Source organism: Hibiscus syriacus, unplaced genomic scaffold, assembly GCF_006381635.1.
Source record: "Hibiscus syriacus cultivar Baekdansim isolate YM2019G1 unplaced genomic scaffold, ASM638163v2 tig00110890_pilon, whole genome shotgun sequence".
NCBI classification, from domain to species: Eukaryota; Viridiplantae; Streptophyta; class Magnoliopsida; order Malvales; family Malvaceae; genus Hibiscus; species Hibiscus syriacus.
The window spans coordinates 1,268,012-1,340,100 of record NW_024062900.1 but is presented as its reverse complement, the minus strand read 5'-3'; the positions used below and the strand labels follow the sequence as shown (position 1 = coordinate 1,340,100).

General features: G+C 35.5%; 2 protein-coding genes across 2 annotated transcripts; one reads left to right on the top strand and one right to left on the bottom strand.

Moving 5' to 3' along the window:
• The first annotated feature begins 26,139 nt into the window (after positions 1–26,139).
• Positions 26,140–48,646, top strand: LOC120144929 (ATP-dependent helicase NAM7-like). The gene is given in 6 exon segments (XM_039158878.1): positions 26,140–26,241; positions 44,792–45,058; positions 45,416–46,015; positions 46,086–46,410; positions 47,763–48,024; positions 48,091–48,646. Coding segments are annotated over 6 exon segments (2,112 nt in total).
• Positions 48,647–49,551: 905 nt separating this feature from the next.
• Positions 49,552–67,206, bottom strand: LOC120144602 (protein PHOTOPERIOD-INDEPENDENT EARLY FLOWERING 1-like). Its single transcript, XM_039158631.1, has 21 exons — positions 67,105–67,206; positions 64,257–64,359; positions 62,889–62,969; positions 62,598–62,705; positions 62,341–62,421; positions 62,164–62,252; positions 61,961–62,094; positions 61,809–61,849; positions 61,067–61,202; positions 60,683–60,751; positions 60,527–60,591; positions 60,312–60,443; positions 60,166–60,213; positions 56,924–56,992; positions 56,726–56,788; positions 53,561–56,639; positions 53,163–53,224; positions 52,992–53,059; positions 51,607–52,381; positions 50,577–51,103; positions 49,552–50,261 (listed from the first exon to the last, which is right to left on the bottom strand). Exons 2-21 carry the CDS (start codon positions 64,314–64,316, stop codon positions 49,817–49,819), a joined length of 6,132 nt encoding a protein of 2,043 aa, XP_039014562.1. The 5' UTR covers positions 64,317–64,359; positions 67,105–67,206; the 3' UTR covers positions 49,552–49,816.
• Between the last annotated feature and the right edge of the window lie 4,883 nt (positions 67,207–72,089).

The window sequence follows — 72,089 nt, the reverse complement described above, 5'->3', positions numbered from 1 at the left end:
CAAATTAAAATGCAAACAAGAAATTAAAAAAAAACAAGGGATCAAAAACCAAATTAGAATGAACTTATAACTTTCGTTTGCAAAGACAATTAATTAATCGACTATCGGCCTAACTCTCTAAAAAAAGTCCCCAGTGGAGTCGCCAAGCTGTCGAAACTATTTTTAATGTGGTAAGACGAGACTTTGAAAACCGTGTCATTTTTAATTTCCTCTTAATTGATTGATTTTTAATTAAGAACAATGTGATTTTAGAAAATATCTCGTTTCGAAAATTTGGAAATTCCTTTACAGTAAAAAAATAATACGGTTCGAGGAGTCGCCACCAATCTTTGATCAGGGTGTGATTGGGCACCCAAAAAACGTTGTCATTTTAAATAAAAATTAATTTTAATTAAAACGACAAATTTACGGTCTAAGTTACCAAAATCTGGGTTCGGGAGTCGGTTATGCGTGGGGAATGATTGGCACCCCCACAACGCCCTAAATCGGTACCTAGTCGATTAATTAATGTCTTTGCAACAAAATTTACAAATTCGAATTTACCTTGGTTTACGATCCCTTAAAACAACAAAATGTGATATTTATGATATTCTAAAGCAACAAAATAAATTAAATTAGGATTACCAAGCCATTAGAAAGATAAAGAATATTCGATTATTTAAAAATATCGAGACCATATCTTTAGTTCAGTTCTAACGACCTTTTCTCGAAAAATTTAAATAGTTGAATATTTCATTTTCTTTCGTTCCCAAATTTTACAGTGATAGATCCAAATTTAATTAGGCGTTACTGATGGGATACAAATTTAATTTAAAATCGCCAAAACAACCCTCTAGTAAGTTAGGAGAAGCCATTCCGACAGTTTTAAATTAAAAGAGTATTACCCTTAGTTCGATTTTGTGATTATGTTAAGTCATGCAAACGAGGCTAACATGCTTTAAACGTTACACCTAAATATGTACATACTAACAACATGCTCAAAATGCTATGTACATGCATACATTTAAAATAAATCTAAATTAGCCCTACAAACATGCATGAAAAATTAAACAAGTGGCTAAAGTATAAAGAAAATAAATAGTGAGCTCTTTTCATAAAATGTCATTTCCAAGTACTGCAAACATAATATAACCAAAGTGCTACATAAGACTAAAATAATAATTTCTGAAACTACACATATAATGTAAAAACAACTCTAAAATTGCCATGATATGATACTGGATCAAAAGGAAACAAGCTAAAAATTATGAGGCGAAATTAACATTACAATAAAGCTCGATTTAGGGACCAAAATATAACATGTTGAACCTACTGGACCTCACACGTGATTACCCTAACCATCTCAAAACGCGGATTCCCCTTAGCTATTAAGACGCTGCCATTTTGGTGGCTATCTAAACGACGCCATTTTGGCGTTTTAATATATGGTATCCTAGGGTAAGTTTGGAACCCTAACTTCACTCTCTCTTTAGCCCTAAACAGATGAACCCCTCGCCCCCAGCCGTTTTCCATTTTCTCTCAAATCAAACCCCCTTTACAACCCTAAAAACCCAAGACCTCCGTGGCCTCCGCCGTTCAACGACTCCGATGAAGAGCCACACAAGCCCCGATGATAACTCTAAGCATACATCTACCTAAAACCAAGCCTGAACCCGAGACTTAACCCCCAAAACTCCTCGAAACCCATTCAGTTTCATCACCTGCGCACCCCCAAAACCCACAACGCCACCGTCACCACAGACTCCGAAGAGGAATGAAACCTATACCCAACCCTATCGCATGAAGCTACAGTAACTCAAAGCGTTTAAATCTTACCCTCGATGACTCAACAGGGTTAGGATTTCAAGTGACGGTGGTGGTTCTTCTCTTCGACTAAGGAAGGTGAGGGGTTTTTTTTGTTGCTTCGTTATTTCTTCTCTGATTTGCTAATGAGTTTTTAGACTCTGGTGTGTTGGGTTCGTGGTTTTCTTGATGGTTGGTTTTCTGCTTGGTGATAACTGGTTCTCTCGATGATGTTTGATTGTCATTTTTAGTTCTGTTTTCTCTCCTCCTCCTTTCGTTCATCACTGTTGGATTATATATATCTCGCTTCTATTTTTTGTCCTGGCTTCCATTCTGTCTCCTTGTTTTGTGTGTCTGTAGGGCACGGGTGCGAGCAAAAAGAAGCATGGGCGACGGTAGTGGTGGTCTCAGTCTCGGTGGATGGCCGACAGGCGTGGTTCTCCCTCGATAAGTTCGCGCACTGTCTCGGGTTCTCTGTGCGTGCTGGCTTGAGGCTCAAGGAGGACTGGGAGCCGTTGGATCTCTTCAAATCCAATGGTGGTAGCTTGGCGGCACTGGAATTTGGACCAAAAACCCTAGTGGTCCTTTGATCTGGACCGTTGGATGAGAAGCAGATCCAACGGTTCAGGGCGAGCGGCGGCTGGGCACTGGTGACAGGAAACCCTAACGGGTTTAGGGCTTCTTCAGTTGGGCTGAAAAATTGGACTACTGGGTACCAGGCTAGGGCTGCTATTTCATTCAGGCCTGCTTGTTGGTTTTTTTTTTGTGTTTGGGCGGAATCTGACAGCGATTTGTAATTGGGGTTGTAACAAAAATAAATAAAACATTAGTTGTTAGTTATTTATTTATACATATATATATAAGTACTAATATTTATATATACTCATATATAGAATATGCAAGTCCCATGAAAATCAAGTTAATTATAACTCCAACTAATACCAACCGATAAACTTAATAAAAATCGAAAAAGAAGATAATTAAAGAGATAAGCATATCAATTCAAAAGACACCCTGGACAAAATGTGCATCTACAGAATGAATTACCTGGAATGCAACATGAGATTGATTAAACGCCCCTTTTCCATCACAATCTCAAACCACCAAAAAGCTAAGGAAACCATTGTCGTCAATGCCTTTGTTACTGCTCCACTTGTCAAGCCCTTCCATTGCAACTTCCAGGAACCACTGATTTTCACCTGAAGGGGACCCTTACCCTGCCAACTTCAAACTTTTACTTCGTCAGAAATCATTGCAAGTTCCACCACCATACTATGCACCGTAATATTATCAGGCGGTGCCGTTATGGCTATGGTCAAACTATAGAGCAGCAGGGAGAATGTAGTAGCTATTCTAGAATACATGATGTGTCAACTACTAAATGACGTCAGTCCTATTATTGTGCAAAGGAATATTGTTAGTTTGTTACAGGCAATTCTAGAATCGCGTACTCTTATAAAAGACTATACTATGTACCTTTCAAAGCATGAGAATGAAAATATCTTTTAGCTATTTCTTCTTCTTATTAATATGGTATCAGTTGCTAGTGCTCGAGGATCTGTGAAAGTCTAGTCCTCGTCCTTTCTGCTCCTTGTCATGGCTAGTGGAGGAGCTACTTCCGGTAATTCTAGTACCAGTGGCTCGTTGGATTACCTTAGTGGTAAGGTCTTCACGAACAAGAAAATCAATGTTTTCCTTGATGAGCACAACTTTCGATTTTGGAAGCAACAAATATAGTTGTTTGTGAGAAGTTATCGCTTAGAAAAGCTTCTGATTGGTGCTCTTCAGCCTCTGGTTGCTACTGTTCTCGGCGCTGATAGGGAGGAAGTCGAAAATAAAGAATATGAAGTGTACATGGCTCATGACAGTGCTTTGGCGTCATGGCTTCTATCCATAATCATCCCCTCCTTACTCCCTTAACTCTTCAGAGTTGAAACTACTGCGGAAGTCCAGTAGACGGTGAATCGTTTCTTTGCCAGCAAGTCCACAACTACACTAGTGAATCTCCATTATAAACTCAAAATAGTCACAAAAGGAGAGGTTGAGATGCGAGTTTATATTTCTCAGGTGAAAGAAATCTGTAATGCTTTGGCTACATGTGGAAGCCCTATATGTTAGTTTGAATGGATCGCTGCCATCCTTAACGACCTGCCACCTGAATATCGGCCTTCCATTGCCATTATTGCAGCTAGTCGTGAGCCATTTACCTTAGAAGGTATTATTTCTATCCTTGTAAGAGGAAATAGTCAGGTTGAGAGAGGTTCTTCCTGATCCAAGATTCCAGTAGTAATTCAAAAAACTCCACGCAAAGGTTCGGTTTGATTAACCCTTGCTAGGCAAATCGGGCAACCACACAGTCCCGAACAATATGGATATTTGATTCAACCGTTGCACCACAAATACTACAATGCATATCTATTGTCATGTTCCTCTTGAAACGTTCCTCGTTCGATAATAACTTCCCTCTAGCTAGGAGCCAAAGTAACATCTTCACGCGCGGGAGGCCGCGATATTTCATAATATGGTTCCACTGGTTCGAATTAACACTCTCCAATGATAATCCTGATCTCCGCTTGTAGGCACTTTTAACTGTGGATCGCCTATGTTTGTCCCATCTCCATGTTAGAATATTAGAAACGTTGTTGCCATCAGGGGGCTTGACCGCGAAAATAAAGGGAGTAAATCCTGAGGGAGAACATTGTTCAAATACCTCCAGTCCCATTTTCCATTACTATCAACCATGTCTCAGACCTACGCGTTGCTATTAAATTTCGATACCGACCGCAAATAAAAATTCTTTTAAAGGTCCAATTTCAGCAATCCAAGTATCCCTTAAAAAATCAACTAGTGCTCCATTCTGATTGCTCCAGGTGAGACCCGATTTAACCTCCTTCCAAACTAAAGTCGTCCCCGCCCAAAGCCGCAAATAGCCAGCCCAGTTGATAATCACTGGAGCAACCTCGACCATCTTGTATTTATAACGCAAAACACGCACCCACAACTGATTTATGTCAGATATGAGACGGAAAGCAATTTTTATGATGAACGCCTCATTCTGATGCTGCAAATGTTTGATTCCCATCCCTATCTGAATAGACGGTTAACAAACCTCTTCTCATCGCACAAGGTGTGTAGTCCAATTCTCATTCGAACTACCCCAAATGAAATGACGAATGAGCTTTTTGATCTCAGAAAAAAATTTCTTTTGGTAAGTAGCGCGTTTGCATAGCATACGTCGGCAGGGCTGATAAAATAGACTTGGCTAAAATAGATAAGGTGCCTTCCATCCTGCTAATCTATCATGGACTCGTTGAACAAAGTATTGGCAGGTCCCTTTAGTAACACGATTGTGTAAGATATGAACCTCAAGATATTTTCCTACTTCCTCCACACGAGTAAACTGAAAACCGCTACTAATATCCACCTTAGTGTGCTCAGAACATTCTTAGAGAAACAAATGTTGGTTTTTGCTAAACTGATCTAGTGACATGAGCTCTCACAGAAATCTTAAAGCACCAGTTGAATAACATCAGGATGTTCTAGTGATGCTTCAACAAATAAAATTAATTCATATGCGAAGAAGAGATGTGAGAGGCGAGGACCACCTCTCCCCAGCTGAATTGGCTTCCAATCACCTTCGTTTATACTACAAGAAATAGCTTGAGATAAACGTTCCATGCAAAGAACAAACAGATATGGCAAAAGCGGATCACCCTGTCGAATCCCATTAGTAGGCCGAAAAGTATCAGTCTTCTTGCCATTCCAAAGAATTTGAGTCATCGCTTCCGTGACGCATTTCATAATTAAACTACGTAGCCCAAGAGGAATACCCGCGTCCAAAAGGGTATCATCTATAAAAACCCATTCCATCCTATCATAAGCCTTCTCGAGGTCAATTTTAATGGCCATTCAACCCTTCCTTCCCTGTTTACGTCTCATTGAATGTAACACTTCTTGGGCAATAATGATGTTATTTGAAATACTACGCCTAGGGACGAAGCTCGTTTGACTCTATGAATTCCACTCAAATAAAAAAGGTTATAACCGATGAACCACACCTTCATAATAATCTTGAGAAGAACTGTACAGGCTAATTGGGCGAAACTGATTAAAATTTTAAAGCAAAGGGAATTTCGGAATGAGGACCAGCAAGGTACGATTACTTTTTGGAGAAATCTCCCATTTATCAAAGAGCTCTTGAACATAATGGACAATTGAGTCCAACGATGTCCTAATTCATTTGAAAAAAACCATGAAACCCGTCAATACCAGGGGCTTTCGATGGATTCATATCAAACACAACAAATTTTATATATGTTTCCACAACAGTACTTGATAAGGCATACAAGCAACTATCATTCAAAGGATGAAAATTACCCCTTATATTGTAGGTGTAATCACCTACATTAGAGCTAGCAAAGAGATTCAAGTAAACATTTACTGTCATTTTGTAACACCCCAAACCCTGTCACGTAGAACCACCCGGGTACTTGAGTGTATATTAGAACCCAAACTTTGTCGGATAGAACATAAACCCTAATCATGCGTACTTGCGAAGCATTCAAATATAAATCATATATCATGCAACATACTGCAATGGATTGTTATAATATTGCTCTAAAGACTATTAGCAGTGTAGAGTAAGCAAGAAAATGGAAAATAGTTGGTACAGAAATTTTCATTCATTTCAACGTATTACTCTCAATAATTGAGAGATGTATTTATACAATTGGCTAACACATATCAAGAAGCTTAACAACTCATAACTACCTCAACTAACCATTAATCATCCTAACAACATTTAACAGCCTAACAACACGTGGAGGATTAGTTGAAACTAACTCATCTCCAGCTCATACACCAACATTCCCCTTGCTTTACTACTGGCTTTCCTCAAGTTCTTCCACAGCACGCGAAAGATTAGTTAAAAACTAACTCATCTCCAGCTCATGCACCAACATTCCCCCTACATCAAAAAACACATTCAAGATATGCAGAAAAATGCATCAACATTCCCCCTACAGCAGACTCTTCCATTACTTTCACCCTTCACTCGTCATGCTCCTCAATTGTTGAAGCCACAGATTTGCCTTGGATCTGTGAGAAAAGTAAACGCTGCCTATGTTTAAGAAACGCTGGAGCATATAGCGGTTTAGTTAGGACATCAGCAACTTGTTCAAAGGCAGGCATCTCTTGAACAGATAGCTTGCCAACAGCTACCATTTCCCTAACAAAAAACATATCAAGTTCAACATGTTTGAACTTGGAATGCAGTATCGGATTCGCACAGACAGCGACAGCACTGGAATTGTCGCACCACAAGATAGGTTTCCCATGAATGGGCACTCGCAGCTCACTTAGCAGTGATTCAAGCCATACCACCTCCGTCGCAGCACAAGCAACACTCCGATACTCAGCCTCTGCTGTAGAATGAGCAACGACCTGTTGTTTTCGAGAGCTCCAGGAAACCAAATTGCAACCAAAATAGACACAATAACCCGAGGTCGAGCACCTATCTGCATCTGATCCCCAGTTTGCATCCGCAAAACCTACTAAGGACAACCGTGATGAAGGTGAAAATCGAAGACCAAAATCAGAGTAGCCTGCAGATACCTCAGTATTCGTTTTACTGCCTGAAGATGAACCTCACACGGTGCTTGCATGAATTGACATACCTTGTTTACAGCAAAGGCAATGTCTGGTCTCGTGATGACAACATACTCCAAGGCCCTAACAATGCTCCTATAATGAGCTGCATCCTTAATTTGTACTCCAGTGTCAACCTCCAGCTTGCAATTTGTGACCATAGGTGTAGGAAGACCCTTAGCACCCTCCAATCCGCCTTTAATCAGTAAATCACGTATGTATTTTTGTTGACTTAAGACAATTTCATCACCTTCTCGACATACTTCGATTCCCAAAAAAAAATTAAGAGCCCAAGATCCTTTAGTACAAACTGATTGTTAAGACTATTAACCATACCTTGTACTTCTTCTCCACAACTTCCAGTGATGATGATATCGTCTACATACACTAGTAGATACATTATGCTGCTAGCAGTCTCCCTAACAAACAGTGATGCATCAGGCCTTGCTAACACAAAATCTTGAGCTACTAAAAACTCCTTTAGCCTCTCAAACGAAGCTCGAGGAGCCTGTTTCAGTCCATAAATGGTTTTGTTGAGTTTGCAAACCAAATTTCCATCACCTTTCTCATAGCCTGATGGTTGTACCATATATACCTCCTATGTTAGAACTCCATTGAGAAAGGCGTTATTTATATCCACTTGCCTCAACTGCCATCCCTTAGCTAGTGCAAGTGAGAGCACAACTCGTACTATTACTGGCTTGACCACAGGGCTGAAGACTTCATGATAATCGACACCAGGCTGTTGCAGAAATCCCTTGGCTATAAGACGAGCCTTGTACCTCGATATGGATCCATCAACATTTCGTTTGATTTTGAAAATCTACTTACAGTTAACTGCTTTCCTTCCACTCAGGAGAGGAACAAGTGTCCAGGTTTTGTTCTTCACCATTGCATCAAACTCCGTTTGAGCAACAACTCTCCACTCAGGACTCTTCATGGATTCTCGAATGGTCATCGGTTCTTTATCTGAACAAGCCACCTGAAACACTCTCGGCTTCCAAATCCCATTTTTTCTTCGAGTTACCATGGGATGAGCATTGGATTGTTTAACATTAGCCTAAGAGTCGATACGTATGAGAATACTAGGCATTGACTCATTCACAATAGCATCATTATCATCACTCGAAACAGATGAAACACACAACTCTCGTACACCAGTAGCCATTGCTTCATCACAGGCAATAACATGTACTACCGAACCATTACCTGCAGACACATTCTCCATAATATATGTTGCTTACGATGAGCCAGGAAGAGGCAAGTCATCAGAACAACGATTACGATTATGCATTGGATTGGGCACAACCTCCTCACACCTTCTAAGTTGACCACTGTGCAACTCTCCAGATAACCGTACTACAGGCAGAAAGTTTGTGGAGGAGACAGCGTCACAATTAGAACGACCTTCTCTTCTCGTGCCAGCATGAGGAAAAACTCCTTCATCGAACACAACATGCCTCAAGATGAAGATTCTTCCACTATCATCTAAGCATTTGTATCCTTTATATAAAGGACTATAACCAAGAAATGTGCACCGTTTTGACCTGTAATCTAGCTTATGTTGGTTGAATGGTCGTAACAAAGGAAAGCATGCACACCCAAAAATCCTAGCATGGAATAATTAGGAGGTTGCTTGTAGAGAACCTCAAAAGGAGACTTGCCACCTAACACTTCAGTTGGTAAGCGATTTTTTAAATAAACAGCTGAAATAAACGCATGGCTCCAGAAATTTAAGAGTAGTTCAGCCTCAACTAGCAGTGCTAATCCCACTTCAACAACATGCATGTTCTTCCTCTCGGCTTTCCCGTTTTGTTCAGATGTACTTGGACAGGAAATCCTTTGTTGTATACCATTTGCAAGAAACCAGCCTTTGAGAGCTTGATACTCTCTCCTCCTCCATCAGTCTAAAAGACTTTAATCTTAAAGCCAAACTGAACCTCTACCATCTTGTAGAAATTTAAGAAGCATTGCATAACTTCAGATTTCCTTTTTAGTAGATAAACCCAAGTATGTCTACTATGTACATATATAAAGGACACATAATACGAATAACCATCAGCAGAGATAACAGGTCTAAAACGATCAATTTGAAAGGTTCCTTGTATTCAATTAAGGAATTACAAAAAGGCAATTTATGAGCCTTGCTTTATAAACATGTTGTACTTATATGAGATAGCTTATTTTCACTAGAACTGACACCACAAGTCTTCATTACAGCTCGAACAGCAGCCATCGAAGAGTGACCAAGGCGTTTGTGCCACAAATCTATTGAAGTCGACGCTTTGGAGACATTATTCAATTGCCAACCCGAGCGCCTTGCAGTGTGCGACAACAACTGATACAGCCCATCACGGGTGAGTCTCCTTTCCAGCAAGATCTCCTGAGTCTGTGTGTCCTTCAAAAAATAGTCAAACGGGTGAAACTCTACAAAGACCTTATTATCACGAGTGAACTGTGACACAAATAGCAGATTCTTCTTTATGTTCAGTACATGAAGTACATTTTGTAACAACAAGGGCTTCGATTTACTCATCAGACATGACTGTCCTATATGTGCAATCTTGACCCCTTCTTCATTTCCCATAAGTAGAGTATTATTACTTGTGTAAGATGTACTAGAATTGAAGGGATTCAAATCATTGGTAACATGATGTGTAGCTCTTGTATCTGGATACCATACGGCATCAGTAGGTGGTGCAACTGAGGTATTGATTGAAGGGACTGTGGAAACGAAAGCGGCTAGTGAAGATGACACCGAAGAGCCAAAAGGGTTTTTTCTAGCAGAAGAACTAAAGGACGGATCACTTGAGGCTACACTCATATAGGGCATTCCTGCTGGATACGCAACCTGAGAGGTGAACAAGTGACCATTTTGGTAGTATGGTACTGGACCAAGCGATTGCAAGCTAGGAAAGACTGAGTTAACACCTGGATGACACAAGAACACAAGAGTCTGAGCAAAACCAGAATTCACCAAATGGTTATACGCTTGCATGCTGACAGCAGGCTACTCTTTATCACCCGAGAAGGCACGCGACTGTCTCTAGCCTTTATTTGTCGATGTAGTGGAGTCAGGGACCCCAGAATAGTCTCGATCAAACCTATGATAACACTTCTGTACAACATGGCCAAACGTTCTAAATAGTTGACACTGAGGTCGATTAGAGCCGTTGAAACGACCACGACCTCTGCCTCAAAAATTATCATTTTGTTGAACCTTTATGGAGTTTGGTTGTGACTGAGGTGTAGAAGTACTAGTGGACTTCAACTCATCTTTATCACTAGAATTAACAGTCATATTATCTGAGGCACTTTCATGTAGAAAAATTTTTTTCAAGCTTCACAATCAAGAAGCATCTCAATTAGAACGACCAATGTCAGGGAATCTCGAGAGGCTATAGCAATTATGGACTCAAACTCCATGGACAAGCCGGCCAAAACAACACTGACATGTTCTTGCTCAGTCACTAAACTTCCTGCTGCGTTTAGTATATCATAAATTGATTTGACTTTTTCCAGATACTCACTTACTGTTAAACCAACCTTCCTTTATGAGTGAAGGCTATGTCTAAGGGCTTATATCTTTGCACTAGACCTTGCACTAAAAAGTCGTGAAATGGCACTCCAAATATAGCAAGAGTTGTTGTGAAACCAGTGAGATGAGGGAGAACTTCTGTACTCACAGTGGTTAGGAGCCAAGACGCCAAGAGTTTGTCTTGCTGCCTATATACCACAAAGGTTGGGTTCTCTTCCTCTTGCCCTGAGTCACTCATGAAAAACTCACTAGGGGAAGAAGTGTCAGTAGACACATATTTCAAAAGACCATATCCATCATTAATCAACATTACTTGATGCTTCCACAAGAGGTAAGTGTTTTTTGACAACTTTACAATGTCATGTTTAGGAATGTGTTGAACATTCAAACTAACCGGAGAAGACGCCAAGGAATCAAGAACGATCTTTGTACCACCTGACCTTCAAGACTCGTAACTACCTTCAGCACTTTAACTGTCACCGCAAATGAACGAACTATATCGTGAAATAGAAGCGAATAGAGAACAGCGAAGAAGGACTCCAGGATTTGGCGACTGATACCATGTTATAATATTGCTCTAAAGACAATGAGCAGTGTAGAGTAAGCAAGAAAATGGAAAATAGCTGGTACATAAATTTTCATTCATTTCAACGTATTACTCTCAATAATTGAAAGATGTATTTATACAATTGGCTAACACATATCAAGAAGCTTAACAGCTCATAACTACCTCAACTAACCATTAATCATCCTAACAACATTTAACATCCTAACAACACGTGGAGGATTAGTTGAAACTAACTCATCTCCAGCTCATACACCAACACGGATAACAAACAACAATTTAATAGAAATCAAACAATCAATACATTGCAAGATATACATTATTAGCTAAGCATGGGTATTTTGGTAAATTCACATCATCAAGTAATTCAACATAGAAATATTAAATTAAGTTTACCAATATTCATTATTCAGCCTTAATTAGTGACATGCAAAATTCCAGATTAATCAGACATCAAATAGAGACCTAATTAAACACGTTTTTTCTATAGACTAAACCGTAAACAATTCAAAAGTCACATAAAATAGAAAACATGCAATTGACACATTCATTGTGTAATTAATTATATTTAAGTGTGATAACACAAGTCCCATCAAGTTCCAAGTTAAGGTCTAATATTAATTAGCAATTCAATTTCTAGACCAATTTGAACTTATAAAAATATCCTAGGGTCAAAGTAAGACTTAGGGACACTTAGGACCTTTAATGAATACAATTTTACCATTTTTCACCGAGCACACATCTAAGGGATCGATCCTTTTTCATAGAGGATCGATCCTTTGTAAAATAATGAGTTTGGGATCGATCCTTTGAAGCAACGGATTGATATTCTTTTGGAAAAGATCAATCTTTTCCCCTAAAGGGTCGATAAAAGTACATAACTCTAAAGAACATGTATAAATAAGATACCAACCTTCCAAATAATCATTCCTAGGGACTAGATACATGCTTGGACACCTTCATACCACATTATACATGCCAAAATAAACTTGTAGCATGCTTTATAACGTAATTCACAACATCATACAAGAATCTAGCATCAAAAGTCAAACAATGCATAAAAGTTTACTTTTGGCACAAGTAACCTAGTCCAATTATGCATTTTGGGCCATTTTATGCATCCTATGAGTCCAACACATTTTGTACACTCAATGTCACTTGTTTGAACACCCAAACACTTCATTAAGGCATAATTCAACATTTAAACAATTTGGCATTTAAACTACACATGTAGGGGGATTTAACATCTTCAACAACAACATCAAATCATCAATATACTTTATTGCAAACCTTAAATGCAATTAACATGCCACATTTATTACAATTCAACCATCCAAATTCAACTAAGTTCCCAATGGTTCCCACATTGTTGTTTTATGAAAACAAACCACATACACTTTATTTAACAAAAGTCTTGCTTGATCACACCGTATGCTTGCTCCTTGTATCTGACTCAACCACTAACCTTATGAAAAAAGTGTTAAACATCGAGTGTGAGCTGAACACCCAGTGAATAACTAACCATTCAAAGTATTGCTCACATTGAAGATAAAGGAAAACCCAATAGGCATTCACTCCTTACTTGTTTTTACCTTAATAATCATTCCATCATGTCATGATTTTATGATCCTCCAATGCACCATGATGAACACAAAATTCAGAGTATACACGTGCTTCTCAATGCACCAACCTTCCCTCGTAATCTTCTCAGAGCATATCTCAACACACCAACCTTACCCCGTATAATTCTTGTTCACATACGCATAGAAAATCAAAGAGTGTTTTTTCCTAAGCATGCCTTTCATATCCAGATGTCCCATTAAGAAAAAATATCCATTTAATCGAAGTACACAAGAGTGGTTGTCAAATTATGCATAGCTTATGCACATATACACTTTCAAAATACACTTTGAAACACTTAATGAAATTGGTTTTCATGATCAATCTTGTATGGACAGCAAGTTGCTCACTCATCCATGGATAGTGAACTTGTTCCACTCATCCTTAACACATTCATGGATAGACATTTTGCAAAATACTCTTTCAAAACCACTATGCATCATTTGCAACACATATTCGTTAAACATATCAATATTCACAATTCATATAACGTTTCATATCTATCTCTGGGTCACAGTCATCAGCATTCATACTATTGATACTGGAGGTCCTGAAAGAATAACAAACGAGAGGATATATATACATATATATATATATATATAATATTATATATATATATATTATATATATATATATATATATATATATATATATATATACAGGAGAAAATTTATTCCATATCAAAATAGACTGAAATAATAAGAATGAAAAAAATATGCACGGGAGAATGTTTGCAACTTTGTGAGTTGACAGAAATGCATCTTTCATTAAATATTTAAAAGCAAGTAGATTAACCCTTTACAAAAGATCACCTATTGGCCCGGGTTTCAGACAATAGGGAAAGTTTTTGTACATTACTCTGAAAAAGTTTTGTAAACTACAGGTAATTCCTCTGCAGTCCAATTGTTTAGCACGAAGCCCGACGGTGCATGATAAATGCCTATAACTCTTCATTATTCAGCCTCATCACCCGATATAGAATTAATGTCCAAAACTCCTCTTTCCTCATCAATTGTATTGACCCCTGTCCCTGCATGGTTTGGAAGTGGGTTCTAAGCCACATTGGGTTGCTAACTATCACCAAAGTTGATGACGTTCCTCTGCCTTAACCTTTATACAATCTTTTTAAAGGAAATGCAATTTTCTATTGAATGCCCTAAAGCCCTCACATGATATTCGCATTGAGAATTGGTGTCACCCTACTTTGGATAGGGAGGCTTCATCGGTGAAGTGTGGTAAAACGATATCACATCTTTATCCTACAAGTATTAGAGTATGCCCAAAGACCAATCATATGATAATTGTAACGATACATTTTATTTACCAATTTTATTGAATAAAGACATTGTTGCTATTATTTTCAATTATATATTTGTGTTTAACATAAACTTGAAGATAATAAAGCCCATATAATAACATAATTGTTATTATTAAAAGATCCTTAGTCAAGTATTGTTATGGGCATGGACAATAATAATACGCCTAAGGCTAACATGTTATTGATTTATGACAACGAGTTGTCATTGACATAGAGATGTCAGAATTGATACATGATTATATTGTTAGAGAACAATGTATTGAATTGACCCACCATGAGCATATATCTTGGATTATTATGTGACAATCATAACATTGCTCATGGTGATGACTATATGTATGATCCTCGTACTTAAGATCAATGTTATCCCAACATATATTGTTGTATGTTTTGATGCAATTAAACATGCTTCGTAACTGGTTTCTCTATAAAGATTGTTATTGAATATATCACAGACCACTGATTGAGTGAGACTAGAAATGCATGGCCATGCTTGAATAGGTTGATATGAGATATCACATTATTCGTTAATTAAAGTCTACTCTAGATATCAAGAAACAATATATGTGCCATACAAGTGTAAATATTCCAAGACTTGTGCCTATTCTAGATATAAAGGACAAAATGATGTAATACATAAAAGAGTTAATCACAAAGATGATATGTCGAATCATATTTTCTTGTAACTTAGGTGACGATGATATATTGCTAGATGTCACTCGTTGTATGTAATATTAGAATTGTTCTAATAATTACTGCTAACGTTACAAAAACCTACAAGGTCACACCCTAGGATTGAAATAAGCAAAGATGTACAAATTATTGTACGATACTAAAATATATCTAGAGTCAATATATGTATATTTGATATACATATGTTTTAATTATCCCGAATATTTAATTTGAATTAATTAAATAAAGATTTAATTAATTCAAAATAATAATAAAAACCCTAATATGTTAGGGTAACTTGGACATAAAAGAGGTGTAAGGTCTAACATACATTTTTTACATTATCTTCAGTCATTTTTCTCAAAATAGTTTTGGGGAAAGAAAATATTGCTCTCAATCGGGTGAACTGAGTAGAGGTCGAGACGTGGTTTTATGGAGGCTTACGATTCGAACCGATCTTCACCATCATTAGTCGCTCTTGTCCTTGCTTTTTTCAAGGAACCCACTGTAAGTATTCGCATCTTTTCATCCCGATTTCGATTTATCGTATTTAGATCACTGGTGTGATTGTCGAATTTTTTTATTTCCACTATGCCATGGGGTGACTCGATGGTCCCAACAACAAGATCTTAAACAATTCTTTGTAGGTCATGGGGATTGAGTCAAATTGAAGCTTTTCCCTTTCTTGTCTCGGTTTTTTTGCCCCTTGTCTATAAGGGTTCTGTGTACATAACCCGATGGCATGAGGTCGGGATATAGTAATGTTGTTGGAGTCATTCTTCCTCACATTACTAACCTTATAATCCTTTCTTTTCGCTGGCGACTTTCTAATAAATTCTCTTTCGTCAAGCTTCCTACTCTTGATCGCCATCTCGATCATCTCTCCTACTGTGACCATATTAGAAAAACTCTTGGATGAATTTCCTATGAGGTGGCCAAAGAATGAGCTTTCAGAGTGTTCAAAAAAAGCATGTTGGTTTCTTCTTCCTCAAGTGGTGGATGAACTTGTAAAGCCATATCCCTCCACCTTTGGGCATATTGGCTGAAGCTTTCGTTAGACCTCTTCTCCATGCTCTACAACATGATCCGATTAGTACTATAGAAAAGCTTTATCCAAGTTCCTACAGGATTTAATTTGAGCTTGACTCAACTAATTGTACCAACGGATGGTTGATCCTGTCAGGCTCTCTTGAAAGTAGTGGATTAACAGTTGATCAACCCCCACATAGCCGATCATTTTTCTGCATAACATAGTAATATGTGCATAAAGGACATCTTGTGCCATCAAACTTTTCGAATTCCAAAATTTTGAACTTCGGTGGCAGCACTAAATCAAGAACCAGATTCAACTCCTTAGCATCGATCTCATACATGCTAGCATCTTCTTTAATAGCTCGGATCTCATATTTCATTTGTTCTTATTCATCCTTAAATTGCTTACTCTACTCTTTTTTTGTCCTCCTCATCTAAATCTAGGATATCTTCAACAGGGTGTGGATTTACAGAAGTGCCAAGTAAGTTTATGTGTATTCTTCCTGACTGAGCAATCACTGCCTGTTGTGCCCTAACGTGTGGTGGTGTAAATCCAGTGGGATATAAGGGTTCTTCGAAGGAGCCAACAGTGGGAGCCTTACCACGATCATCCGTGGTTCGAAGCCTGGGGGATACACAGGTTCCTCAACAATAGCACCGACAACATGAGTCTCTTCCTGACTTGTGTTCTTTCCTTGCAACATACTTGTCAACCTTTCCATCATATCATTTTGTGCCTTCAACATTTTCTCTCGCATCTCCTCTTGAACTTTCTTGAAACTCTCTTGGATTTCGAGTTGAACCCTCTCAATCTGGGCAATTCTTTCGTCCATTGCCTTTTTCGAGTATGGTACATATGCTTAGAAGTGTTCAATATTCTTCCATACAACCTTTTTATTAATATTTTTATTTTATTAATGAAGGTGAAAAATATAACTATTAATGAATAAAATCCAATGCGAAAAGTAAATGAAACGCAAGGTGTTAATTCTGGAACGATTCCTTAGAACAACTTTTTATATTAGAAACGAAGTTCAGTTACAAGGCTTAAACATATCACATATAAATTTGAACTATTTCTCCTAATTGTTGTTGTACCCCAGTAAATATAAAATCCTCTGAGCTTCTTCAGTCTCGGGCTCCCACCCTTTACTTACATTATCAGCTTCAAGTGACAGATCAACCAAGTACTGAGCCACTCCTTGAGCATGTTGCAGGTAGCTCGTGATGAGGTCATCTTTTTGCTTAACTCTCCACTGAGCATGTTCCCTGATATCACCACTATATAACTTCTTCATAGGGGACTATCGGTAGTTCATTTGATATTCTCTGAAAATTCATAACCAAAGCTTCAAGTTCATTCATAGGTTTTTCAAGTTTTCGACTTCCGCATGGTTTGAACTACTTTCTCGACTTCAGTACCGTCATAAAGCTATCTCTAAACTCAAGATTCTACCCTTCAATTTCTCATTCTGGGCCTGACTCTCTTGCAGTTATTACTCTAGTGCACTCTTTTCTCTTGAAAGTGGCTTTATCTGATGTCTACTCTGTTTAAGCTCTTCACTGCCTTCCCTGGCTTCTCTTTTTAAACTCGCCACTTCCTGTCTCCATTCAGAAGGAGACTTACTTGAGCTAGTGGCCATATTAGCCTTGATCATTCACTGGTAAGATAATTGGAGATCATCAAAGTCTAATATGAGTTGTTTGTCTACTTTTTCAATCAGGTCAGCTCGACCCTTTTGGATATCGATTTCTAAGCTTCTCTGGTATGACTCAACTTCCAATATCTGTAACGTTCTTTCCACTGTTTCCTTTTGGCCTCAAAATTAAGTCGGGTTAGTTCTAGCGGAGATAGAACAACTCTGAGATATTCTTCCATAGGTAACTATCGGGATATTATCATTAATTCTTTTGCTTCTCCACTCCTCGTACTCTTCTGAAAAACTTAAGTAGAAAGTAAACAGATTTACTCTACTAGTGTGCCTCTATGCATTGGCAACCCCTTTGACTTTAATCTTGTACTGCTCTCCTTTGAATGCGAACTCAGACCCGAATAAATCACAAGTTGTCGGAATGAACTGTCTCGAACCATACTACCTAGAAACAAGTAACGGAGCATACCCTACAGAACCCCACAATCTCTTTCTCCACACCTATACAATATGTCTGAGAAAATGTTTCACGAAGCACGCCACAATGCATCACAATCTCATATATCTTTGAAAATGACCATCCACTCTCTTCAGTGAAACCCCCAAGCCATTCTCGAGAAAGAAAATCCTCCAAATGTGAAAATCCTTCTAAGAATACTCGACCTGGTGCCCTCTTGACGTGTTTGAAGTGACTGAGGATCCAAACTAGCAATAGCAATGTGACCCTATGAAGCGTCCTTCTTCTTCTTGTCTGTAATAGTTCAGGGAACGGAAGGTTTTTGCTAAGATAGTCAGAACATGATCCTTATGTATGTCCAGTCTCTCGAACAGGTCCACCACTAATACATAAATGTTCCTCAGAACCTTCAGGAATATGACTAGCCCATAATACCCAGAGCAAATAGGTCAATCTTCTTTCTTCGATCGGGATGCTAGTCGATCACTTCTCTCAGAACGATCAAGGTAATGTACTTGCTATCTTCCTTCTTTTTGATGCCTCTTACGACCCACTCTTCACTCATGCCGATCATCAGAAGCGGTTTCTTCTTGAAGGAATAAGTATTTGGCGTCTTGGTGTACACTATGTCTGCTCGGAATCTTATACAATGAATCAAGGCATGGTATTCCTCTATGGTAGGTGTCATGTCCACTCGGCCAAAAGTAAAACAATTATAGGCGGGGTTCCAGAACTGGGCCAGAGCTCTAAACATATTTTTGTCCATCAGAATGTCTAAGAGATATGAGTTGTCACTATAGAGTTGATAAAACAATTGCTTATCGGATGCTTCCCACTTTCCCCAAATCTCTTTCAGCTTGCTCAGATCATTTTGACAGACATTGATGTGTGTGTATCCAATCAAATCTAACACATACCCAGGTTATAAACTATCTCTATTTGTTAGCTGAGACTGCTCGGACCATCTCAGAACGTCTGTATTATCTTCTACCTTTTTTTGTATCCTTCGTTCCATATTATTGGCCTTCTATATAGACATTGGTGACGGATCAACACCAATTGGATGAATAGTGCAATGCAAAATGAGAACAAATAAAAAAAGGACAAGATAAAATTAATCAGTAATCATAAAAGAATTAATCGTACATAATATAATTTGTTGATAAAAAACCTACCCCACATGCTGGCTACCCAATCATGCTTTCGTAGATCCTACCCAAAGATAATTTCTACCCACATGCTTTTTTTTATAGAAAATCCTAACCTCATGCCATCTAATTTTCATGCTTATACGAAAAATAAACCTAACCGCATGATCTCTAGTTCGCATACATTTATTCGGGAATCAAAATTACACTACAACAATTAAAAGGCTCAAAAAGGCTTTTCCTTGTGTATTATCCTCACGGGATTCTTATGATCTGAGTAAGGCTCTATTTAGGTTCTAATTTTACTATATGTTTGGTTTGGCTATAAAGTAAGAGGTCCTCGAATCATCCTTGCCGGAGCCCCCTTGGGCTGTCGAACCCTCAATCCTGGCCCATCACAGGCTTTTAGATCGAGTTCAATTCGAGGGGACACACCTCTTTATGTCCATACAGAGGTGAAACCCATCACGATGACCATAAGATGTGAGCCCCAGGAGCGATTCACTATCCATACGGAGGTGAAAACCACACAAGAGAGTAGTTTCTCACTCCTACTTAAATAGGACGGAGCGGGGTTTTAGCTCATGTTATGCAAATGCAGATATGCAGTGTGTGAGGAAAAGAGAAAATAAAATAATCAACACCAAGTAGAAGTCTCAAAAATTTTTGAATAATTTATTTACTCTGAAAACATCAGCAAATGAATCAGTACAACTATTTAGTGGTTAATCAAATTATAAGTGAAAAATTTATTCAGACCACACAAGGGATCAAAAATTAAATTAAAGCGAACTTGTAATTTTCATTTGGAAAGACAATAAAGTAGTCGACTAATGGCCTAACTCTCTAAAAAAATTCCTTAGTGGAGTCGCCAAGCTATCGAAATGATTTTTCGAAATGGGAAAAAAAGGGTCTAGTTTCGAAATGTTTTTTGATAATTGGTTGATGATAAAACATGGTTCGAGAAGTCGCCACTAATATTTAATTAGGGTGTGATTGGGCACCAAAAAATGTATTTTCCATTTTAATAAAATATTAATTTTAGTTAAAACAACGAACTTGCGGTCTGTGATACCAAAATTTGAGTTCGAGGGTCGGTTACTTGTGGGAAAGGATTAGCACCCCTACATCGCCCTAAATCGGTACCTAGTCAATGAATTAGTTGTCTTTGCAACGAAATTTATGAGTTTGAGTCTAATTTAATTTAAGATCCCCTAAAAATAATATTCTTTGAATTTTTAGACGAAACATGATAATATTTAATTATTTCCTATCGAGAAGAATTGATCTCTCATACCTTAAAGCAATCAATTATTACTCCAATCGAAATAAAGAAATATTAAAATTTCATTCTAAAGTTCATTATTAATTCAAAACATCCAAAATAATTTTAAGAGAGAAAACGATGATATCTAATTATTTCCAATCGAGAATAAATGACCTCTCATACCTTAAAACAAGCATTTATTACTCCAATCGAAATTAAGAGATATCATTATTCCATCTTAAAATTCAATATCGATTCGAGTGAAAATGATAATATCTAATGATTTCCATTCGAGAATAAAAAACATCTCATATCTTAAAGCATTCATTTATTACCCCAATCGAAATGAAAACATATCACTATTCCATCTTAAAAATTAATATTAATTCGAGAGAAAACGGTAATATCGAATTATTTTCAATCGAGAATAAATAACCTCTCATGCCTTAAAGCAAATAATTATTACTCCAACCGAAATGAAAAGATATTACTATTCTCAATATTGATTCTAATGTTATTATTTTGAAAACCCATTGGAAAACACATGCAAAAATAAATCAAATTAAAAGCATATCAAGCAAGTAATTAATTACTTTTTACCAATATTTAATGAGAATAAGGATGTTCAATTATTTAAATACCTCGAGACGAGACCTTAGATTCGATCTAACAGTCTTTTCTCGATGAATTTAATTAAAAGAACATGATCTTTTTCTCAATCCCCAAATTTTAAAATAAATTCGATTTAATTCATGTCACTAAATTGAATATACTTTCGTTTTAAAATTATCAGAAGAAAACTTTCTTATACGTTATGACAGTCACTTCACGACAATATTAAAATGAACAAATATTACCCCTAGTCAATTTATTTCGATTAGAGTCAAGTGATGCTTATGAGGGTATCATGCAAAATTAATTAAGGACTAAAATGAACAAACATGCAAGCAACATGCAAAAATTAAAATAAAATAAAAATAAGACTAAAACATAAACAATCAAACCATCAATGTCAAAATTAAAATAAAATAAAGTATATAAGTGACTAAAATGAGCGTGTTTAATATTGGGTGCTAAAATTACAAAGAATAAAAATAAATAAAACATGGGGACTAAATTAAAATAAACTAAAATTTTATGGCCAAATTAAAATAAATAAAAAGATAGATTCTGGTTCGAAATACAAACATGTAGAAACTAGAGGGGTTATTTCCTAAATATTCTTTTTTCCTAGCCTAAAATATACAATCGAATAAAGAAAGAAAAATACTAAATCAGTTCATAAGCATTTTTGAAAAAATTAAAAAGTTATTACACATGACCAAAATGCAAAACACGTATAAATATACAGGAATTAAACAGTAAATAACCCTAAAAATATATATCATACTTAAAATGAGTAAATTACAAAAACAACCCCTACAGGTGACTAACATGCAAAAACACGCTAAAGTTAAGGGGGACTAAACAACAATTAAACCAAAAATTATAAAGCATACACAGAATTGGGTAAATTATAAAATTAGGTCCCTACAAGTGGCTATTTCCAAAATTCACGCTTAAAGTTGAAGGACCTAAGCGTGATTTTCCCCAAAACTTCTATATATACAACTTTTATTTTTTTTTTCTTCATTTCAACTGAAATCTTACAAAAAACAAAAAACTTTTCTTTTTTTCCTCTCAATTTCCTTCGGTCGGCCTACTGCCAGCTGCCATAATTGCCCCGGCCTCAGTTCTGACCGCCACACATGGTGGTCGGAGTTCCCAAATCAACCCAAAATAACATAAAAGTCTATATCTACAACCTTAGACATAAAACTAAGCATAAAACTACCTAAAAAAGGCTCCTAAACAACCAAAAAGACCCCAAAAAGCCTCAGCTTTTCGCCTCCTCGCACGCTCCGACGACGACTAACCGGCCCCGGTTCGACTCCCTCCCCTCAATTAACTACAAAACTAACACTTCTGTTTTTCTTTGGTTTGTTACATGAAAAGCCCCCTTTTTTAGTACTTGTTTCGAAACTGTAAAACAAAAAAATAAAATATGCCTTTCAAAAAAAACTTTTAACTTTCTTTGTTTTTTTATTGATTTTGAAAATCCCAGGGGAGAACCCCTTTTACATTTTCGTTCGAAGTTTTTATAAGCTCGTTTTTATAGATTTTCTCTTATTTTTGTGATATGAAATCATTACAAAAAAATAATGTTTGTGTGTGGTGCTTGTGTTGGGGTTGCTTGTGTGTTGATTTTTGTTTCTAACATGGCAGGGGGCTTGGTTGGTGACATCAACGTTGGTAGACGACTGGTGGAGATGGGCGGCGACAGAGGCTCGATCTCTGGACCATTTGTCCCGATGGCTTAAGGTAACCCTAATCAGCAGCTGATCTGGACCGCTAGATGGGTTCATATTCGACGGTTCTCGTGGAGGCGGCGCTGAAGAGTTATGAAACCCTAATAGTCATTTGATCTGGACCATTAGATGGGATGCAGATCTAACGGCCCTCAATCACACGACACTAGGCTACGTATAACAAACCCAAGCGTTTGGGCCTCATTCGGGTGGGCTGCATACCATATGGGTCTACTGAATGGGCTCGATTTGTACTGGGTCAGGCTATTTTTGGGCCCAATTGGGCCTAATTTGGGTTTTGCAAATCTTGAAATAATAAAAGTTTATTAATTAATAATAATAATAATATAAAAATTCCAGGACGAAAACCGCTATGAACAACATTCATGACATTAGGGTTCAAAAGTACTTAAATGTGTTATCAATTGAGTTTACTTTGATCGAATACTACTCATAAATCAACCCTTTCAGTTTATATCCCGGTCATATGAGGTAAGAAGAATAAAATAAAATGAGAATGAGTCAGCATAGATAAGATAACAAAACGACAAGAACAATTATAAAGAATAAAAAAATAAATACAAATGCAAATGCAAATTGTATTGATCCAAAGGAGGAATATAATATAAAAAGTTTGACTAGAGACAAGAAAAATCACGTTATTACAAGATAGTCAATTATTTACAGACGCAAATTTGCTTGAATGCCGCTCTTGTCTTGTTTCCTTTGATCAAAAAGTAGGTTTGTGTTCTGTTTCAGGATTTCTGCTTTCAAAGACATACCCCTCAAATGCTTCATGACCTTTTAGGCTTGCTTAACAACTTCACTTAAAATATGATCTCTATCTTGAATCTTGCCCCTGCGAAGTTAGAGTTGAGCGTTGTGCCTTGATAATTAAAGGTGGAATAATTATAGAATGATTCCATAACTACCACTGTTTGGATCAGGAGCTCTTTTCAAGCCTTGGACTTTTTTCAGTTTGATGTTGAATTATGGGTAATCCACCAACTTTGATAAATGTACTTCAAGCGAGTTACCTCCTTATTTATCTAAGCTTTTTATTATTGGTGCACGTTAGTATATCTCACTACTTTGATTGGATTTTTTTCCTTTATTTATAAAATTTTTCCAATTAGATAGTCAATTACGATTCAATACCTTTACATCGTGATGATTCTCAAATACAAAAGGTATTGATTTTGATAAATCGACTTTCCCAATCGGATCGGTTAGCGAATCGGTAATGCTACGGTTCACCGGTTTAATCGGTCGAATCGTTCGGACCGGTCGAAAGAATCGTACGACGTCATAATTATTTAAAAAATTAAATAAAAATACCAAAAATATTTAATAAAAAATAATTTTTTATATCACAAGTCATATTCAAAATAAATTATAACATATATAAGTTAAAAACCATAAAATCAAGTGAAACAAAATGATTCAAATTAACTACAACATAATATTTAAGGTAAAACATATTAAATAATAAATATAATTATATAACTATAATTAAAAAATAAATTTTGGGCTAAAAAATCATAACAAAATGATATTGTTTGGTTTAATTTTTTTTCAAAAACAATCTCATATGGCTAAGAAACATAGAAGAGCATCCCAAAAGTCTAAAGAGTAAAAATATGAAAACAATATAATCTCACATGGTTAAGAAACATAGAAGAGCATCCTAACTAACTTCTATAAATAATAGAGGTAATTTGAAATTCAAAATCATAGAACCTTTTGGTGAGCATTGAGTGAACTATTCTTTCACTTCAATCAAGCTCGAATTTTAGGCTTCAATCGAACTTCTAAATTTTTTTTGAGTTCAAGCTTTTCGAGTTCAAGTTTCAATATTATATTTCGAGTTCGAGTTGAACTTGATAATTTTTAGCTCGTGAGTTTGAGTCGAGTTGATCTTACTTTTAAAGTTTTCAAGTTCGAATCGAGCTCAGCAATACTCGAATTGGACTTGGCTCATTTAACAAACGATGTCATTTGGTTTAATTTTTTTTTAAACAAAATTGACGATTTTTTCCAATTTTTTTCGGTTTTCAGTCGGTCCAGTTTGAACGATTCAACGATTCTGATCGGTTCATTAATAACGGTTCAACCAGTATAGATTGAACCGAACTAAACAACAATTTCCAGTTGAACCGACTGATCCGGTCAGATTCGATTTTCAAAACACTGTCCATAGCGCTAAAATGCATGCCTCTTATCCCTCCAAAACGTTGTCATTACATAAACGACTAAACTTTAGCCAAAAATGGCTAAGAATTTCATTCTCTACTTTTTTTTTTTTTTTGCTCAAAGTGGAATTCTCCAAACTCTCTCCCTCCCTCTTCTTGTACGAGGGGAAAGACCCAACGTGTCGGTCGTTGTAAATCCGCGTTGGCAGTAGGGAAACCGATCAAAAACACCCATTTTTTGAACCTGAACCCCTTCAAAACTAAACCTTCTAGCTCTATAACCCCAAAGGAACCTCCTTTAACCTTAAAAATCAAAACTTTAAACCGAAACACCTTCCAAAAACTCCTCTAAAACAGCCTCTAAACTTAGATCTAGGAGGTAAGATGGTTACCTTTGGTGAACAGGGGACTCCTCACTCCGACGAAAAAACAAAGACTCACAAGGTAAGATTTTTTGGTTGCTTTTTGTTTTTTCCCTCTCCTCTCATATTTTTTCTCGAATAAGCTCTTGCCTCATTTTTAATGTCCCCGGTTTTTGTAGGTGATCGACGGGGCTCCCTTTTCTCTCACCTCCACATACTTCGTACGAGTGACAAAAGCTCTGGCTCAGGCATGTCAGTCGTCGGTCGAGTGCATCAAAAGGAACAGCGATAAAGGCACTAAGTGCGCCGGTTATTAAGGGATTTGCCTTGGTTGTTGAATCGACTAGAGAGCTCAACGGTGGCTTGATGATCAGCAGCAACTTGAAGTTGATGAGTCTCCTTTGGCGGCGACGGCTTGAAGATTTGGGATAGGCGACAACTAGAAATATGAAAATCCTAATGTATGGCCTTTTAATGTCCCCGGTTTTTGTAGGTGATCGACGGGGCTCCCTTTTCTCTCACCTCCACATACTTCGTACGATGACAAAAGCTCTGGCTCAGGCATGTCAGTCGTCGGTCGAGTGCATCAAAGGAACAGCGATAAAGGCACTAAGTGCGCCGGTTATTAAGGGATTTGCCTTGGTTGTTGAATCGACTAGAGCTCAACGGTGCTTGATGATCAGCAGCAACTTGAAGTTGATGAGTCTCCTTTGGCGGCGACGGCTTGAAGATTTGGGATAGGCGACAACTAGAAATATGAAAATCCTAATGTATGGCCTATCTTGGTCGTTGGATCATCAATATATCCAATGACCTACGAGGAGCGACAGCTAAGGTTAGAATGAAACCCAAGAGTTTTATACTAAAACTTAGGTTTTGGGCTAATTTGAGCTAATTTTGTTTGGGTTGGTTGGGCTAGTCTGGTTTGTTAAGTAGTTGGATAACTTGTATTACCTCCGTGCCAGAAAAAATTGCTCCAAGGAATCCAGGAGATAGAATTTTCTTCGTTGATAACCTCAATAGCATCTGAGTCTACATTCTACCTTTTCAAGGTAAAACCGATCCTAAAACATATTTGGATTGGGAAGCAAAAGTGGATCATAACTTTAAGTGTCATAACTACTCAGAACAAAAGAAGGTGCATATAACAGCCATGGAATTCATTGATTATGCACTGGTTTGATGGGATCAACTGACAAACAAACGAACTGGAGAAAGGCACATCAACACTTGATATGAAATGAATGGGATCATGAGAAGAAGATTCATTCATGTACATTACCATCGTGACTTGTTTCAGAAATTGTAAAATCTCAAACAAGGGATAAGTCACAGAAATTGTAAAATCTCAAACAAGAGAATGAGAGCCTTAAAGACTATTATAAGGAGATGGAAGTTTCCATGATTAGTGTCAACGTTGAAGAAGATCGAGAAGTAACAATGACAAGGTTTTTGGTTGGTTTGAATCTTGATATTGCTAAAAGTCAACATTTATCTTTTATTGATCTTTTAAAAGTCAATTTTTTTTTAAAAAAAAGAAATTTTATAATATATATTTCAAAACTAATTGATTGAATGTTTTAAAATATATTTTTCATATTTTTATCGATAATAAATATTAACTAATAATGAGTAAATTTTTTAAAAAAAAATTGATTAAAAAAGTCAATAAGAAACAATTTAAGTGGTACATGGAGTAATAGGTTTGAAATTTAATTTTTTTTAGTTTTATTTATAATGATTTGTTTATAATAATAATAATAATATAAAAAGAGGTTGGATAAAAATGGTGATTACCTGGCTCTTGCTAATGGGACAAAAATGCGGTCATGAAAAGAACAATCGAGAGGATAACAAATGAAAGCATAGTTTTTAGAACCAGACTGGTTAGCAAATCGGTCATGCTATCGGTTTATTGGTTCAATTGGTTAAATCAGTCCGATCGTTCGGAAGAACCGGACGACGTCATAATTATTTAAAAAATTAAATAAAAATACTAAAAATATTTATTTAATTAATAATTTTTTATATCACAAGTCATATTCAAAGCAAGTCATAACATATATAAGTTAAAAACCATAAAATCAAGTAAAACAAAATTATTCAAATTAACTACAACAATATTTAAGGTAACATATTAAATAATAAATATAATTATATAACTATAATTAAAAATAAATTTGGGGTTAAAAAAATCATAATAAAATGATATTGTTTGGTTTAATTTTAAAAAAAACAATCTCACATGACTAAGAAACATAGAAGAGCATCCCAAAAGTCTAAAGAGTAAACTATATGAGAACAAAACAATCTCACATTGCTAAGAAACATAGAAGCGCATCACAACTAACTCTATAAATAATAGAGGTAATTTGACATTCAAAATCATGGAGTCTTTTGGTGAGCATTGAGTGAACTATTCTTTCACTTCAATCAAGCTCGAATTTTAGGCTTCAATCAAGCTTCTAATTTTTTTTTTGAGTTCAAGCCTTTTTGAGTTCAAGTTTCAATATTATATTTCGAGTTTGAGTTGAACTTGATAATTTTTAGCTTGTGAGTTTGAGTTGAGTTGAGCTTACTTTTAAAGTTTTCAAGTTCGAGTCGAGCTCAGCAATACTCGAGTTCGACTTGACTCGTTTAACAAAAGACATTGTTTGGTTTAATTTTTTTTAAAAAAAAAAACAAAAATCCCAGTTTTTCCCGGTTTTCAGCCGGTCCGGTTCGAACGGTTCAACGGTTCTGGCCGGTTCACTAATAGCGGTTCAACCGGTTTAGATTGAACCGGACTAAGCAATGATTCCCGGTTGAACCGGTTAAATCGACCGATCCGGTCCGATTTTCAAAACAGAGGACTGAAGTGAAGCAGCAGGTATTTCAAAGCCTGTCGTATTAGCTCCTTGCTTGGTAAAGAAGGTCGATTGTTGAGGATTCTACCACATTTAAAAATACATATTGCCATGTTAGAGACATTGCAATAAAAAATGAGAGCAAGAAAAACACAAATGATTCTATAAAGCTCAAGCTATAAAAACTTTAGGGTAAAGTATATAAATGATCTCTGACTACATGATACTGCTTAGTTGGGTCTCTCGACTATTAAAAGTCATAAAATAATTTCATGACTATAGGTTACTATTTTATTGAGTCTCTCGATTATTAAAAGTTACAAAATTGTCACTCGACTATTCATATATTTTAATTGTATCACCATATAGTGAGGGACTATTTTTATAACTTTTAATATAGTTGAGGGACTATTTTATAACTTTTAATAGTAAGAGATTCAATAAGATAATATCCTATAGTCAATGACCATTTATGTAACATCCGCAATACCGGGTTAGTGACCAAATTGTAAAGTTTCAGAATTTGGTGACTAAAGTAGAAGAATGAAAGAATTCAATGATTATTTGAATATATATTGAAGGTTATTTGGTAATTATTAAGGAAATTAAGGGTATTATGGTCATTTGACCAGAAAGATTTTTTATAATTTTTTTTAAGGGTAATAAGCACGTATAAGAGAGTCCAGAGCATTCTTCAGTCTTCTTCTTCCTCCTCTCCACCGTGAAGCTTGGTATAAGGTAAGTGAGTCTTTAGTTGGTTAATTCTTTCGTTTTAAAGCTTGTTTTGATTCTTGGGATATTAAGAAAGATTAAGGAAAGCTTTAGGGGGCTTAAACCTCAAAGATTAACAAGTTATGAGAAATTAAGAAAATGAGTTTTTAAGTGAATTTTTGATATGGAAGGAGTTAATAGATGTGAAGTTGAATTTGACTTGTCAAGGATTAATTAAGAGGTAGGAAGTGTTAGAATTGGGATTAGAACACATTGGAAATTTGGTATGATTTTTGAATCTTATATGGAAGATAGAATTTTGAGGTTTAAGATGAAATAATGAATATAGATTGGTTTATGTGTACTAGAGTTAAGGATGAAAAGGGATGATAATGAGGTATTTGAGAGGAAATGAAGTAATTTTCGGGTTGAAATATGATTTCTGGTCAAGGGGAATCGGTACCCATTCAAGGGGAACCGATACCCCTTCAAACGAACAGAATTTCCAGTATGTCATGGGGGAACCGATACCCCCATAGGGGGGAACCGATTCCCCTAAAGGAAAATTGGGGATATGGATTTAATAAGTTCGTTTAAATTGATAGTATCCAATTACAAGGTGTAGGTATCTAATGATGGTCTCGAAATGTACATTTATGTAGATTCTACGCATAAAGCAATTCCGGAACGTTTAGCAAGTAAGATCGATCAAGGGAAAGATAAGAGATTGGATTTGGCTAGTGAGGCCAGGTGAGTGCATATTAGTTAGTTTATGGTGCTAAATGGAAATAAGACTTGCGACAAGTCTATTTCCTATGTTAGAATGCATGAATATGATTATACGTATATGCATGATGTGTTGACATGCTTTTGAATGTAATGTTATAGATATGTGCTATATAATGTATATATATACATAGAAACTGAACTATGTGACTGCATGAGAAAGATATGAGCCATATGACATGATATAGGTGAACATGAGAAAGCAAAGTATGAGATATAAACTATGTGATCATAGTAATATAATTTATTATATGATAAGTGAAATAAGCTGGATAATATTGATCTATAGATGAAGTGAAAATAGTACACCAACTAGGGGATTTGAACATAATGATAAGATGAACGTAAAGATAAGCTAGATGGGAAAGATTCATAGGTTTAAATAAACTATAACACATGGGTTGAATGATAGAAATTTATGAAGTTATATGAGAAGATTATAAGAGCTATAAGAAATTGAATTAAGTAACAGATAGATTATATATAGAAATAATAGAAGTGATATGTTTATAAGTCTGCCCTAGATGAATACGAAATATAAGAGTGCTATATATTTATATTAGGATAATCTTGAGGATATATATATATAGATAGATATGAAATGGAATGAAATGAGTTATATGATACCCAATTATGTGATGAAATGGTGATTACCTGAACATGTGAATATATATGTTTAAGAGAAGGCATACGATAAGATATAAGAAATGTGACTATAAGTATGTGCTTTAAGTGATATGACTTATAAGTATTCTATTATAATGTTACATGATATGTTATGTATGTTAAAGGAATTATGTGATGGTATAAGAATTGATAGGAATATATATGTGAAAACAAGTATATGATACGAGACAAAACTTATGACTATAAGCTACGTGAAAGTGTTCTAGGTGTTTCGATATATATATGAAGTATATGATCTTATGTGAACAAGATATGATAAGTATGTTATATGAATAAAGGTGATTGGGTGAGAAATGATAGAATTATATGAAAACATGACATATGTTACATGTGAATTATATGGAAATGATCTACGTGCAAGTGAACTACGGGACTATGTGATCATATGAAAGAAGCTATGTGATACGTGATATGTGAAAGTGAATACAAGTTTATGTGAATATTTGAAATGAAATAAATGATAACGCCCATGTTATGTGTCATGAGAGCTAGGGGTATAGTTGGCATGCCAAGAGTCGAGGGTTTATTCGTTCTTTAGGACATATGTATATCCTTTGGAACCTGTGAAGTCTTGAAAGACACATACTTGATCCTATATATGTATATGATTCTTAAGGAATTCTACGTGGTCCTTATGGACATCATTCTACGGGCACTACGGTGCAATTCTACGGGCACTTCGGTGCAATTCTACGGGGCACTTCGGTGCATTTATACGAGCTGTGGTGACAGCATAGTGCACAACCTCTATAGACTCACATATCGATAGTTCTCACATATATACATGGGCTAATCCAGAGATATGAACAAATATAAGTTAGTGGTATGATAAATGCTATAGAAATTATATGATGTTGTGTGTAGTGTTTTGATTGAAAAGTATGTGATTATATGATACATGAATGATGAATTATGTGTATGTATGATTTACTGCGATTAATCTGATATGATTCTATACGATATGAAAAATGCCTGGAATTGCTATAACATGATAGAACAGACATGCATGTATCAATATATTTTTAAAGTGCATTATAAGTGGTTATGCCTCACTAAGTCTTCGACTTAGCGTGTGATTGTTTCACACGTAGGTTTCGAGAAGAGTAAGGAGTGATGCGGAGCAAGACAGGTCAGTTTTCCTTACCAAAAGATCAGATCAGAAATATTTGATAAAGTATGTTTTTGGTTATGTATAAAGTGTTGGCATGTAATAATCATTAAGTACGAGCACTCTGATAAAGTATGTATTTTGTTTAAATAAAGTTTTAAATTTCCCGGGATTTTCTTAAGAGTCAAGGTTTGAAAAGTCAATGTGACACTTCGGACTCGTATCCGGGTCGGATACGGGTTGGGGGTGTTACATTTAATGGTATCAGAGCTATGGTTTAGCCGATTCTCGGCATAAACCGAAGTCCAAAGGTCATAAAAGGTGTACATGCCAACATAGATGAAAATTTCTGATCTGATAGTGTAAGGAATACGTTGTCTTGCTAATAAAATAAGAATAGTTTAACACAGTAGAAATCCGATCGTGATAATTTCGAAGTAAGTGAAAGGTGATATTCCTGATGGTGATAGCTATTCACTTGCCCTGGCCAGGCAGATGAAGAGCGGACACCTCAGGAAATGCCTAGTAAGATCAAAGTTGATTTCCGAAAGCTGAATCATATCTGAATAATGATAGAAAATTTTCATCGTTTGGAATCGGAAAAACGATGTAGAGTAGTTTTGCTATTATGTGAATAAGATAGAATTGTGAACGGGTGTCACCATAAGAATGTTAAAAAGATCTAATGACGTGATGATTACGTAACCAAGATAAGTGCATCAGTGACAAGCGTATAAGATGTATATGTCAGAGCTTATGAGTTGGAACGAAGTGATAATATTGCGCATACACAGAGTATGTTTATGATAAGGGTTTGCAGTTAAGATGGAAAGAGTTAGCATTGGCTACCTAGAGTATGTGATAAAAATGTACTGGAATTATAAGATATAAGATATTTTCAGGATATAATAACCAGATCTGCAATGGATCTGGATACAGTTGCATATTTGGATCATAGTAATGTGGTATAGTAAAGGAAAAGGAAGTAAGAATTGGTATATTTAAATAAAGCTGAGGATTGATAAGAAGAGTTGAGAATGTGTATCGCTGATCAGATTATAAGACACAGGAAGTCAGAATGTTTGAGTTTTGAGCAAAGAAATTTCAGGATGTATGAGAATAGAGGTGAAATTGATAATTGAGTAAGTGAATTTTTAAGATAATTTCGATTTGACAGGATGTATGTGTTGGTTGATTAGGGTTTGTACCCTAGATGAACATATATTATTGACTAGCTGTCAGAGTAAAAGGATAGAATAATAAGATTGAAGGAAAAATGTTGAGTTAATTGATTACGATGTGAATTTGAATATGGTTGTATACTCTGAGCAGATAGCTATGATGTAGAAACTGAGATAAGTATTTGCATGGAACCTTCAGGAAGAAAATACAAGTATAAGAATGATAAAGAATGAAGTTATGTATAAGAAATGGGTTATTAAAGTAATGAGGATGCAATGAAGATTGGTACATAAAGATAGTATAAGTAATAAACAAGAGTAGTGAACATGAAAGGAATATATGATTTATGTATAAGGAATAAGGAATAAAGAAATGAAAGGGATTGATTTAAAGGATCAGATACGATGACTATGGAAGTACCGAGGACAATTTTGATATAGAAATAAGACAAGTGTAAAGTGATGTGAAAATATTGTTTTGACTCCTTAAGTAAAGATTTAATCACATTGAAGAAGATTTAAAGTTGTGTTTTGGTCAAAGGATGACGAAATACAAGTTTGGTATGGTTATAAGGTAATTAAAGATTGATAAGAATTTGATTGATTAAGGATTTTGAGTGATAAGAACTGATGCTATTGGATATATAAGTAACAGGATAAGGATGTATAAAGGAAAAAGGTATTGAAGAACTAGAAAGAAGGATTAAGTAAAAGAAGTAACATAAGAACATTAGAAGATATGTTCTTACTAAGTTGTTTAGAAAAATTCGAGGACGAATTTTTTTAAAAGGAGGGGAGATTTGTAACATCCGCAATCCCGGGTTAGTGACCAATTGTAAAGTTTCAGAATTTGGTGACTAAAGTAGAAGAATGAAAGAATTCAATGATATTTGAATATATATTGAAGGTTATTTGGTAATTATTAAAGGAAATTAAGGTATTATGGTCATTTGACCAAAAGATTTTTTATAATTTTTTTAAGGGTAATAAGCCCGTATGAAGAAGAGCCAGAGCTTCTTCAGTCTTCTTCTTCCTCCTCTCCACCGTGAAGCTTGGTATAAGGTAAGTGAGTCTTTAGTTGGTTAATTCTTTCGTTTTAAAGCTTGTTTTGATTCTTGGGATATTAAGAAAGATTAAGGAAAGCTTTAGGGGGCTTAAACCTCAAAGATTAACAAGTTATGAGAATTAAGAAAAATGAGTTTTTAAGTGAATTTTTGATATGGAAGGAGTTAATAGATTGTGAAGTTGAATTTGACTTGTCAAGGATTAAATTAAGAGGTAGGAAGTGTTAGAATTGGATTAGAACACATTGGAAATTTGGTATGATTTTTGAATCTTATATGGAAGATAGAATTTTGAGGTTTAAGATGAAATAAATGATATAGATTGGTTTAAGTATGTGTACTAGAGTTAAGGATGAAAAGGGGATGATATATGAAGTATTTGAGAGGAAATGAAGTAATTTTCGGTTGAAAATATGATCTGGTCAAGGGGAATCGGTACCCATTCAGGGGAACCGATACCCCTTCAACGAACAAGAATTTCCAGTATGTCATGGGGGAACCGATACCCCCATAGGGGGAACCGATTCCCCCTAAGGAAAATTGGGGATATGGATTTAATAAGTTCGTTTAAATTGATAGTATCCAATTACAAGGTGTAGGTATCTAATGATGGTCTCGAAACATTTATGTAGATTCTACGCATAAAGCAATTCCGGAACGTTTAGCAAGTAAGATCGATCAAGGGAAAGATAAGAGATTGGATTTGGCTAGTGAGGCCAGGTGAGTGCATTATTAGTTTATGGTGCTAAATGGAAATAAGACTTGCGACAAGTCTATTTCCTATGTTAGAATGCATGAATATATGATTATACGTATATGAATGACATGTTTGACATGCTTTGAATGTAATGTTATGAGAAGTATGTGCTATATATGTATATGAACTATGTGACTGCATGAGAAAGATGAGCCATATGACATGATATAGGTGACATGAGAAAGCAAAGTATGAGATATAACTATGTCATAGTAAAATAATTATATATTATATGATAAGTGAAATAAGCTGGATAATATTGATCTATAGATGAAGTGAAAATAGTACACCACTAGGGGATTTGAACATAAATGATAAGATGAACGTATAAGATAAGCTAGATGGGAAAGATTCATAGGTTTAAATGAACTATAACACTGGGTTGAATGATAGAAATTTGTGAAGTTATATGAGAAGATTATAAGAGCTATAAGAAATTGAATTAAGTAACAGATTAGATTATATATAGAAATAATAGAAGTGAGATATGTTTATAAGTCTGCCCTAGATGAATACGAAATATAAGAGTGCTATATGATTTATATTAGGATAATCTTGAGGATATATATATATAGATAGATATGAAATGGAATGTTATATGAATACCCAATTATGTGATGAAATGGTGAATTACCTGAACATGTGAATATATATGTTTAAGAGAAGGCATACGATTAAGATATAAGAAATGTGACTATAAGTATATGTGCTTTAAGTGATATGACTTATAAGTATTTCTATTATAATGTTACATGATATGTTATGTATGTTAAAGGAATTATGTGATGGTATAAGAATTGATAGGAAATATATATGTGAAAACAAGTATATGATACGAGCAAAACTTATGACTATAAGCTACGTGAAAGTGTTCTAGGTGTTTCGATATATTATATGAAGTATATGATCTTATGTGAACAAGATATGATAATGTTATATGATAAAGGTGATTGGGTGAGAATGATAGAAATTATATGAAAACATGACATATGTGACATGTGAATTATGGAAATGATCTACGTGCAAGTGAACTACGGGACTATGTGATCATATGAAAAGAAGCTATGTGATACGTGATATGTGAAAGTGAATTACAAGTTTATGTGAATATTTGAAATGAAATAATGATAACGCCCATGTTATGTGTCATGAGAGCTAGGGGTATAGTTGGCATGCCAAGAGTCGAGGGTTTATTCGTTCTTTAGGACATATGTATATCCTTTGGAACCTGTGTGAAGTCTTGAAAGACACATACTTGATCCATAGTATGTATATGATTCTTAAGGAATTCTACGTGGTCCTTATGGACATCATTCTACGGGCACTACGGTGCAATTCTACGGGCACTTCGGTGCAATTCTACGGGGCACTTCGGTGCATTTATACGAGCTGTGTGACAGCATAGTGCACAACCTCTATAGACTCACATATCGATAGTTCTCACATATATACATGGGCTAATCCAGAGATATGAACAAATATAGTTAGTGGTATGATAAATGCTATAGAAATTATATGATGTGTGTATAGTGTTTGATTGAAAAAGTATGTGATTATATGATACATGTGAATGATGATATTATGTATGTATGAATTTACTGCGATTAATCTGATATGATTCTATACGATATGAAAAATGCCTGGAATTGCTATAACATGATAGAACAGAACATGTATCAATATATGTTTTAAAGTGCATTATAAGTGGTTATGCCTCACTAAGTCTTCGACTTAGCGTGTGATTGTTTCACACGTAGGTTTCGAGAAGAGTAGGAGTGATGCGGAGCAAGACAGGTCAGTTTTCCTTACCAAAAGATCAGATCAGAAATATTTGATAAAGTATGTTTTTGGTTATGTATAAAGTGTTGGCATGTAATAAGTCATTAAGTACGAGCACTCTGATAAGTCTGTATTTGTTTTAAATAAAGTTTTAAATTTCCCGGGATTTTTCTTAAGAGTCAAGGTTTGAAAAGTCAATGTGACACTTCGGACTCGTATCCGGGTCGGATACGGTTGGGGGTGTTACATTTAATGGTATCAGAGCTATGGTTTAGCCGATTCTCGGCATAAACCGAAGTCCAAAAGGTCAAAGGTGTACATGCCAACATAGATTGAAAATTTCTGATCTGATAGTGTAAGGAATACGTTGTCTTGCTAATAAAATAAGAATAGTTTAACACAGTAGAAATCCGATCGTGATAATTTCGAAGTAAGTGAAAGGTGATATTCCTGATGGTGATAGCTATTCACTTGCCCTGGCCAGGCAGGATGAAGAGCGGACACCTCAGGAAATGCCTAGTAAGATCAAAAGTTGATTTCCGAAAGCTGAAATCATATCTGAATAATGATAGAAAATTTTCATCGTTTGGAATCGGAAAAACGATGTAGAGTATTTTGCTATTATGTGAATAAGATAGAATATGGTGAACGGGTGTCACCATAAGAATGTTAAAAGATCTAATGACGTGATGATTACGTATAGAACTCAAGGATAAGTGCATCAGTGACAAGCGTATAAGATGTATATGTCAGAGCTTATGAGTTTGGAACGAAGTGATAATATTGCGCATAACAAGAGTATGTTTATGATAAGGGTTTGCAGTTAAGATGGAAAGAGTTAGCATTGGCTACCTAGAGTATGTGATAAAATGTACTGGAATTATAAGATTATAATATTTTCAGGATATATAACCAGATCTGCAATGGATCTGGATACAGTTGCATATTTGGATCATAGTAATGTGGTATAGTAAAGGAAAAGGAAGTAAGAATTGGTATTTAAATAAAGCTGAGGATTGATAAGAAGAGTTTGAGAATGTGTATATCGATGATCAGATTATAAGACACAGGAAGTCAGAATGTTGAGTTTGAGCAAAAGAAATTTCAGGATGTATGAGAAGAGGTGAAATTGATAAGTTGAGTAAGTGAATTTTTAAGATAATTTCGATTTGACAGGATGTGTTGGTTGATTAGGGTTTGTACCCTAGATTGAACATATATTATTGACTAGCTGTCAGAGTAAAAGGGATAGAATAATAAGATTGAAGGAAAAGATAAAGTTGAGTTAATTGATTACGATGTGAATTTGAATATGGTTGTATACTCTGAGCAGATAGCTATGATGTAGAACTGAGATAAGTATTGCATGGAACCTTCAGGAAAAAATACAAGTATAAGAATGATAAAGAATGAGCTTTGTATAAGAAATGGGTTATTAAAGTATGAGGATGCAATGAAGATTGGTACATAAAGATGAGTATATAATAAGACAAGAGTATGTGAACATGAAAGGAAATATATGATTTATGTAGGAATAAGGAATAAGAAATGAAAGGGATTGATTTAAAGGAGATACGATGACTATGGAAGTACCGAGACAATTTTGATATAGAAATAAACAAGTGTACAAAGTGATGTGAAAATATTGTTTGACTCCTTAAAGTATAGATTTAATCACATTGAAGAAGATTTAAAGTTGTGTTTTGGTCAAAGGATGACGAAATACAAGTTTGGTATGGTTATAAGGTAATTAAAGATTGATAAAGAATTTTGATTGATTAAGGATTTTGAGTGATAACTGATGCTATTGGATATATGATAAGTAACAGGATAAGGATGTATAAGGAAAAAGGTAGTTGAAGAACTAAGAGAAAGAAGGATTAAGTAAAGAAGTAACATAAGAACATTAGAAGATATGTTCTTACTAAGTTGTTTAGTGAAAAATTCGAGGACGAATTTTTTTAAAAGGAGGGGATTTGTAACATCCGCAATACCGGGTTAGTGACCAAATTGTAAAGTTTCAGAATTTGGTGACTAAAGTAGAAGAATGAAAGAATTCAATTATTATTTGAATATATTGAAGGTTATTTGGTAATTATTAAAGGAATTAGGGTATTATGGTCATTTGACCAGAAAGATTTTTTATAATTTTTTAAGGGTAATAAGCACGTATGAAGAAGAGTCCAGAGCATTCTTCAGTCTTCTTCTTCCTCCTCTCCACCGTGAAGCTTGGTATAAGGTAAGTGAGTCTTTAGTTGGTTAATTCTTTCGTTTTAAAGCTTGTTTTGATTCTTGGGATATTAAGAAAGATTAAGGAAAGCTTTAGGGGGCTTAAACCTCAAAGATTAACAAGTTATGAGAATTAAGAAAAATGATTTTTAAGTGAATTTTGATATGGAAGGAGTTAATAGATTGTGAAGTTGAATTTGACTTGTCAAGGATTAAATTAAGAGGTAGGAAGTGTTAGAATTGGGATTAGAACACATTGGAAATTTGGTATGATTTTTGAATCTTATATGGAAGATAGAATTTTGAGGTTTAAGATGAAAAAATGATAGATTGTTTAAGTATGTGTACTAGAGTTAAGGATGAAAGGGGATGATATATGAAGTTTTGAGGAAATGAAGTAATTTTCGGGTTGAAAATATGATTTCTGGGCAAGGGGAATCGGTACCCATTCAAGGGGAACCGATACCCCTTCAAACGAACAAGAATTTCCAGTATGTCATGGGGGAACCGATACCCCCATAGGGGGGAACCGATTCCCCCTAAAGGAAAATTGGGGATATGGATTTAATAAGTTCGTTTAAATTGATAGTATCCAATTACAAGGTGTAGGTATCTAATGATGGTCTCGAAATGTACATTTATGTAGATTCTACGCATAAAGCAATTCCGGAACGTTTAGCAAGTAAGATCGATCAAGGGAAAGATAAGAGATTGGATTTGGCTAGTGAGGCCAGGTGAGTGCATATTAGTTAGTTTATGGTGCTAAATGGAAATAAGACTTGCGACAAGTCTATTTCCTATGTTAGAATGCATGAATATATGATTATACGTATATGAATGACATGATGTGTTGACATGCTTTTGAATGTAATGTTATGAGAAGTATGTGCTATATAATGTATATATATATACATATGTGAAACTGAACTATGTGACTGCATGAGAAAGATATGAGCCATATGACATGATATAGGTGAACATGAGAAGCAAAGTATGAGATATAAACTATGTGATCATAGTAAAATATAATTATATTATTATGATAAGTGAAATAAGCTGGATAATATTGATCTATAGGATGAAGTGAAAATAGTACACCAACTAGGGATTTGAACATAAATGATAAGATGAACGTATAAGATAAGCTAGATGGGAAAGATTCATAGGTTTAAATAAAACTATAACATGGTTGAATGATAGAATTTGTGAAGTTATATGAGAAGATTATAAGAGCTATAAGAATTGAATTAAGTAACAGATTAGATATATATAAATAATAGAGTGAGATATGTTTATAGTCTGCCCTAGATGAATACGAAATATAAGAGTGCTATATGATTTATATTAGGATAATCTTGAGGATATATATATATATAGATAGATATGAAATGGAATGAAATGAGTTATATGAATACCCAATTATGTGATGAAATGGTGAATTACCTGAACATGTGAATATATATGTTTAAGAGAAGGCATACGATTAAGATATAGAAATGTGACTATAAGTATATGTGCTTTAAGTGATATGACTTATAAGTATTTCTATTATAATGTTACATGATATGTTATGTATGTTAAAGGAATTATGTGATGGTATAAGAATTGATAGGAAATATATGTGAAAACAAGTATATGATACGAGACAAAACTTATGACTATAAGCTACGTAAAGTGTTCTAGGTGTTTCGATATTATATGAAGTATATGATCTTATGTGAACAAGATATGATAAGTATGTTTATATGAATAAGGTGATTGGGTGAGAAATGATAGAAATTATATGAAAACATGACATATGTGACATGTGAATTATATGGAAATGATCTACGTGCAAGTGAACTACGGGACTATGTGATCATATGAAAAGAAGCTATGTGATACGTGATATGTGAAAGTGAATTACAAGTTTATGTGAATATTTGAAATGAATAAATGATAACGCCCATGTTATGTGTCATGAGAGCTAGGGGTATAGTTGGCATGCCAAGAGTCGAGGGTTTATTTGGTTCTTTAGGACATATGTATATCCTTTGGAACCTGTGTGAAGTCTTGAAAGACACATACTTGATCCATAGTATATGTATATGATTCTTAAGGAATTCTACGTGGTCCTTATGGACATCATTCTACGGGCACTACGGTGCAATTCTACGGGCACTTCGGTGCAATTCTACGGGCACTTCGGTGCATTTATACGAGCTGTGGTGACAGCATAGTGCACAACCTCTATAGACTCACATATCGATAGTTCTCACATATATACATGGGCTAATCCAGAGATATGAACAATATAAGTTAGTGTATGATAAATGCTATAGAAATTATATGATGTTGTGTGTATAGTGTTTGATTGAAAAAGTATGTGATTATATGATAACATGTGAATGATGAATTATGTGTATGTATGAATTTACTGCGATTAATCTGATATGATTCTATACGATATGAAAAATGCCTGGAATTGCTATAACATGATAGAACAGAACATGCATGTATCAATATATGTTTTAAAGTGCATTATAAGTGGTTATGCCTCACTAAGTCTTCGAATTAGCGTGTGATTGTTTCACACGTAGGTTTCGAGAAGAGTAAGGAGTGATGCGGAGCAAGACAGGTCAGTTTTCCTTACCAAAAGATCAGATCAGAAATATTTGATAAAGTATGTTTTTGGTTATGTATAAAGTGTTGGCATGTAATAAGTCATTAAGTACGAGCACTCTGATAAAGTCTGTATTTTGTTTTAAATAAAGTTTTAAATTTCCCGGGATTTTTCTTAAGAGTCAAGGTTTGAAAAGTCAATGTGACACTTCGGACTCGTATCCGGGTCGGATACGGGTTGGGGGTGTTACAATTTACGTACTTTACCCAAAACTTAATAACATGGAGAAGAAAGGTTTTGTACACTTTTTTATATATTCATTATGTCACGTCAACAAATGATTCAATAAACCTTAAAAACACAAATGTATAACAGTGATAAGATTGTTAAGGGTAAACTTCGATCGAGAAAATAAAAATTTTATCAAACATTAATGATCATTTATGTAATTGCCCTTTTTAATTTTATTTATTCATTGTGCCACATCAGCAATTCGCTAAAGGTCAAAATGACAGTTAACTAGCACTAACCACATCTTAATTAAATAAAAACAAAAGAAACCAAATATTATATTTTTGGCAAAAGGCATCAGAGGTTCTTTTACTTTTGAAAACAAACCTTTTACATTTTTCGTTGTTAATCGTTTCAGTACTGGTGTGCCAGTTCACGATACTAACGGGGCAGTCCACAATGCTGATATGACAGTCTATCTACCATGTTTAAGTAATCAATTTAGCTCATCTGTCATGCCATCTGCCACGTTAATCTGTCACCCTAGATTACGATGTCATCACCGTAGATTGTCACGTTAGCATTATGAACTGCCACGCAATTCTGTAACGGTCAACAATGAAAAAACATTGGCCAAATGATCATATTGAGTTTTTTTTGAGTTTAAGGGCTACATTAAGAGAAAAAAAATAATATAATGACTACATTGGGTTTGTTTTTTTTCAAAAGTACAAGGACTTCTGCTTTTTTTTTTTTTTTGCCTATATCTTTTGAATTCAATGAGTAAAAGTGTATAAAACTTAATAAAAGTGATCAGTCTTGTAGTTTACCCATTTATTGACAAATTATAAATATAATCCTAATCCTATTTAGAGGGGAGCATAACGATAACTTTATGAAAAGAATGAGAGTGTTCCTATTGGATTTAGAATTCACGACCTAAGAAAATATAAAAAAAAACAACTTGGACAACCAACAAAATGTGTTTGCCCAATGATAGGATAAAATTAAAATCGAATACAAACACTTTGAAAACATATATTAAGAAATCTGTAATAAAGATTATCTAATAAACAATATTTCGTATATTTCTTCTAAAAATTCAAAAATCTCTTAAAAATTATTTTTAATTAGAGAAAACAAACTCTAAGTAGAACAAAAAAATAATAGATGTTCAACTACGATTGGTCCTTAGATATTTTCATATTATTATATTATTGAAGAATTAAAATATATCATCTCATATTGATTACTTCTTAAATTATTATCTATTCATTTAAGTTGAGTATGCCCTAAAAAAAGTTGATTGTTATTCTAACTTTTGTTTATTATCCTTTTTGAACTTCATATAATTTACTACTTTTTGTCCTATAATTCTTAAAAGGTGATTAATAGATTTAACTAATTTATTTTAATAATAATAATAAAAAGTAAGAGATATGACGGTAAGAAAGAAATATAAATTATTTTTCTAATATGGCATTTTAAATGGACAATTTTTAAAATTAAAAGGGACTTTTAATCAGACATAGGGAATATTTTTTATTACATGTATATTTCAATAGTGAATCTAGAAACTAAAAAATAGTTTAAAATTTTAATATTTCTTCCAATAAAATGGGAATGTATTTTCTTTTTCTTTAATACAATGAACTAAATTTAATAATTTTTCTAGAATAACGAGGATGTACTTGACTCATAGAAAACTTAACACATTCACCCCATACTTTAAGATTTATTATTAAAATGATATTATTTCATATGAATTAAATCTGAAATTATTTATTGAGTTCACGTAATTTACCCATTCATTTAAGTTGAACACGCCCTAGCAAACATGAATTAATTATAATAATAGTCAAAGCTTGAAAATTAAATGTAGCTAATCAAGTCACTCTTGTTTGATGTTTGGGGGCAGTTTTTTTTATGATGAAGATGAATGAAATGAAACACCTTTTGAGAATAAATGGTAGATATTACAACGAGTCTGGTTTAGGTTGGATTTTTGGTCATAAATCTGATTTGAAAATTGAAATTTTTCTCTTGTACTCGATTTAATACGGATTTAGTAGAGATATCATCCGACCTAAAATTTAGTATGATATTTTATGTTAAAATTTGTATTCATATCTTATCTAACTCAATCTAAATATATACATTAAAAATTAGTTTTATTAGATAAAATAAAGATTTAATTAAAAATGAAAAGAAGTATTATTTTAATTATCTCTAAATATATAAAGGATAATTATAATATTATATTAGATCAAGTTTGATTTTTCTCATCATAAACTTGAACCTAACCCAACTCTTATCACACCCTAAAAAAAATCAACTTAAACCAAACTTGAATTTTCAAAATAAAATATCAATTTGATTGGATCGGAATCCATCGAGTACGAGTAAAATGACCATCCCTAATAAGAGGTGAAGATGTGGGGGGAAAGTTAGTTGGCAAAGGATTGCATACTTAACTTTACTTGTGCTTTGACATATATCTTTATTCCTTTTGAAATTGAAGTCCCATATTCTGGTATTTATAAATGCAAATGATAGAAGTTGTTTCAACTATGGAGGAAACATCAACTAGTTTGATAGATTTGGTGTTCTCTTGGTCCATTCAAGATGCCCTTAATTCCAATCTATACAAATCTCAAGTTTTGCAATTGCTTCTACACTTTTGTTTAATCTCATATCATCTTATCCTAATGTTTTATTTTTCCCATATATATATTAAAAGGATCCCCGATTATATGGCATTGCTTTATCGAGTCTCTCGACTATTAAAAGTTATAAAACAATCACTCGATTATTTATATGTTCCAACTTATCCTTTTCCGTTAAAAAATTAGTTGTCTGAGTTAGACGTTAAAATGTTGATTGAGATATGATAGTTTTTTGAGCTTCTGAGATCATATTTTACTATATCTTAGTCAACATGTTAACATCCACCTCAAACCGTATTAAATTTTTAACGAAAAAGATGATTTTGGAACATATAAATAGTCAGATGATCATTTTGTAACTTTTAATAGTCATGAAACTCAACAAAGCAATACTTATAATTGTGAGACTATTTTGTAACTTTTAATAGTCGGAGGACTCAACAAAATATCACCATATTGTTGAGAGACCATTTGTGTACATTACCCTATATATGATTACTTTGATCATAATTACGTATCCCTGTGTTCTTAATTGAACTGAACAGGTGAGGAAGATCCCTGGGACATTCACTTCTACTGCAGAATACTTGAGCTCCTTTATTGTTCCTCTTGTTGTGGAAACACATGCAGACTTGCTTTCAGCCATGACGAGGCTGTCTCGGGCGCCTTCGTATCAGCTCTCTTCCATTGAAAGGGACATAAGCTACCGAGCCCCGATCCATTTTTCTTATAAAATTGTTTTGCGAAACTCTAACCGGACCGATTTAGTAACATACCGACCGCAGGGTGGAGACCTTGCAGCACTTACCGACGTAAGACGGAGATGCATCAGCGATTTGAACCGGCTTACAATGCCTTTCCTACTTGCATATGTCCAAGCAGTGGACGACCATAAAATCTCCATTTGGTCATCGAAGTCGGTCGTGATTGAACAAAAGATGCATAGCTATCAAAGAAGCATGATGATCTCTTTTTTGTGTTTTTAACTAATTTGACTACCAATATTCGAATATGGAAAGCTTTGAATCCGGATCCTTTACGAAGGAACCTGCAGATGATCTACAAAGTTATTCATATGAATGTAGATGTAAGCAACTGTACCGTTTCGATCCGTATTTATGCTTACAAGTCTTTTCACTTGGCTAATCTTGCTTTATGTTTACTTGCAGTACGAAGAAGATTGTGCCGTGTGCTTGTTGGAAAACAACTCGGAGTCGGGAACCATTCCTTCATTCGAATCTTACGGTTTAAGTGATTACCAAGAAGCTGCAATTGCAAGTTGCATTAAGACATGGAGATGCCGCCATCAAAATAGTGTCAAACTCATATGGGGTCCTCCAGGAACAGGGAAGACTAAAACAGTTGGCCTGTTGTTGCTGGCTCTTCTAGGAGATGAGGGATTGAGGGGAACCCTTTATGACACCGGAAAAGAATGCGAATTCGTCGGTCGCTTCGCAGAGTTGAGAGCTGCAATAAAAACTTGTCTCCCGATGCTCAAATCACTCGGTCACTCATTTCGAGTTCCAGAACTTATGCAAAGGTTCATGATCAAGAACCTGTGCTTGGACAATGCATGCATACTTTTCTGCAGTGCATCAGGCTCTTACAAATTGAATACCGAACAGACACGACCGCTCGATCTTTTGGTTATCGATGAAGCTGCTCAGCGGAAAGAATGCGAATCAACCATTCCCTTTCAACTTCCCGGTCTCCGCCATGCCGTTCTCGTAGTAGATGAACGGCAACTGCCTGCAATGATAAGAAGCAAGGTTCTCAATGCTATATCCTTGTCGCTCTTGCTTTCATCGCCTTTTAAGTCATAATTTGTGGCTTGAACAGATATCAGGAGAGGCTGGATATGGAAGGAGCCGGTTTGAAAGGCTCGTGTTACTCGGACAAAAGAAACATCTATTCAATGTCCAGTACAGAATGCATCCATCTATAAGCTCGTTTCCAAATATGGAATTCTATGATGGGTTGGTTTTGGATGCCACAATAGTAAAACATAGAAGGCATGAGAAGCGTTTTCTGCATGGGAACATGTATGGTGCCTACTCATTCATCAATCTTGCCTATGGAAAGGAGCAGTTTGGACATCTGCATAGTAAAAAGAATATGGTGGAAGTTGCAGTGGTTTGCAACATAGTTGCTAGCCTCTTCAAAGGTATATCTCGTGTGAACTACGGATGGTTTTATGTCTTATCTCTTCCGAACTTCTTCCACAAATCGTACTTTTACCATCACTTTTCTGCCTATTGAATTCTTTAGAATTCCAAAACGCTTCGAGTTCCATATCTTCCAACAAACTATATCCACTTAACTACTTACAGACTTCTGTGGTATGTTAAAGGTAAATTTATTATTTAAGAGTCGTCTATTTGTCCTGTCAACCTATAGACAGAGCCAGCCCAATACATGTGTCAAATGGGCCTTAGTCCAGGGCAACATGTTTGAAGGGGCACCATCGGATTTTGGCGATGATCGGCAGGAACTCCTGCGAGGGAAAATATGAAAAAATCTGATGGAAAGAGAAGGAACCAAAGAGAAAATAAAGGAGCGGGTAGTGGAGATTTTTAAAAAAAATTCAACTTGACGGCGTTAGCATTGGATCCATTATCCGTTTGTCTCTTCCCCTTTCCCAAAAGCTCGGGCATGAAAGTTGGGCTAAGGTGGATAATTTAATATGGGCTGAAAGCATTTTGCTGCTATATATCACCACTTTTTTTAAAAAAAATAATAATAAGGTAAAGTATACAAATGGTCCCCAACTATAACATAAAGTTTTATTAAGTCTCTTGATTATTAGAAGTTATAAAATGGTCTTCTAACTATAGAGTATTGTTTTGATGAGTCCCTTGACTATTAAAAATTATAAAATGGTCATCCAACTATTCATTATGATCTAAACCCGTTATTTTCTATTAAAAAATGACGATATTCTAAACTGAAAGTCCATGGACTTCTATTCAAATAATGGAGTTTGCAAGAAGAATGGATATGTTCCCTAATGTGTTGATAGCATATAAAATTTTATTGACGGTACCGGTTACGGTTGCTTCCGCGGAAAGAAGTTTTTCAAAATTGATGGTCTTGAAATCCTATCTTCGAAGTACGATGTCTCAAGATAGATTGAACGGATTAGCAATTCTAAGCATCGAAAGTCAATTTTTACAAAGTCTTTATTATCGTAAAATAATAGAGGTTTTTGCTTCAAAAAAATGCACGAAGACATCGTTTTAGGTGATATTTGTAGCCTTGTAGGTTTTGGTTTGTATTAGTATTGATATTATTTGACTATAATTTCTATTACATTTTTGTTTTAAAAAAATTATATATGTTTGGTCTATTATATGGTACAAGTATAGGGGTATAAAAATTATTATCTCGCCCAAGGCATTAAAACTCATTGGACCGGCTATGCCTATAGATAATTATCATGACCCTAGGTTCGACACTAACACTAAAAACATGTATAATTGTTATGCTATTATTATGTCGTGTTTGCTTCTTAAACAGGGTTCAATGCAACAAAACAGAGAATGAGCATTGGTATTTTATCACCCTACACAGCTTAAGTACATGCAATTCAAGAGGGGCTTGAAAAGAACTACGGTGGATACTCAGACAGGGGCTTCATCGTCACCATCCGTTCAGTCGACGGATTCCAAGTAGGTGAAGAGGATGTCATAATCATCTCTACCGTCAGATTCTACATAAATGGATCAATTGGTTTTCTATCCAATCCACAAAGGGAAAATGTTGCCTTGACACGTGCAAGGTAATATTATAATATTATGATTTTGGTCCCTCTGCTATTCTCAACTTTTGGCGTTGCTTGTTGCAGGCATTGCCTATGGATATTGGGGAACGAAGAAACATTGGTTAAAAGCGATTCCGTGTGGACGAAACTAGTTACCGATGCGAAGAGAAGGGGTTGTTTCTTTAATGCTGATAAAGATGAGCATCTGGGTGAAGCAGTTGTTACAGCCTTGACTGATCTTGAGCAATTCGACACTCTATTAACCCGGGATTCTCCATTGTTCAAGCATGCAAGATGGAGGGTTTGCTTCGGAGACGACTTTAACAAGTCCATGGGGTACATAAAAAACAAAGAGATACATAAGCAGATGATTAAGGTGTTGGAAAACCTTGCAAGTGGATGGCGTGATGAGAACATGAAGAAGAAGAAGAAGATGAAGATTGATGAAAATTGTTTTGGGTTGATGGAGGTGTATCCTGTGAGTGGTGTGATGAATTTGGTTTGGAGTGTGGAAGTGGAGATGGTGAAGGGGAATACAGTGTGGATCCAAGTTCTGAAGGTTTGGGATATCGTGGATTCGTCGGACATAGCCATGGCTGCTCACAAGCTCCGCATCCTTTTTGAAGAATACACAGGATAAGATCAGTAGGTGCAAATATCAGTGTCTGGAAGGGTAAGTCTTCTTAAAAGCTATAATATTGATTCCGTAACACACAAGTTAGTGCCCTTAACAAATATTATTATAAAATGTACAGGAATTTGGTTGTTCCAATGAAATGGTCAGTGCAAGTGCAGGAGGTACAAATTAAGGGGCATGAAGATTATAAAATGGAGTGCTTATCAAGAAATGGGAATGCAAATGGCAACACCATTAATTACAATTCACTTGGTTTCTATTATGGTATAATTATCTTTTTTGTAGCCATTGCTAGAGATGCACATAGCCGGATTTAAATCCGATCCTGATCGGATAAAAACCGATCTGGATTTTTCACTAAGCTAAAAAACCGGTTTATAAAAAAAACCTGTTCGGATCATAACCGATTTGGAGGGCCGGATGATGTAACCGGTGTAACCGGTTTCGGTTTGAAAAAAACCGATTTTTTAAAAAAACCGGTTTTTAATCCGGTAAAAAACCCGGTCATCCAATTTTTTAAACCCAGACCGGATTTTTAAACCCCAGACCGGATTTTTTTCCGGATAAAAAACAAGTTTTTTATCTAGGTTTTTTCAAACCGATTTTTAATCTGGAAAAAAATCCGATCGTCCAATTTTTTCCCAAATCCGATTTCGGATATTTTTTACGCAAAATCGGATATTCGAATTTTTTGTGCACCTCTAGCCATTACTATGTTTGCAACCAGATATCCACCTTGGTCTATCCTCATTTTCATTACTTCTTTTATTTTAGTTTTTTTTTTAATCCAACAATAGGAACTTATCATTTAAAGAGGGCTGCAAAGGTAGAAGATAACAGCAGATGAGAGATTTGCAGGAAAACTGCTTTGTTAACACCACTAAGCTTTCTAAATGTTCCAAAATCTGAACTTACATATGATCATCAACCAAAAGCCCATACGGACATAAATATTAGCACAAATTCCCCCGCTCAACATTAATTACAAAATTAAATTAAATTCTAAGATATATTATATGCCTAACCTAGCCTCTTGCTTCTCATGTGCCACCCAAAACTAAAGTTCCCGAGCAAGACCTCATAGTAAAATAGCTGGAGGATCTGGCTTTTGCTCAAAAACTACTAATAGCTTCAACCAAGAATGTCAAGCAGTTTGACGCCACCAGATTATCCCTACCCGATGTCAGTATAGTCCGGTAGGATTGAACAATCATCAAGGCCTGAAATAAAGCCACGGGAATAATTATGTGGAATCACATCGAAGCCCTCTAATTCTGATGCGAAAGCCTCATCCATGCTGGAACAGAAATTACTATCTACGCCATCAACCCAGCTTCCGTCATTATTCACCAATGTTGGATCACTTCTTAAGTTAGGATTATGGAGTCCAATTCTACATGCTTGTTGAAATACTAGCTCCGCATGTAAGTTGGATACATCACCATGCTCCATTGAAGCCTTCTTTAGTTTTGATTTAGATCTGGTTGTATCCGATACAGGCAGCTTGTGTTTCCCCAAGGACTGCGATTTTTGTCCTGACCGAGACTTGGGATCATTAGCTGGAAAGGCAGCTGAAGCCCAATGCAGACCACCTTCGACACCAGCCATAGTTGCTGCCCTGAGAAAAATGCCACTATATTTGGTTAGTAATCAACACAACAGAACCCAGGTACTTAAAAATCTAAAAGAATATAAAATTCAATGCATGACCAATCTATCAACCAATGTAACCACATGCCCTACAGAACAAATACTGAAATTATCATTATCCCATTTTGATATTATATAAAAGGCATAAGAGTTAGAGCTATAATCTGAACTAGCATGCAAGAGATTCACAAGGACAATCTTTCAGACCAATGACAATAACTCCTAGCCAACGATTCATTACCAAGTATGGTACTTAATTTGTAACTAAAACAAGCAGCTATACCTGAAACGATTCTCAGCCAAAACATTTGAAGCTTTTAGATGAGGGTCTTCTCCATTAGTCTTGTTTGTAGACGTAACAGGATTAGGGCCACATATTAATAAATTCATTACTGGTGGGAATGGAATCATAGAATCATTGCTCTCCCTCTCGATTTCCACTGTTATCTCTAAACTTTCTTCATTCGCCTGAGAATCCTCTCTATTAGAGAGAGAAACTGCTTCATTCCGCTGTCTATCGCTGGCATCATGAAATGCAGCTGATAACAACTTGCTACACTCATGCAAATTTGAAAATTTCATCCTTGGTGTCATATACTGTGAAGAACGCTGAGGTGTGTGGCCAATAAACGGACTGAGAAGCCTTCCCCCTAAACGAACACCATTCCGAGGTGATAAAACATTTTGTCGATGTTCAGGGCGAAGTGTCACCCTCCACACAGATGAAAGCAAGGCAGTAAAATGCTTTTGAAGAAGTAACTCATGATCTGGCTGTGCAGCAGCAAAGTTTAACAGCATTCGCATATTATCCTGCCATGATATAATATTGACGGATAACTTGCTTCATTGACTATCATAAAAATATTAATTTGTTGAACGTAATTAAATCTATGAACACATTAAGTCAACCGCACAATATGCATATATTGTCATCAGCCCTGAAACTGGTAAATAGGGCGGCAAAAGGGAGGAGGAACCGAGGGAAATGGGGGGTCAGGGGAAGTGCGGTAACAGAATTTATTTTCCAAAAATAACCTGGTGGTGGGAACCACATTAAATATTCTCTTAAGTCCTTCCTTTCCCCAAAAATGAATAAATAATAATATGATATGTGAATCATTGTAGTTTTGGCGGATGAGGCCCCACGTACTTAATAGATAATACTCTAAAATGACTTGGTTGCTACTGAATGGGCAGGCAACTTTATATCAGGTGATCTTTAAAACTTTACACGTCAGAACAATGTTCACCTCAAATATTTCTTTATTTCTTGCTTTTATCCTCCTCACCATCTTAAAAAACGAATAGCATACCTCTGTTACTTTCAGAAGAGCTTTTCCAGAACCTGCATAGCTGATCTTTTCATTACCCAAACTGTCTGGTGCAGCCAAAACATGTCTTTGAATTAGTTCCCTGAACCTCTCACAACAATGAACTGGATGACGATATCTACCCCTGTAAAAGCCACCAGCAGTCATGCTATAGAGAGCGTCACTAACCAAATTCCAATTTGAGCCATATTCATGCACTACCGCACATAAAATAGCATCCTCCTGTGCCAACCAAGAATCAGGTGATGGAACACAATCTTTAGACCAGATATTGGCGTTCTTTAATTTCTCTGGTTTTATAATTAAGACTCGTTTCATGGGCATGGATGTAATGGAAAATTTGCCTCCCGTTTTGCTCCTGCTGGCAGGTTTCTGCTCATGCTCAACAGAATTGCTCTCACATGGGTTTACCTCTGCACAATCACCATTCCTCTTACGAGATGTATTTGGTTCCAATTCCCCCAGAGGCTTTTTATGCTTTTTGGGCTTCTTTTTTGAGCTCTTCGCTTCATCACTATCATGCACTATCTCGACCTTCTTACGTTTTTTCTGCATAGATGATGGTGACATGATATCAGAATAAGAGAGCTCTTCAGGCGAGTCAATATCATCATCCATGGACATAAGTTCTGTTAATGCCCCCTGTTTTGCAGGTTTTGCTTCAGAATTTAAAGACCCCTTCTTGAGAGACTTAAACTTGGCTTTCTTTGGCTTCTTCTTCTTAGATTTAGCCTTAGGTTCACTAGTCATTTCATTCCTGTAAACAGATGGCAGGTTAAAATTGAAATTTTTATCCAAAAGCCATATATAAGGATTTGACTCATTCCATAAGCAGACCTAATTCTCATATTTCAGTGACACGAATCATTGATTTGTAGGTGCTTGTTTTAAATCACCTTTTTATCTATAAAGAATGTCGTGATTCATCCCTAAATCCTAGTTAGAAGATAAACTTAGAAAGTTGCAAGATTTTTAGCTGATAGAAAATCCAAATACAAGCTCATATTTAATGCAACAACCATTGTTTTTAGGCATAAACATCATGCAATAAATTCTAAAGCCTTGCACATCAATCGTTCAGCTGTTAAGGGTACTGATGAGATTCCTATGTGATAATAATATCATCCATTGCAAAGTAGAACTTGCAAAGTAAACATATAATAGTAAGCAGTTACCACTAAAGTTAAGAGTTATTACTTATGAGTTAAAGTCTCATTTTTCAGATTAGCTAACATGACATAATGCAGTTGCAGATAAATCTTGTATTACTCAATACATCAAATGACAATCCTATTGTGTCGGGAATAAAAAGAACATAAAAGTGCTAGCAAAAAAGTTTTGAGGCTAAGAGTTAAGAGACATCTTACATTGCATCCAATTTTGCTTCATCTGCCTCTTCCTTCTCTTTGGCTTCATGCTCTAGTTCTTCCATTAACTACAAGGTACAAATTTAAGAAAATAACACAAAATAGCTACCTCAAATAAACTACAACATAATAAAAAATAGTTTAAATGGCTGTATATAGAAATTTACTTACCTGATGTTGAACCAAAGCAACTTGTTGACGATATGCTTCTGTAGCAAAATCAGCATCCCATTCTGAAAATGGTTGATAGCAAAGCATTAATTCAGGATAGACACAACTAAGATCATAAATTTATTTGCTTTTCACTATTTCAAATATTATTATGTATAAAGTGGAACTGTATGAGCAATCCCTGGTTTTGTATGATTAGTAACCTTAAAGGTATGCAAATCATTTGACCCATTAATTTGTTTCTTGCTGAGGGAGAATCAAATAAAAGGAAACAATGTAACTGACCTAATTTTGCAACTGATTTTTTTTTTTTAAAAAAACCTTTAAAAGCTTATTGCTTCTCATAATACAATGCCAAGCAAAAAAAGAGTTTACACAGAAAACGAAAAGACACTTACTCTCATACACTAGAGGTTCCTCATCATCATCAATCTCAGCTTCCATTTCCTCCTTGTACTTCTCAATTCGATCAAGTTCCCATTCATCTTCAAACTTCAATTCAGGTTCCATTGCTCCCTTGTCAATAATGGGGTCCCATAATTCCAGAAAGCGGACTGCATATCGATCAATTGGTCTTAACTGGTTCTCAAGCGATGAGATAGCTTGTCCTCCTGCCGCAGCAGCAGCTGCCATCTTCTTAACATCAGCCAACATATCAACATCATCTTCTTTGCTAGCAAGAATAAGAGCTTTGTCTTCAATAGGATCACCGACATTCAAAATCAGCCCATTATCTTTATTTGAAGTAACCATAAATCCAGCTTGATCAGTTGACTCATCAGCCTTCATGTCATCCTCATTTGCAAACTCATCATCTTCCAGTTTGCTCATGGCTTCCTCTGTAAACTCCTGGTTGTCAACAGCCTCTTCCTGTTCAACTTTCTTTAATGCCATGTAATCTGCTTCATCTTCTGCATATTTCAAAGCAGCTTCAACATCAGCATTAGAAACAGAGTCCTTGGTGCCATTGCTGTGATTTTTCTCTTTCTGACTCCTAACTGTAAGAGTCCTATGACCCGAAAACAATTCCATGGGATCAAGCTTCTTGAAAAATTCAGTATTATACCCTCCACTCTGTATAACTAGATCATCAAGGGCACGCTTCTGATTTGCTTTCTTCAAAATGTTTTCTTCAATGGTGCTCTCACTGATTAGACGATATATGTGCACTTCACGTGTCTGTCCTATTCGATGGCAACGATCTTGGGCTTGCTGATCCATGGCAGGATTCCAATCACTATCATAAAATATAACTGTATCCGCCCCAACAAGGTTAATACCTACTCCTCCACTACGGGTTGATAAGATGAAAAGAAAAATTTTAGGATTAGTGTTGAAACGTTGCATTAATGTTTGTCTCTCCTCAGGTTGAGTGGACCCATCCAGACGCATGTAATTATATCCATATATATTTATGAAAGCCTCCAATATGTCAAGCATCTTGGTCATCTGGGTAAATATTAATGCCCGATGACCTTCAGACTTCAGTCTTCGTAGCAAAACCTCAAGCTCCTGTAACTTACCACAGTCAAACTGTATCAATCGCTTGTCAGGAAAATATACCTGCCTCCGGACTATTGCAGGTCTAATAGGTGCTAAGAGAGAAAACAAATTTTCAGCACATTGTTCTATATAAGTTGGATGCAGAAACACAGAAGTTCCCATTTTGCTGCACCAGCAAACAGGAGTTGGGGACCGTGCTGCTGGGATTGCAAACACGAAGGACTCAACCAGATGGACCATTGTCTGGAAGCGTTCAACTGAAGAAAGAATAATCTCAGAAAGCTTAGAGGAGTACAAATAGGATCGGCTGTCTGCTTTTTGTCGGTGAATATCAAATGCAGGGTGTTTCACAGTTAGCAGTTCACGTAATGTTGTCGGGAAAATTGGTTTCTTCCTGCATCTCAAAGAATTCCACCAAGCAATTGATGTTGCTCGTTCTTTTGCTTCTCTTAGCCTCTCTTCTCTTAAAGCCTTCCTAATCTCTTCAAATATATTGGTCCCTTGCAAGTTATCCTTATGTCTAGACAAGGGTCTAATTTCCTCAAGATTATCCTGATCAAAACGTTCTTCTATTAAACTTTTTGGAGTAACCAGTCTTTCTACTTCATCACCCTCCCAAGATGTCATGCTAAAATTGAGATCAGTAAATAAAATTCCCAAACCCTTAAGATCTACAGTTGAAAATGGACCAGGTGAAAAAATTGAACAAATAGAACTACTCAACTGGATATTAATACCACCCATATCAAAAGAACTCACAATTGGTCGTCCCTCAAATAAGTCAGGATGATTACAGACTTTTCGAAGTTGCATGATCACACTGATCATCCCAAAAAAATTGGCACTAGCAAGTGTGGCTTGTGTCTCTGAGCTGGCAATGAAATCTTCATACAAGTTACGCTGCCTTCTTGAAAGTCTACAGTATATGACATGCTCATGTTTCAATGGAAGCTGCTTTTCGACATCCCTTTTCAATCGACGCAGTATAAATGGACGTAGAACATTATGCAAACGGTCAACAACCTCTTTGTTTACTTTTTCTTGTCCTTCTATCATACCTGATATAGGATTACAGAACCAATCTTTGAATTCTTGATGAGACTGAAAAATGTGGGGCATTAGGAAATGCATTAGTGACCATAGTTCCATGAGATCATTCTGAAGTGGTGTACCAGTCAACAAGATCCTCCGTTTTGAATTGAAGTTCAAAAGAGTTTGCCATCTTTGTGACTTCCAGTTTTTAATAAGATGAGCTTCATCCAAGATTAAGTATTTCCACTTCTTTCGCTTGAAGACCTTAGAATCTTGTATGACAAGTCTGTAAGTAGTTATGCATACATGAAATGAATTTGGTTTCAACCAACCTTGCCTCTTCAATTTGCGCTCTTTGGCACTTCCAAAGTATGTCAGGATTTTGAAGGCAGGACACCATCTAAGAAACTCAGTTTCCCAGTTGAGCATAACACTTGTAGGAACCACAATTAGATGAGGACCCCATATTCCCTTTTCACAAGCCAAGTGTGCAAGAAGAGCAATTGTCATGATTGTCTTTCCAAGCCCCATTTCATCAGCTAGAATTCCATTTAACCTTTTCTCATACATAGTAACAAGCCAGTCCAAGCCAATATGCTGATATTCACGAAGGGGGTGTTTGAGAAGAAAAGGGAACTTTGTACGAACATTAGTGGTTGAGAATGTATTGCCAGTTGGTTGTGCTGATCTTGCAGCAGCAGCAGCATCAGCAATTCTATCCTCACTTTCCTTTCCGTCTTCTGACTTTCTATCAGGGCTTGCTGCCTCCTCTGCAGGAGGTTCCACAACTCCCAGGGGAGCACTGGATTCAAGATTTTTACCCTTAGAAATACCCTCCTTCCTTGCTTCAACATTTTGATGTGTAGGTGAATCCAAGCGGTCCTCTGATAAAGATGAGGCATAATCTGATTCATCTCCAGACACACCACCAGCACTGATGTCCTATTTGATATAAGTGGATAATGAAGAAAAAAATTAGATAAAAAAGGTAATCTTTGGAAAAGGGAAGAAACAATAGTTTAACCAACCTTTTTATAAATTCGAAGCAATTCTTCCACAGGAATTTCACTCTCCTTCTGCAGTAAGACAATCTGCATAAGAGCAGCAATGTTTAACCACAAAGAACTAGGACAAGAACTTCTACAACCGAATTGGGGATAAAACAACTCCAGAAGGTCAGGGAATTGATACATAGAAATACAAGCCATGTTGAGTATGCCCATTACCTCATCCATAGGATCGCTAAAATCTGCTTTTGCTAGTTCCTCCTCCTCTGATAGTGTTGTCTCATCATCCTAGTCATTGGGAGTAAAAGAAAAAAACAAAGAAAAAAGACGTGAGAATCAAACTCTTAGCAAACAACCAAAATGGTCAAATAAAATTTTAATCGATTTTGGTCAAGGAAAGGCGTACATACATCATATTAGACAAAACAAGAAAACATACATTAAATCAATTGATCAAAACAAGGTAATTTACTACCCTTCTGACTATAACTAATGAATCAGAGTGAACAACATAATTTAAAAAACGTCAATAACCCATTCCCTCAAAAATATAAAATGGAAGAATACAAAGAACTAAATGTGGTTCAAGTATAACAAATTCTGAATGACTCTCATATTCCTTTGGCATAATTGCACTGATCATATCAATGCAACTGAAACAATCTGTTGACTGTTATATACAGAAATATGAAGCATATGACCAAGACTAGAAACCTTTCATGACAGGCATCCATCACCAGCACTATACAAACAACATAACATAAAGACCAAAGGCTAGAGAGAATCTAGGCGTTAGTGAGAGAAGCTCCACCTTCTATCTAAAAATCAGGTGTTTTAGATAAATTTTTTGTCTTTATTCCTTTTCATTTCTCTTTGATGGCGAGTAAGGTGAGAGTTCCTGTTGGGAAAAATTGTGTCAAAGTGATCATTTTCAACATTCCAGAGTGTTTTCATTACCAAGGTCTTTGGTTATTTTTCGATAAATATGGCGAGGTGGTTGATTCTTTCATCCCTAATAAAAGAAGCAAGGGAGGAAGTAGGTTTGGTTTTGTTCGTTTCACCAGACTGGAGGATGCGAGGAAGGCTATCAACTGTGTTGATAGATCTTCGATTCAAGGTAACAAAGTTAGAGTTTTCATGGCACGATATCATCCTCGTGATGTTTTCTGGAGGAAGAAGTTCTCTGGTCCTTATCCAGTTGAGGGCAAGAGTTTAGTGGAGGATGTTAGTCATATGGAGGCTCCCATTGTTGGTTCTGTTGACGAGAGTAAGCTCTCAACTCTCAAAGACAGCTTGGTAGGATGGTGCAGAAATTTTATTAAGATGAAAGTGTTGGCTGCTATTATGCACAAGGAAGGTATTGTAGGTCTGAAAATTATGAGATTAAGCGGGTTAGCAATCTTAATCTTATTTAAAGATGCAAAGAGTAGGGACTTTACTCTACATAATCAGATTGAGGCGTTGAATAAATGCTTTGACAGAGTGGATGTTTGGTCGGAAGATTTTAAGTGCAGCAGTCGTCGGGCATGGCTTTCATGCAAAGGGATCCCCTCATTTGCGTGGAGTCTCTCCACCTTCAGAAATATTGCTCTCAAATGGGGAGTTCTTATCTCCATTGAGGAAGGGACCCTAAATAACGGCTCTTTTGATAGGACTTTGCTACAGATCATCACGAATTGTCAAGCTCGTGTGGAAGAATCAATTGCTTTGAAAGTCGGGGATAGGCTCTTTAAAGTTCATGTTTCTGAGTTTGAGCCATGCTTCAACCCAGAATCTGTCTGGGTAGAGTCATCTTCGTTGGAAGAGGCAGTCGCATCCCCGTTATCCAAGGTGGGGGAGCTCGTTGGCGTCTCTCCAGTTAAGTATCCCGAGTTGGAGGTGGGTGCTGAAGATGCAGGAAGAATAGTGCACTCATCGGAGGTGCAGTTTGCCGAGAGGTGTTTTGAGAAAGAAGAAAAAAAATTCTGTTGTATGGGGAGTAGTACTAGAGGCAGCTTCTTGTCGGGTGAGGGCATGGAGGACAGGAACATAGGCGAGGAAATGATGATGGGTCCGAGGAGTGTCGTTGTGGGTCAGGGGATGGTTATTTCACAACTTGAGGAAGTGGGGGAACACGAGAGATTGTTGGTGCACGTGGAGAGAGAAGCAGTGGATGTCTTTAAGGACAGTTGTTTGCCTACACGTGGTTATGAGGGCTCGAAGGATTATTATAAAGATTTCCTCATGTTGGATGGTTGGGTTGAGTCAAAGGTGGAGGAGGATGGGTTTCACGAGGGCCCTTCTTACAACTGCGCATACAAAAATCCAAAGGGTAACGCAAGGCAGTACATGAGACCTAAGGAGGGTTTTGGCAACAAAAATAGATCCATCCAAATTTTTCAAGAGAATTTTACAGCTCCCAAAAGAAAGTCTAGGGGTTACCGAAGCAAGAGCCATCAAAGTAATGTGCAGCGGGAGGAAAAGGTGTTTGTTATTGAAGGCAGATTCATATACGATTCTGACTTTCCAGCATTGGGGCAGTCCCAACAGAAGGATGCAATCGATTTCTTGCAGTTTGGGAAAGAATTGGGTTGTGAGTCTAATGGCTCAGTAGTGTATCTGATTTCGTAAGACTATGGCGGGGGAAGATGTAGAAGTTTCAGGTGATCTGCATCATGCTTATTGTTTGGAGCTGGAAGTTCGGATGGTCTCAGCCGACAAGACGAGTTAAAGTGGCGGAAAGGCGGCTATGTACGTGCTTTTTTGTATTCTTATCATGAGAAAGCTTGGTGGCTTTTGAGTTAGAAGTTGGCTTCTATGGTTTTAGTCAGCTATTACCCTTGGCTTCTATTATTGTTGTTTTGTTTTGTTTGGGCGTCTTTCAGGCCACGTTTAGGCTTTTAGTATGGTTAGTCTGTTTTTTAGGCTGTTGTTTCTTAGTTGAATCAGGCTGGTTCTGGTAGGATTGTTTGAGGTTGTTTTTGGTGTTTTGTTTATATTGGGGGTGGCTCCCTGGTTGTATCTTGTATTTTCTATGGTTAATGAAATCTAAAGGCACTCTTTTCCTCCTCCCACTGATTAAGGAGCTTCTCTATAAGCTCCTTTAATCATGAAGGAGGTTTTTAACGAGGCCTTCAATTCCTATCAAATAAATAAATAAAGACCAAAGGGTGACCAATAAGGAAAGGAGGAAGAACAATATCTTCCATCAGCAAAGTAAAAGTGGAAGCAGTGAACTCAAATGAACACTATAATGACAACACCAATTATGGAAACCCCCCAAATAGCTAAAGCAAACAAGAGGTATAGTTCGGGCACTTATTTTTCAATTAAGCCTTCTTTATAAAAGCAACAATTTTCCTCGTTAATTAAAAACAAGAAATTTCAATATAGGCTTCCAAAAACTACAATGTATGTAAAAGAAAAGCTGCCTTAGGTCCCAGAACAGACAACAGAGTCCATAACCAGGAAAAAAGAGATACCATATGATGTACTGTCTCTTCTCCAGCAAGGGTAAAATCACCATCCTCCTTCAGGTCATGAAATAAAGGCAAACAGAAGATTAGCATTTGATAAAAAGAAGACAGACAATCAAGAGAAACAAAATAATTAAAAGGAACTGTTTTACCTGTTCGTCACTGAAATCATATGGTCCATCTTTAAGTAGCTCCCCAGAGCTTTCTGACAGATTTCTGGGTGAAGATGCCTCAATATCTGGTGAGTAGTTTTCTGACTTGGACAAGACACCATTGCTTTCATTCTATAATCAGAAAATAAACATCATTTTGAGACAAGTACTTCCTTTGCAATTGACAAGAACAACCAGAAACACATACAACTTACAGAACGACGAACAAGAAAATCAGTTGTCTCAACTTTACTGTAAGCAGAAACAAGGTTTTCATTGCCTGTGAAAATTAAAATTTTCAGAACTTTGAGCAGATCAATTGATACATATGGCACAAGTCACAAAAGTTATAACCAAATTATCAGGCTTACTACTATCATCATTCACTGATACTGACTCATTTCCATCCTCCCTCTTTTCTGGACTACCTTCTCCATCGGCTGTGAAAACTTACATTGATCAACATACCACATTTTATCCAAAAAAGAAAAAATAACTAAAATGCAAGCATGAAAATAAGGATGCAAATTACTTGGATGGCAGGACACACATCAAATACTTCAAATCTATATCATCATAATCCAAAAAGGAAGCATAAGTAACAATGCAAGCACTAACCCATATCATAACATGACTTGGCACATAATATGAAAATCAAAAGAATCATCAGCCCTCCCCCTGCCTTTTTTTTTTTTTTTGCCACAGAGAAATATGTAGGGAAAGAAGAGTAAAAGCATATAAACGTAACATGTTACCTGTTTCCACAGCATAACGCCTGAGGAGCTCCTCAAGTGGAAGATCTATTTCACTGTGCAAAGCTGCCAATTCTTCTTGCCTTTCTTCAGCAGTAATAAGAGCCTCATCTTCCTCTAGTGTTTGCTCATCATCTTCCTAAAACAAGATCATCGTGAAAAAAATATTATCACATGCTTAGACCACCAAAGCTTGAATGTTACCAAAAATAAAAACAAAAACAAACAAATTGTCTACAAGAATTTCTATAGAGACGTTTAAACCCATAATCTCTTCTTTTTCCTTTCCTTTTTCTTTTGACTATTTTCTCTAAAGAAATTAGATAACTACTAAAAAATGAACTCCATCATATACTTCACATCACTCAGTTCTCTTAATCTATACTCTCAATTCTACAAGCTTTTCCAATTCTTTCTCAAATTAACGAATACTTCACAGCTGGGCTGTGACACTCCGTAAAGTTCGTAATCCTTTTCCATTACTCTCCCAATGACACAGTATTATAGGGTATGATATCTGACACGAAAGAAAAGATAAAAGAGAATTCTTCAAGAAAATCTTCATTATTCTCCTTCAGAATCTATTGAAGATCAAACCACACAGCTCGGCAATTTACAAGAAAAAATAAGAATCACACTAAACTACAAAAAAAAATCATAGATATTTTCTGTTTACATACCCAATAAAGAATGGCATACGTAACATTAATAAAAAGCAGTTCTTAATTAAAAGAAAAATACTTACTGATTCTTGTTCAGAGTGCACATCAAAATCTTCATCAGCATCTGAAATCATATCAGGAGAGGTTCCATGAGGCAGGCATTTAAATTACTTTGATTGATATGGCATTGATGAGGCAATAACAAGTAATGATGAATCAATGAAATTCTGATTACCTGTATTCAAGTCCAAGGGTTCACCAGTCTCATTCATATCTGCTTTACCAGGAGAGTTTATTTGATTTTGAGCAGGATGCTGTTGCATAGGTTTGGACGGGTCCACTAAATTTTCTGCTAACATTGTTGAGTACCTAAAGTCCAAAACAAATATAAGTTCACTTTTCCTATGAAGGTAATGAAATTTAGGGTAAAAAACCAACCTCTCAGTTTGCCCTAAAAGAAACTCAAGTTGTTTATCCAGTGTCTTTTTCTTTTTCTCATCAAGCTCCATCTGATGTTTGTAAAGAACCTAGAATCACAAATTTAAATAGAGAATAAGATTCTTCATGCTAAGAAACCGAAAAGCATTCAGATTAGATCAATGGATAGTGACTTGCCAGTTTCTCTATTTTCATCCAAAATTTCTTCACGTCCTTAGAAATATTAAATGCAACTTTCCGTAACCGTTGTTCCTCCTCCTGATCACAATGGCAGCCATACTAGATTTAACAAATTAACTAAGGGTAGACTGACGTCAACTCAATCATATCAAAATGCCTTCTACACATTTTCTAATACAAACAAAACTCCAGGAATAGTCAATGATATGTTAAAAGAACTACAACTTTTTTAGTTTAGCAAGAGAAAAAGAAACCTTCAACTTCTTTTCTCCCCTGGTGGCCTGATCCAACATGCCCTTACTGGCTCTTAAAGCAACCTTCTTTGCCTGAGCCAGTTTCCATTTCCTCTCTGACTCGAAGTCCTGTTAAAATCCAATTTAGTTAGCAAGAGAGGAGAGCATGGAAACTGTTTCATATCTGCAGTAAAGAAGCATCCAGGCAAATAACATGAAGACATCCAGATATAAAGCACAAATGCCACAATAACATTTAATAATTATGCACTGAAAAATGAAAATATTCGGAGGCATAAGTTAGTCAATTACCTTTGATAACCAAACCATTTCCTCTAAAACATGATCCCAGTGTGATTTAGGACGTTGGGGCTCCCTATGTGCTTCCAGAGCCTAATATCAAGTTAAAACAAAAAATAATCAATACCAGAACACACTCTAGCAACATAATCTCTTACTGTAAAATCTAACCAACCTGAAGTTAAATCTGGAGGTTTCTCCACAGGCAATACAAAACCAGGACAGTCAGTCAGTATTCTTAACTAACTAATTCCATGCATGTCAACATGCATAATTTAAGAGAGATGTAATCTTTAGCAGAATACAGACTCCTACATGCAACAATCATTCAGTCCATCTATATCACCCAAATACCAAAAGTGTTTTTTCTTCAAAAGTGAGAAGTTATTGCAGTGTACAGTTTAAAGTTGAAGGAATGGCTTTCTTAAAAGGGTAGCCATGCTACAACAGGCATAGGAATAACCAGTTCAAAACAATAAATCGCTCCAAAAGGAAAGGATGAAGAGTTATCAAAGCCAATCAAATGACCATCATAAGTGAATAAAAGAAATAGAAAAGCAAAATCTTCAATGGACAGTGTTTAAGACAGGACTAAAGGTAGTTAAAACTTAAAACATATAGCTGGTGGATTAAAGTAGTGAACTGGTTTGTGCTATTGTATGTTTTAAGCTTTCATAGCAAGACCAAGTATCGTTATTGAATATAAAGCCACTAGTTCTCTTAGCTCTAATCTCGGCATCTTGTAAAGAAAAATAACATCATTCAACCCACCAAGGTCTGATGCTTGAAATCTAAATTATAAACAAATGAGTTGAACATCTAACAAGAATATTGTTAAATTATGCCTTTTATACCTTCAGTGTTCGTTAAACAATAAGAAAAAGCATTTCCATCAGGAATCGATAGGCGATTTCCCTTAGAGGAAAGGAAAATAACAAGCAAATGGGTAAAATTTATTTAATCTACCAGGGTTGTAGACTTGCAGTTAATAGATAAAACATTTTATTTCTAGATTCCATTAGAAACTACAAGGTGATTAGAAAAAACAAACATCTAATAAGCTATCAATTCTCAAGGTTCTGATACAATGTTTTCCATAATTTTTATCCATCTGATATAGTTTCTCACAAAATAACAAAGATTTAACTTCCTCTGGATAAAAGCGAATTAGAAACTGAAATACAACAAAAGTTTCATGACGCTTGCACATAATATAAATTCACCCTAAAAAGTATTGATCCTCCACTCAAGATTTGACCTTTAAACTTGTTTACATTTAACCACATGCAAAGATGTGAACAATGCATGATGATACTAACAACAAGGCTAAAAACATGTGAGACAAGAAAAGAGAGCAACAAAGGAATCAGACACAAGTACCTTTTGACGCCTAGCTTTTGTCTCATTCTCAAACTTAGACTTGATTCCTTTAGAGGCCATTATGCCGCTGCAGTGCTTAAATCATATTTTGCATGAGGAAGAACTGTGGAGGGAAGCCAAAATAATAAATATATTAATTAGTAGAGTACCAGAAAATAACAATCAATTTTGGAAAGCATGAACAATCAGAAACATTAGTTCACATTTGGAAATGGTTCATAAAATTCAAAAATGGCTTATTGTTCACCACTTCACAACAAAGAATTAAAACATATTGGTACAAAAATCTGTGACTTCAACCAGAACCAAACTTTCTCAGTCCACAAGAATATTGAAATTTTAAAAATGTTACTTATCAGCAGACAACAAGCAAGCCATTTTCACTTCCTATGCACCATAATACATCTAAAACCACATGATTTGTTGTTAAAAACTTTTAATCAACTTTCTGGTTTGCTCTAGTTCATCTAAAATCAAAGTCTTAAGTTTGCATGTTCAATACAATCAACTTAACTCATGGTCAAATAATATCTTCCTTTTCATTTTTATTCTTACGAGAAAAGACAGGTAGCCAAGATCTCTTGACATAGGAGAGCAGCCAATACTCACATGCAAGACTGCCAATGACCACTTGGAACCCCTTTCTGGAGAGGCAAGAGTCCCAACCAAGGTACATCTACCTAATAAGTAATTATTTTCAATCAAGCTTAAGTTAAAAGAAGGCACATACCCCAACACGCAGCACTTGCACACGGGGTGTGAGGCACCAAACCAACAAAACAAAGAAGAGTAGAAAAAATACAACTTAAAGTCGGACACAACACAAGTATTCAAAAAAGGATCCTACTGAGTTTTATTGGTGGTATTAGAATAATATAAGAATAGATTATAGAATACCAAAGATTCTTATTTTGTGAAGCTCCCTTTTTTTATTTTCTATATACTGAACTACTTCTCTCCCTATCCAACTCTTTCAAAATTAGTGGCAGCATCCTAAAATATTATCTACTCCACCAAACAACATTCTTTAAATCAATATGCATCCAACATAACTTTGAGCCAGCTAAGTCAAGAGCATGCCAAAAACATAGACCAAACAAAAATAGCCTTAGAAAAAATAAATTTAGAGGGAAAATGAAGGAGCCCTTTTACAGCTGAAATCTCAGTCATCTTCAAAGACCCTAAATATGTTATTTCAGAAAAATGTCTTCAGTTTCTGGTCTGGTTTTTACCTCACCATTAGCTAAAAAGATGTTACTTGTTACATAACTGATGGGAAATGCAACTCAAGTAGAATTATTCTTCTAAGGGGTGTTTGGTTCAAGGATTGTGGGATTCTCATGGGATGGGAATCCCACATTCCCATGTTTGATTGGCCGGGAATCTCTTTTCCGGTAATGTTTTATTACCAATAGTAGATTTTTTAGGGTATATTACCGGAAATGTCATTACCTCCCTTCCTTTAGGTATTGTAACATTACCGGCGTTTTAGACTAAAATGCCCTTAAATTTTTATTTTTTTTCAAAAATATCATTCTTCTGTCATTGAATAATAAAAATTCTACGAATGTTAAATTACAAATTTATCCTTAAATTATTTTAGATTTACAAAAAAAAATCTATAATTAAAATTTTATATGAAGTTCAGGGGTTAAAATTTTTTTTACCCTTTCATTAAACCTTTTTTATATTTTTAATTTTGTAAAAAAATTATATAAATATTATGAATTTAATTTTTTAAAAAAATATATAAATATTTTATAATTTGTAATATTATACAAATATATAATAAGGACAATTTAGTCAAATATACATTCCAATAATCTTTTATTCTTTTAACCAAACACGGTAATCTTACATTCCAGTTAAACCAACCAAACATAAAATACAACATTCCCAGTAATCCTATTCCATGGTAATCTTTTATTCCCACTGGTAATCTTACATTCCGTGAACCAAACGCAACCTAAATATGAGTATGACAACATCTCCACTTTAACTCCAAAAGCTACACTACTTGTTGGCAGTCGGCAGTCGCAACACACAAGCAACTACTTTTAGCAAAATGCACGATAGTGTAAAACTGGTTTAACACTAAATAACTAGAAATAGTATCTACACACTGTCAAATCTGAAACTTGATATCATAATTTTTCACAAGAATAAACATACTTAACTACACCAAACCAAAAAAAATCAATGTAATAACAAAAACAGCTAATTAGAAGCAATCGACCCAAACATGCAAGCTGGTTAAACCCCTAAGTCTATCATCTTTTCAAAATTAGGGTATTCCTCAAAGCAACATCCAAAAGATGGCCATAAAATGAATTCTGAAGCACCCTGACTTAGCAAATCAAAACTAACCGCATTGAAAGCCTTCCCTGACAATCAATAACAAATACCCCAAACAATAACTAAATACAAAATCCAGAATAACGGAGGGACACAATTAAAGCAATGTTTGTCTAGCCGTAAGCTTTAAACCAATAAAGAAAAAATCACCCCTACACTTTCTTTGAGAGGCAGGTTAAAGGAAATCCAAAACAAATGAAAAATAAATAAATGAAAAACCAGTTCATCTCACGAATTAAAGGTGCTGTTGTACATCTGTTTCGAGTCGAAACTAACGGAAAAAGTAAGTCATACCCAAGAAAATCATGAAAAACTAAGATGGGTTTCAGATTCTAGCTAGAGATAAGCTAAAACAAGACGGACCCATTACCATTTTTAAGCCATAAACGTACTGTAAGAATCACTTTTGTTTTTATCAAAGGAAGCGCAAAAGAAAACACGCGTGTAAAATATAAAAATATAATAAAAATATAAGAGATAGAGAAAGGCCCACCACGGCTTGAAGAGCAGTTTACGGTGGCTGCGTCGGCGGGATGCGGTGGCTTCGATGGTGGCGGTGATGGCCGAGATACGGAGAGAGAGATCAGAGAGAAATGTTTTACTTCTTCAGTAGGGTTAAATAAATAAGAATTTTCGTATTTTGCATCTGAGATTGTTACCATTGTTATTCTTGGCTCCAACCAATAGTGGCCCTCCACCTGTCACGAAATTTTCTAGCCCATTTGCGTTTTTAACTTAATTTTACAGCTTTCCAATTTCGACCCCTAGACTTTCATTTGTTAAAAAATTATATCCAAAACGAAGTAACAAATCTTCTTGATCACTTCTGCTTAGTTTCTCCGAAAATTTGCTAAAAACATACTTGTAATTTTGAACATGCATTTGGCGAACTGTTTGTATAACACATTTGTTTATGTTCATTTGTTTAGTTAAATAAACAAGTATGAATAAAATGGGTAAATTATATATTTAGTACATAAACTATTAGTTTTGATCTGTTTTAGTACATAAACTTTCAATTTTTTCAAAATCATATTTCAAGTTTAGTTTTTGTTTCATTTAGTACCCTGACGTTAAAAACTTTAGTTTTTGTTTCATTTTAGTATCACATTCAAAATTTAACATGAAGTTTTGAAAAATTGAAAGTTTAGGTATTAAAATGGACCAAAATTGATAGTTTAGGTATTAAATGCGTTAAGTTTTTTATCAGATGTGTACTAAAATGAAATAAAAATTAAATCTTAGGTATGATTTTTAAAAAATGAAAGTTTAGGTGCTAAAACGAACCAAAAACTAATATTTTAGGTACTAAATGCATAGTTTACCCCTAAAAAATTATATTCATTTAATGAACGCACGAACACGAACAAAAGCTTGTTTGGTTCGTTTATGTTCACAAACAAGTTCTTCTATGAACCCGTTAATCGATTCGTTCATTTATGTTTATGAGCAAATTCGTTTATCAAACTCTCCTTTTCATTTTATTTACTTTTACATTTTAAACATTGTTGAAAGTATGGACTAAATTGAATATATTAAAAAATTAAAAATATAAATATAAATTTTAATAAGTTTAAGCACTAGTAGTATAATTTTATCAAATTTTTAGCATGCTAATGAAAGGTTAAAACTATAAAAATTAAACATATAAACCAACACTAAATGAATATGTTCATAAACGCGAAACAAAAATGTTTGTGAACGTTAAATGAACACGTTCGTAAACATATAAATGAACATGAACACATTCAAAAATAAATAAATGAACACGAAAACAATATTAAAAAAATTAAACGAACACGAACCGAACATAAACATGAACATGAAATTGAACATGAACACCTTCAAAAATAAACAAACAAACACGTACATAACATTATTCATTCAAGCTCGATTCATTTACACCACTAAACATAAATAATTCATAACCCATAAAGTTTCAAAGTTTTCATTCAACATAAATTAAATCAAATCATAAATTTTTCATTCCGTTATTGGTTTTTTTAAATGTTCTAATTAAAATAACATAAATTGAAATCAAATCATAGTTGTTCATTAAATCTTTATATTTACCTCAATTATGTGAAAATTAAAGGGCAAAAAGACCAAAGGTCCCTATACATATTTTAGAAAAAACCAATGTGGTTGTAGTATTATTTTTTCTCTCAATTTGGCCCTCCAACTTAGAAAATAAACTTAATGTAGTCCTTTGTGTAACACCCCAACTCGTACCCGACCCGAATACGAGTCCAATATGTCACATTGAATTTTCAAAGAAATTAACTTATACAAAATAGTAGAAAATTTAAATTTATATTAAATAAACTGAATAATTTACATAAATTCAATACAAAAGGTTTACAAAATGATCAGAGCATATACAACTTGAACCCTTAATTACATGCCAACATTGGTTAATATAACAAAAAGAACATACTGTTAAGTTGTTTCTAATATGATATCTGAAGAAGTTATGCTGTCCCAGCTGCCTATTCGAGCCCTTCTGAGTTCTTTGATCCTACGTGTGAAACACTCACACGCTAAGTCATCGACTTAGTGAGGTGATAACTCCGTAAAAAGGTCATATTTAGGACCTTTTCACTTAAGTTATTTATTGTCTAAGAGCTCATTTAGGATAATATAGATGCATTTAGGAGCATATAGTTGCATATGGTGAAATTCTGTTTGTCGCGACATTTTATTTTGTAATCAGTGCTGCATTATGAGGAATGTGTTTTGTTTAATGATGTTTAGGATTTGGGAGCAATGATAAGCAGAAGGGAATTGCCATGACATGATGAGACTACTGAGCAAAATGTGATTGTCGCGACAACTCGGACGGTATTTCTGGGCAGAAAAGATAAAAGAATATATTTTTAGTAAGAGCCGGCTGTCATTGTCTATGCGTGATTTCTGCAATCAGCCATAAAGAAGGGGCTCATTACCACCTATGCACCATCTTTCACATAAAAGGAATGAACTTTAGGGTACTAGGGTAATTTTAACACAAAACCCTAGGTTCATTCTCTCCCTATAAATAAGAGATGAAGCCACAATGAAAAAAGACTTTGGAAACTTTTAGACAGTCGCCAAGAGCTTAAATATTTGGAGAAAAAGATCTCTCTTTTTTCTATCAAACGTTTTTACCGTGGCATTCCTCCGTTGAAAAGCTAGAGGGAGTGGCGAACTAGGTGTCCAAGAGGAGCTAGATCGCTGGGACAGTTTGTGGTGGCCGAGGGAAGCTCCGGCAGTGCATGTCGAAGGCTTTTCCTCCTTCTATCTGCTCTTTACTTTCATATTTTATCATTTGGGTTGTAAGGAACTGATTAACTTGCTTTGTGCTTGCTTATTTCGAACCCCACCATGAACTAATCCTATTTGGTGGGAGTTTATTTTGGATATTTAAGATTTGCTTTAATGAATGGTTGTTTTTCTATGTTATAATCTGTTTTGTTTATGAAGCTTAGTGCCTTAAGGTTGTAGGAGCTATGAGATTAGACATTCCTTAGGTGATTACTTAGTGTTCGAGAGAATGTCTAATTAGTACATCCTTAGTATTCGAGAGAAACTAGGGAGGAACCACATAAGCAAGGGGTTATATATAGTAACTAGGCCTAATCCACCTTAGAGATAAGGCTAGGATTTCATTCGACTAAAAGAAGTTGTGCATAAGCGATAGGTTAGATGTCAATACTGTCGCAAAAAGGTATTGCCGAGACATATCCTGTTATCTGGACCAATAAGATCACTGTAGGGGCTTACGCCAACCGGTTTTGCCAAGGCATCTTCAATCCGTCGAGTCCCTTACTAGAGATAGCATAGGGCACCCTAGTAGACTCTGTCGGGAAGATAAGGCATAAAAATAAGACCATTTTGAGAAGTAGACTTAGATTTTCCTAAGTAACTCCTATCACTCATTCCCGTAATAGCTTATCGTGTGAGGAGTCTAAAGTCCTTATCAACAAATCCAGTATTTACAGTTTATTTTACATTTACATTTGTTTTCACTAAGCACAATTCAATTTGCCATAACATCTCAATTTACTACCATATTACCATCAGACAATTTACCATATTAACATCTCAATGTGTGCCGAAGAAGGGAGGTACGATAGTGGTGACAAGTGAAGATAATGAGCTACTACCTACATGCACTGTCACCGGTGGCGAATCTGCATGAACTACCGCAAACTCAACAAGGCCACCAATAATGATCACTTCCCTTTTCCTTTCATCGATCAAAAGCTAGATCGACTTGCTGGTAAGGCATTTTATTGTTTCTTGGACGGATACTCGAGGTATAATAAAATTGCCATCGCACCAGAGGACCAAGAGTGGACAACGTTCATGTATCCCTATGGCACCTATGCTTCTAGAAGAATGCCTTTTGGACTCTGTAATGCCCCGGCAACTTTTCAGCGCTGCATGTAAGCCATATTTTCAGACATGGTTGAGGATTTTCTAGAAATTTTTATAGATGATTTCTCTATTTCTGGAGTTGACTTTAAAAAATGCCTTGGCAATCTGGAAAAGGTACTCAAGCGTTGTGAGAATGCCGATCTTGTGCTGAATTGCGAAAGGTATCACTTCATGGTGACCGAAGGCATTGTTCTAGGCCATAAAATTTATGCAAAGGGCATTGAAGTGGACAAAGCCAAGATCGAGGTAATTGAGAAGCTACCCCTACCAATTTTTGTCAAGGGTATTCGGGGTTTTCTTGGACATGATGGGTTTTATAGATGATTTATCAAGGACTTCTCCATGATATCCAAGCCCTTGTGCACCTTGAGCTGAAATGAAGACTTATCTCTGCACCTATCGTGGTTCCTCCATACTGGAAATCACCGTTCGAGTTAATGTGTGTTGCAAGTGATCTTGTCATGGGAGCTGTGCTTGGGCAATGTAGAGGTAAAATTGTCCATGTCATATATTATGCTAGTCGTACCTTGAATGAGGCACAATTGAAGTATACTACCATTGAGAAAGAATTACTTGTCGTGGTATTTGCATTTGACAAGTTTAGGCCATACTTGATAGGCACCAAAGTCATAGTTCACACTGATAACTCAGCTATAAATTACTTAGTAAACAAGAAAGATGCCAAGCCTAGACTCATTAGGTGGATATTACTACTGCAGGAATTTGACTTAGAAGTAATAGATTGGAAAGGTACTGAGAACCAGGTTGCTGATCATTTATCTAGGCTAGAAAACACTTCAGAATGCCATGACATTTTTTATATTAATGAAGAATTCCCTGATGAGAAAATTTTATATGTCACGACAATCTCGTGGTACGCTGACCTTGTTAATTTTCTTGTTAGTGGTATTTTTCCCTATGAATTGAACAACCAGGGTAAGAAAAAGTTCTATCATAATGCCAAGTTCTATTTTTGGGACAAGCCATATTTGTTTAAACAATGTGACGATCAAATGATTCGACGATGTGTCCCTGAAGAGGAGCAACGAGACATTCTAC

Coding starts and splice junctions, on each gene's coding strand:
- LOC120144602 (XM_039158631.1), bottom strand. CDS start 64,316: ATGGCCTCTAAAGGAATCAAGTCTAAGTTTGAGAATGAGACAAAAGCT. Junction 60,592..60,682: donor ATCAGTGAATGATGATAGTA/GTAAGCCTGATA, acceptor TAATTTTCACAG/GCAATGAAAACCTTGTTTCT. Junction 52,382..52,991: donor GAAGCAAAATTGGATGCAAT/GTAAGATGTCTC, acceptor ATCTGTTTACAG/GAATGAAATGACTAGTGAAC.